Source organism: Cornus florida, unplaced genomic scaffold, assembly GCF_030987335.1.
Source record: "Cornus florida cultivar Cherokee Brave unplaced genomic scaffold, ASM3098733v1 CherokeeBrave_3.0.0_Hap2_Chr06, whole genome shotgun sequence".
NCBI lineage: Eukaryota > Viridiplantae > Streptophyta > Magnoliopsida > Cornales > Cornaceae > Cornus > Cornus florida.
The window spans coordinates 27,035,936-27,108,024 of NW_026775576.1; the positions used below are offsets into that span (position 1 = coordinate 27,035,936).

The 72,089-nt window shown below is 34.8% G+C and overlaps 1 protein-coding gene, 1 long non-coding RNA gene and 1 pseudogene across 9 annotated transcripts; 2 read left to right on the forward strand and 1 right to left on the reverse strand.

Moving 5' to 3' along the window:
- Window positions 1-15,731: 15,731 nt before the first annotated feature.
- LOC132311232 (uncharacterized) lies at window positions 15,732-20,803 on the reverse strand. Of its 8 annotated transcripts, none has more exons than XR_009482893.1 (7): window positions 20,473-20,803; window positions 20,217-20,278; window positions 19,880-19,955; window positions 19,445-19,510; window positions 17,653-17,729; window positions 16,558-16,605; window positions 15,732-15,974 (listed from the first exon to the last, which is right to left on the reverse strand). It is a non-coding gene; the product is annotated as an uncharacterized LOC132311232 (long non-coding RNA). The 8 variants fall into 8 exon arrangements; XR_009482890.1 differs by having other exon boundaries at window positions 19,445-19,611; XR_009482887.1 differs by having other exon boundaries at window positions 19,445-19,624.
- Window positions 20,804-25,562: 4,759 nt separating this feature from the next.
- LOC132311233 (uncharacterized) lies at window positions 25,563-27,384 on the forward strand. The gene has a single exon (XM_059809059.1). It carries the CDS (start codon window positions 25,691-25,693, stop codon window positions 26,633-26,635), a length of 945 nt encoding a protein of 314 aa, XP_059665042.1. The 5' UTR covers window positions 25,563-25,690; the 3' UTR covers window positions 26,636-27,384.
- Window positions 27,385-45,536: 18,152 nt separating this feature from the next.
- Window positions 45,537-45,635, forward strand: LOC132315168 (small nucleolar RNA R71; annotated as a pseudogene).
- Window positions 45,636-72,089: the final 26,454 nt, after the last annotated feature.

Below are 72,089 nucleotides of genomic sequence, written 5' to 3' on the forward strand. Positions count from 1 at the left end.
ATTTGGTTTCTTCAACATCTGAAAGCAACATTGAATGAGGACAGAGAAATAATTATCATCTTTGATTGAAGTGAAAGTATTATTTAAGTAGTTATGCAAGTATATGCTAATGAAATCTATGTTCATTACTTTCGCCACTTGAAGGAAATTTTCTTCAAATTCCTAGGGAAATTTCATTTGTCAAATACAACAAAGAAGATGCTTGGAGATCATTTAGATATAATTGCCTATACATTTTGATAAGGATACAAATAATAGGTAGTTTGAATGTGGATAATGAGAAACTCAAATTCAAATGAGAAATGAGATAAGGGTAAGGGATTTATCCTCCCCAAAATCTCTGTGGAATCATAAAAAATCTCTCTGACAGTTACCATATGTAACGATAGTTACCATCTCCTATAAGAAGGTAAATAATCGACTTGAAAGGTATGATATAATTAATATATTAAATCTTGCTATTATTTCAGAGCTTCGGTGACTAACTTGAACATTGGAGAGCTCTTGGCAGGCACCACACCGGTGTTGTCAAGGTTCATTGCTTCTCTTTGCAGGAAACGATGTCATTTTGGATCGTGCAGAATCTCGCTTCAACAGTTAGCGCTGTCTGTGGGAACTGATGAGTTTCCTGAAAATTATAATTCTGATACGGTCCGACTCTGGCACAAACACGAGAATAGGGATAACTATAGATAATGGAATAAATAGTTTTTCGTCGCTCTTACCACTTTTGACATGCACCACTTCTCACGTACAAATGGGAACGTTGCTGATTTCAACCCTAACGTTGATCAGGAGACTTCTCAAGCAACACGCGTAAATGGTAGTAAAATGTCTTCGCCGATTCAGACATCTTTAGCAAATATTTTTTTCGTGAAATAAAAAACGTGGCTGGGAAACCCAATCCAGATCAACACTACTCAAAGGGGCATAACTCAAACCAACTCATGCTGGTTTAGGGCAGGACACCATCTTAAAATAGATGTATAAATGGGAGCGATACCTTTTCTTCGTTACATTATCACAATCTCAAATCGAAAAGGCAGTTGGGATGGCAAACACAATTCAATCTTAATAGAGATAAGTACATCTGTGGTGTGCACAAATGTGTACCAATTAAAAATACAACTTATAACAATAGCACATATATCAATGTAGAATAATGCTATAGTAAGGGGTTGTCAAACCAAAATGATTGCTAGTTTATGGCAAATAAAATTATAAAATTGCCCATTAGTTTGACAAAATAAATGATTGTTCAATTGGTTTGTCACTTAACTTACGAATTTAAATTGCATAAAACAGTAAATAAATTGAATAGAATGGATTGAACTGATAAAGAAAAGGCTAGAGAATTGACTTCACCTCAACCTCATAAACATGTCAAATTGTACTCAACTTGGGGATGGACAGCTATATATATATAAAATGATGTGTAGAAGCATAAAACAACCACAGCATCTTCAAGAAAATCATACATCTCAGGACTAAGCATAACCTATCTTTGGTTGGCATGGTTCATCCACCTAAACTAGGTTACGGTATGAACCATCTTGCCTAGGCATGGCCTATCAAGGTCCTTCAATGGTATGTTGCAGCACATGAAACTAGTTAAATATCATAGATTATCTTCAATTAGTATGGGCCATCTACCTAATTGAATTAAACTAAAGGTGTAGCATGGTCCATCTTCCTTAAGTATAATCTATATAAATACTTAATTACATGCCAATATATCCATTCCATAAATTCTTTCCCATTGTCACAATAGGAAACCAAGTGTATAATTGTGTCAATGTGATTTCTAAGACAAGATAAACATATCAACATAATTATATATTCAAATGGTAATCACATATATGAATTCACTGTAAAACGCATTCATTCAATGTAAATACTTCTAATTTATGAAATCAAATATATACACAAGAAGAATCCCCAAATCGAAATACAAATTACTACATATTTACTTGGTCTAAGCTATATCAACTCCCTAGAAAGGAAATTAGCCTCACATGGATATGGTGGCAACTTCAAGGATTGAAGAAGAGAAAGATTTTCCCTCTTTTCCCATTGTTGCAAAACTCAGCATAAGAACCCTAAGGAAAATCCTCTTCCACACAATCTTCTGTTAGAATCCAAAACTAACTCACTTAATTTAAGTCTTTCCCCTCTCTTTATCCCGAGCTGAGTTTCAAAACAAAACAACTCATCAAAATTCAAATCCCCCCTTTATTAGGAACAAAATCTGACTTATTCAAAATCGGGGCCCGTAACCTTGCGTCCGGACGCAAAGAATGGCGGCCGGACGCGAGGTCCTAATGGTTAGCGTCCGGACGCCAATTCATGCATCCGGATGCGAGGTTCTAATAGTTGGTGTCCAGACGCCAGTTCTTGCGTCCGGACACAAGGCATGCTGCTTGGCTTCTTCTTTTCTTTTGCAGCTCTGGTTGTATCCATCGCCTATTTAGGTCATTTCTCCTTAAAAACCACTTGATATGTAAGTCCGATATGACTTATGCTCTAAAAGCCCTTAAAACCTATTTTTTTATTCCTTTTTAGCAATAAGACCTGCAAAAACACAAAAATATAAAAATGTAGTTAATTTATAACACAGATCAAATAATGGGCTTAACTAATGCAATTAAGGGCGCTTAAATATGCAATATTTGACGCTTATCACACCCCCAAACTTACATTTTGCTAGTCCCTTAGCAAAATAGAATTGAAACACAAATGTCTCCTCTTTCGTGGGAGTGACGATTGCATTTGGCATATGCAACAAGCCTTTTAAACCCCTAGGTATCCCTAGAGGACGAGTGAAGTCTCGTAAGAGTTTACCAAAAGTGATACCCACAAACACTAAGCAACAAGGCTCATTCTAGTATAAATTGAAACATATGACTTTGGGGAAAAACTCTATCATGAAGACTACAACAAGTATGCATACAATGACATCTCAAAACAATATTCAATTTCCAGCATTCATGCATCAACAAACTAGTCCACATACATGATCTTCAACATCTCATTTATAATAGAATTTCATCTCAAGTTCCTTAGAAGTGAACTGAAATTTAATTTTCTTTTTATAATGCATTTTTTACCCTTTATAGCTCATACAAAGTCTTCCACATCCTTAATTTATCGTTTGAAATCATAATCCAAGGCATGAATTTATTTAAACACATTTTGTGTGTATGTGTGTGTGTGTGTGTTTTATATATATATATATATATATATATATATATATATATATATATATATATGCATGATCATGTGCAATGTCTAAGTTTCTTAAGCTCTCTAATCACCCCATGTAACAAATGTTGAGCCAACGACTCTCAAACCAGATGATCTTAGGGCGTTAAGTGTAAAGACACTCCTAAGAGCGTAATGACTCAGAATGGTTAGGCTACAAACTCAAACTAATATATCATACATCTTACATTCTTTCCTTATCTTCCTTTTTTAATCAGTTGACATGTTGAAAGAATGCAGTTTTATTCATCAAATTTTTTTTTTTTTCATTGCCAAGGATTATTTCATTCATCCGACTTACTAATTCAGGGAGCCAATTAAGTAAAACCACAAAGAAGGGAATGCAATTTTCGGTGTGTTCAATGTGCATTGTGAAGTCACTTAGAGATGAAAAACTCCAAAATAAAATATTTAAATCATGCAATGGACCTTTTTCATTTGAACAATCATGCTAACAACTTTCAATCATTCCTTGATATCCTATATAAGAATACAAGTTGTATAAATCACATATACTCCCCCCCCCCCCCCCCCCCCCAAACTTAGTTCCAATAATAGCAAAAATCATTTGCCTAAACATACAATTTTATTTTAGTTTATTATTTTTTTAAACAATTCAACTATATGTACACAATTCAACCATATTCAATAATGACAATACGCCTGTGAATAGCAACTCTTAACACCCCCAAACTTACATTATACATTGTCCTCAATGTATGAAAACAAGTATAGAAAAATTAAGCAGGCAAAGAAGTGTAAAATGAGATAAACTACCGAGTGCGAGATAGGAACTCCAGTACAACCAGTTTTAGCTAGAAAGCTAAACTTCTCTCCCCCAAACTTAGACCTGATAATCTGTCCACATAAACTAGGTACCAAGCATAAAAGTATAGACATATATAGAGATTTGAATATGAAGTAATATGTCATGCTTTATTCAAAACTGGAAAAGAAAACCAAAAGATGTGCACATCAAAAAGTGCACCCATAAACGTCATGCCAAACATGGCCCAAAACCTAGAATTATTCAAAACACACAAAGCAGAAATAAATATCATGAACAAGATAAAACTAAAGATAAAATGAATCCACCCTCAAAATAGAGGGCGAAGTGTCGGCTCCTCCAGAAGTATAATCATTCCGTGACATCACCATTGCGGGCAATAAGTTGCTCCTTCCAGTTTTTGAAATTGTAAACCTTCTTTGAAGTCGCCCGTTACTCATTACATGGAATCACAAACCATTGGTCCTTAATCATCTTTGTGATTAGATAGGGAAAAGGGAAGGACCAAGTCAATGAGCTTTTCTTTTGGCAAACAATCAATTTGTTATAGACCTTTAAGATTTGATTCATAATCAAAGTGGGTACAGAAATCCAAAAGATATTTTCCACTGAAAAGAGAGAATCTAAGAGGGCATTGTTGTTTTCTGTAGGTTTTCTAATTGGAAGAACATTCGCAATCAATACAACCTCAATGAACCAAATACGGGGTGGCACAAAAGGCCTTTTAGAAGAGGTACTTGCTTGGCTTGTGAGAATGCTATGTGTTATTTCTTTCAAAACATCCGCTAGGTCATCTAATAATTCAATATGTCCGGTAATGGACCATAGAGAGGCTGACCGTCCACATCAACTGGGAATTTAATGGGACAACCACAGGCAAGTGCAATATCATCCAATGTACATGCAAGCATGGTGCCATCAATTGTACTTGAAAGTTTGTTTGGTTCTTGAGGTTTGTATAAAAGATTTTTGTAAAACTTAAAGACTAATCGAGGATGAACCACATTATGACATGGCTGAAATATGGATGCAAGACCACATTCCTTGAGATTTTTGACTGCCCATCCTGTGTCGGGATGCCCTCGAAAGACATTCCTAACATCGAATCTAGTCTCAAATTTAAGAGGCCAGTCAGACCAATTTGGAGCAGGAACTTCCACAGAAGACCCCTCTGAAGTGCGAGGGCGCTTAGAAGCAGAAGAAGACACCATTTGAGTAAAGAAAGTTGGTTCAAGACTTTTGTCGACCACGTAGTGTGCAGGACTGAAAAGTAAAGAACACTTGTGAATATTAGAATGATTGTAATCCAGCAAGCATGAATCTAGAATGGAAGCACAATAATTCCTTATTTAATAAATCAATCTCCCATAAAATCAAGTTCTAATCTCTATAAAGTATTCAGGAATCAAAGAAAGGAAAAGAAAAGAACTTATCTTAATTTGAAGATTTAAAGCATTGCCTTCTTTAATGGAATGATGATGATGGAAGAGGAAGATTTGATGAATAATGGAGATGGAGAGGGTGAAAAACAAGTTTTAGATGGTGTGGAAGGTAGGGTTAGAAGGTGGAATGAAGGAAGTGAAAATATATAATGAATTGGAGGAAATATTAAAACCCAAGCTAGGCTCTGGTTTCCTTAATGGGCCTTCGCGTCCAGACATAAGAGTTGGCATCCGGATGCGGACTGTAGCGGTGCGCTGGGAGATGTATGCATGCTGTGGGCTGCTATATATTGAATGGCGTCTGGACGCGAGAAGTAGCAAGTGTTGGCATCCGGACGCTGGAGGTGGTGTCCGAACGTGAGAGGCTTCAGTGATTGGCATCCGGACACGGGAAATGGCGTCCAGACGCAAAAGTGCTCAATCTTTTTTATGGATTATATCTTGAAGACTCCCGAAAATGTTACTAAACCTTTGTATGACTATAGAAACCCACAATGACCACTAGAATAGAAAATTAAATGATTCTTGAAGACTACAAAGTGGAGTTCTTACATAAAAAAATTTTAGAGATTTTTGGTTCATAGTAACAAAGATATAAAGAAGCTTAGAATGGAAAGAATTTACTTCCTTGAAGTGCTAAATTTAATGTCAATAGCTAGTCGATATGGGAATCTCTTTAGTTCTCATAAATTGGATCCGTCAAGATGATGGAATCCACATATGTGACCAGAACTAGATTGTCAATGTAAGGCTTAAGCCGCTGACCATTAACTTTAAAAAGATTCCCATTCTTCGGGTCTTGCAACTCAACTGCACCATGGGGGAGACAAAAATGATTAGGAAGGGACCTTCCTAACGTAACGGAGCTTCCCATGGAAGAGTTGCAATCAGGAATTGAAAAGCCAAACTTTTTGACCCGAAGCAAAAGACTTATTGACGATATGCTTGTCATGGAACGCTTTAGTCTTTGCTTTATAACTTTTGTCATTTTCATAAGCCTCATTCTGAATTCTTCTAGCTTATTGAGCTACAATCTTCGGTTAGAGCCGGCCTGATCAAGATTGAAATTAAACCTTTTTATGGCCCAAAAAGCACGATGTTCTAATTCAACCGGGAGGTGACATGGCTTACTGTAAATGAGCCGGTATAGGGACATGCCAATTGGCATCTTAAACGTAGTTCGGTAGGCCCAAAGTGCATCGTTCAGTCGTAATGACCAATCTTTGCGGTCCGGTCGAACCATCTTTTCAAGAATATGCTTGATTTCCCGATTTTAGACTTCCACTTGACCACTTGATTGTGGACGGTAAGGCGTGGCAACCTTATGAGTGATAGAGTACTTAAAGAGGACTGATCGAAGATAGCAATTGTAGAAATGATATCCTCTATCACTTAAGAGTGCTCGAGGTGTACCAAACCGACTGAATATGTTCGTTTGAATAAACTAGACCACTGTAGTGTGGTCGTTGGTTATAGTTGCCTTAGCTTTATCCATTTAATAATCCACCGCTTGGAAAATATAAATATAACCATAAGAAGATGGAAATGGTCCCATAAAATCTATTCCCCAAAGATCAAAGATTTCGATAATTAGAATTGAATTCAATGGTATCATGTCCCTTTTAGACATAGCCCCAAGCTTTTGACATCGCGTACAAAACAGTATCAAAATTCATCCAATCCTTCATCCCAAAATATTTTTTTCAATCAGTCTTCCATATATCGTCCACCTCAGTTTAGGAACTAATCTACTCAAGCTCCTAATTTTAATCCTCCTCCCAAGTATTCTACTGGGTTTGAACAGAAAATGTTATTTGCGCTTGAAGAAATTAAATCTCATACCCAAATTCTTCATTCTCATTCCCAAGCCATAGCCAAGCTAGAGGTGCAATTTGGGCATATAGCAAATACTTTATCTTATAGAGATTAAGTAAAGTTGCCTAGTCAGCCAAAGGCCAACCCGAAAGGGTAGACTTACATGATTGGTGAAACTAATTCTTCAGGTATTCATTGTAAGCAGGTCCAGGCCATAACCACATTGAGGAGTGGTAGGGTAGTTGATAACCACATTAAGGAGTGGTAGGTAGTTGATAACCAATTATTTTTTATATCTCCGGGTATTCGGGCTTGGGCCTGGCCAATCTGCATTTGGGAATCCGGGGGTATCACAGTTGGTATCAGAGCACTCTAGGTTCAAGTGTCCTTAGGAGTGTCTTTCGTTATGCGACTTCCACATTGCGTCTCTTAAAACTTAGAGCCCATATTAGGATTTGTTGTACTCTATTTACAATTCATTAGGAGGAGTTAATGTCAATTATATTCTGTAGTTACAAAATGGTTGACACTAGGAAAATGATAGGGTTCAAGGCGAAAGCGATAAAGACCCAAAGAAGTAAAGGAGTACGTAATCGATTTCTTTAACCAGATGGCAGAATTAGGGATCGAAGGTTTAGTTTCGGTTGGCGCTACTTTAAAGTATAAGCCAATGAAGAATTTAAGTATGTGTGATAGGTCACCGCATCTTGGGGCCTACACGACTTCAGTCATTCTCAAAAAGGAGAAAAGCGAAGAGGATGAGCCCGAAGAGGATCCTAATGGAGGAGAATGTAGAGTATCTAAGAAAGAGGGTGCTAAATCTTGAAGATGAGCGATCGTGTGAGGGAGATCTTATTTGCTAATATTATAGCGAATGATATTAGTAAAATTGATGTTGCTCAATCTACATATAGTTAAAATTTCTTGTCATCTCTAAAAGTGGTATATAAGAAATACTCTTCAGGAGTTTGGGGATATAATGGAGTTCTTATCAGAACGAAACATATGATTTTATATCATATTCAAGAGATTATTGGTATTACGTTGTGACGCTCTAATTTGTTTTATAAAGCCACGGTAGACAGTTTACATTCCGCGTATAAGGAGGATGAGGGTTAAGCTCTTAGTATTTGCTTAGGCAAACATATGTTGCTTTTAATGTGATGACCATGGTTTTTAGGCCAGCATGTCCTGTGATGAACCACAAGAATGATCCGATAACAGATCCGAATGCGGAAGCAAAAACGGAAAACAAGACTCTAAGAAGTCAAAGTGACCTTCCATGAGGTCGTGGAACTTAACAAGAACTGATGCGGAAGTAAAAGATTGAAAACATGACAAATAAGCCCCCAGGGGCAAAATAGTCATTTTTGAAAACTGTAGATTCAGGTGCCACCGAGCACACCGCTGGAAGGACAACGAAAAACTAATCAAGATGGACTCAAGAATCGCATGATTCGGAGTTCGGACGAAGGAGAAACGGCATGACGAAGAAAAACAAGCACTTAAAGCAAAAAGGGTAAACTGGTAATTATCCAAGAAGAACCGGGTACAACCGAGCACACCGTTGGAAAGACAGCGAAAAATTAGTCAAGTTTAAATAAAAAAATTCACTTGAATCGGAGTCTGGACGAAGGAGAAAAGCCCAAAAGAAGAATTGACGTCGCGGCGACCCGACGAGGGGCCATGACAGCCCCATGCGCACGCCCATGCGCGTGCCCATGCACGCCGCGTGCACGCTGGGTGCACCACGGCTGGCAGCAGCAACCCATAAAGCTGCTGTGGGGTTATTTTTCAGAAAAGTCCAAAACAAAGGCTAAATTTGGAGGCCTAGATGAATTTTTTTGCAAAAACACAAAGAAGAAACCCCCCTCAAATTTGAGTTTTCTACGTGACTCATGCAAGAATTCAAAAAAACTCAATGTAATATGCCCAAAATGCCCTCCCAAGAAATCTGGTCCAGAGGGTCGAAAAAGCTGCTAAATAGAAAACTGAAAGCTGAACTTCGTAAGCGATTTTCGATGCCAAGACAACATTTTCTGGAAAAACACGGAAAAGAAACCCCCCCTAAAATCATGTTTTCTATTCAACCATGTTGAAAGAAGAAAATAAAACTGAATGAAAAAGTCTAGAATACCCCTAGATCAGAATATGCAACAAAAACGCAAAATGAAATCGTAGGAGGCTCAAAACACAAACGATGAGGTTTTGCCCGGAAACGACTATGCACACAAATGTAACTTACCTATTTAGACGCGCTACAATGGTCCATGGCTTAAAAATATAGCCGATGCAAAATCCGACCCCCCAACGGGCAAAAAGGCAAAAATGGACTTGGAATGGAAAACATGGAATCCAAAAATGTAAAATGGAGTCAAATGACCATTTGGCCCTTGGCCACACTTCATACAAGATTAATAAGACCCTATGAAAGAATGAAAATGGAATTCCCACACCCGATGCAACCATGGTGAAGTAATGACTTGCGATTTTTTAAGATTTTCACAATATTTCATGTAGTTAAAAAGTACATAGAATACAATATAATGGTCATTGGCCTCCAATTTAAAATCTCTTGATTTTCAAACTTAACTAAATGCTCTCAATTTAACATATCTTAGAGAACATGCCAAGGACTAATGTAATATCATATTACAAGCTTATTTCATGCCAGTTATACCTATGTAAATTAAACTTTCACTAAAGTTAAATATAAAATAAAGGTTGCAATTCTCATGCAATTAATCCCAATTTAATATATTTGAACAACCACACCAAAGCTTAATTTTCTAGCATGCCACAATACAATTCCAAGTTGTATATCACCATGAGGATTAAATCTTAAACATGGAATTTAATTAAATGAAAGGTTTCAAAACCTCACCGAATATTCTAAATCAAATATATGTGAAGCTATATGGCATGTAGATCAAGAATATCAAGTCGGAATTCAAATGGAGTGAATAGTGCACTCGGAGCAAATTAATTAATAATGACTAATTTTCAAAGCACCTCCAATTACTTTCAAATTCAACTATGTTGAAGAGCATACTAAGGCCTAATATAATATGCTAACACGTATTAATTTCAAACTAGTTAAGGTCATGTGAATTAATCTTTCACCTAAGATAAATATTAAATAAAATCTTTAATACTTATTCAAATGTTCCAATTTTAATACACGAAAATGAGCATATCAAGGGGCAATATAAAATCATGCTACATGTTTAAACCAAGTCATGAGCAACCGGAAAAATTAGATCCCGTACAAGAAAAATAAATAATAAAATCTCTAAATTTTATATTTAATCATGCAAACAAGTAGTATAAGCATCACAAGCATGCTATATAACAAGAATTTAAACCTAGAACATCTCCTACCTCAATTTGAGATGAAAATCCCAAAGGCCCACCAAAATAAAAGTGCTCCGAATTCGATGATACCCAGAGGTTTTGTCGGGGACAACACCGTGAATAAGAATCCACAAGAAGCCCCATGAAAAACTCAACTTGACTCCAAACCCAAACTCAAAAAATCGTCGGAAATGGATTCTAATAAGGGCAAAAGGTAGAGCACGTCGAGGGAAGCAATAAATGCTAAGGCCGAAGGATTTCTACCAAGGAAAAGTGGACCAAAGGAGGAGAGAGAAAGTGGCAGCCATGGCTGCTAGGAGATCCGGCCAAGAGAGGTGGGGAAGATGGCCTAAATCTGATTTTTCACTTTAAGGCATCCTATTTATAGTAAGTCTCAAAAACTGCCCCGAAAGGACCCCGCCGAGTCTGGAAAAGTGGATTTTGAGCAAACGCGCTCAAACGGCAAAACTCCGTGAATAAAAAATATTCAAAATGAGAAAATATGAACAACAGAAGAAACGACATTGAAAACTGAGTCCCGAGCAGAAAGTTATGCCCCGAACAAGTTCGGCGGCAACCGAGTCCAGAAACTCTGAAACTGGAGAAAAATGACCAGAAGGAAATTCTATAAATTTACGAGTCAACGAAAAGTGAAAATGAATCCCGTACGAGGATCCAGGCTCCAGACGAGACATTTTTGCAATAACTTTCGTTAATTGCACACCCCTACAAAAAGGGTTAACTGCGAAATTGCCCCAGAATGAAAATATCTTCCAAAAGATATTTTCTTAGATACCCCTGAAATAAACAAAAAATGCCCTAAGAAATGAAAAAGATTCTAAAGAATTGTGCATCCATGCCTCTGTGGGCACCGGGAGCAACTAGAGTACTTTCTTGCAATAGTAAAGATACGTATTTCAAGGAAACCACTTAAGATGAAGCCACGTGAAGTCAAAAACCAACTCCGAGCATGAGAAGTGAGGTTGTGCCAACAACTGACAAACGGAGATAAGACAGAATAGGGAAAAGGACGAAATAGCGCATAGTGTCGAAAAACGAAAAATGTGAAAATGACTCGGTCCTCAAAGGAAGTTGTCAATCCACGAAAAGGAGTCTCAGGAACCAATTCTGAGCACTCAAGATGACACTAAGCGACACAAAACAGAGCTCAGAAAAGAAAATTAAACGAAAAAAATTCATTCGTAAAATTTCAAGAAAAAGGAAAGGAAGGCAAATGACCGGGTCGTTACATTTAAGCTATGTTTTAAAGAATATATTTCGAGGTTGGATGATTATCTACAAAACTATAAAAAGAAATTATGTGAAACAATTTTGTAAGTTGGTTTTAGAGGAGATTTTTCCTAGAAAGAACGATGTCTTGAGTAGGAGTATATTTTGTGGTACTGTATTTGTCTTACGTGTTTATTTTCGTTGACGATTCTAGATTATGGTATGTGGTTTAGTTAGGGACACAAGCATCTGATCAGCCAACTATTGTTTTTACACCATGGAGTAATAGCACTATTTTACACTAGGATTATGAGCGTGTGGTCATAGGAGTTGGTAGATATACATAATTCTAGTCAATCTATTGGATCTGGACATACGTCATTATGGTATGTTATTTTGGATGGGATAGTTAAACCATCACTTTGAGTCAAATAATCCAGTACAATTAGTTTGAAATATTTTATGCTAGGTCTGGATACATATGGTTTTACAATGCCATGATAATGGTGGTTGATAATGTTTCTGTATTCGTGAGGTGGTGGTAAATAAAGATCACTGTAACACCACGATGATTTATCAGATGTGTTGGACTTTCTAAACATCTTCTTGGAAATTCCAAAAGTTGTTACCAAGTCGAAAAGAGGATTTTGTACTAATTTAGGTACCTAGTAAAATGATGCCAAGTGAGAACAGTAGACTGGATAAATCTTCATCAGTCTATTCTTAAACAATACTCTATTCACGATGGTGTGTCATTAGGAGGAGTTATCGGTGTTACACTTAGAAAAGAAAATTAAGTCTTTTCACTTGCATAAATAATATAGAATTTTTTTTTTTTTTAGGTCACAATTTGCAACAAATGGTTGTTGCTAGGAAATTGATGACTTATTTGGAGAATGGAGAGATCCATATTCTTTTGAAATTAGACAAAGATGTCAGATTGACACAACTTGTCTTAAAGAAGCAGGGAGTGTCAAAGATAAGATGGTGAGACCAAACACCTATATAAAGAAGAGGTGTATGGTATGTATGGAAAGGTCGTAGTTAGTTGAATTTTGTTGTGTTAACTTTCTTTATTGGTAAGTCTATCACAGATTAATGATGCATGGATTCAATTGCAGAGTTCGCTTTTGAAGATGCTCCAATTTAAACAATAGGTACAGACGAAAGCTGGTAGTACCGGACTAATGGTACTTTCTGCAGACAAATTGGATGGAGGATGCAAGGACTGAAATTCACAACTCTTAGTTCTCTAGTCATCCAGGTGGAAATACGATGTATCACGTTATGAAGCAGATGTTTGGAAGACAAGTAGGAGGAGGGACATAGTGATTTTTTCTCCAAGTCTAAGATTTATTAGATAATAAAGATAGACCATCAGAGATCACCAGATCCTTGCAGCCATTTCCTATACTGAAGTGGAAATAAAAGAGTATTTTACGTATTTAATTGAGGGATTGTTGATTTTACACAAGGGTTAGGATTCTGGATGGGATATTGGTTGACTAATTAAATTAGGTCAGCTTAATTCTTGTCTATTTCGAACTGGTAGAACTTCAGTTCATATAAATAAAACAGATCACGAGACAGTTTAGATGGATTACAGTGGTGATTCACACTTTGCATCAAGTTCCGTCTGTTGGAATTAAAGGTGGAAATGGATGCTCTCAACAAACGACAGAATATTTAAATCTTTCGGTTAGTTGATGAGTTATCAGATGAATTTATAACTTGTGTAATAAAAACACTTGCTATTACTAAGGTAGTTGAGACAGTTAACTTTGAATATCGAAGCTGACCTTAGAGAAGGTGTTACCTTACTCAGATGAAGTTTAAGGTACTAGAGGAGGATTTAGTAGTTTCTGTAAATAATGATATGACAGTTGGGCGACTGAGATTAAAAACTTATAGTTTTCTCGGTGCACTCGTTAGAAGGTGCATCACGACATCAAATTTCGGTTTTGGTGGACAGGTACGGATAGGGACATGTATATAATTGACCTAAGTGTAACACCTGCTAGAAAGGTGGAAAGTTTGTCATCGGATATCACTGGAATCTTTTGCCACTTCCTATAACGAATACGGAAGTAGGACTAAACAAGAGTGGGCAGTCGGTGGGAATTATTGACATTGATTTGGAATTTCAATTTTCCATATGGAATAAGAGCGGTGGATTGAGAAAGTTCGCTTAAGAACAATAATTGGAGTGATATTCGTTTTAGAGCTTTATAGTAGTTCTATAGTACAGTGATAGTGGTGTTATAACATGTGGATATCCATTATAATGGATGCAAAGTGCTATTTCAAAGGAGCTTTATAAAGATTTTAGAGCAGCAACTTTGCTTCATATCTCTAGACGGAAAAATTGATAGAAAGATTAAATTAGACCACAAAAGATATACTTGACGCGTATATCCTAGGTTTTCATGGACAAATGGAAGGATTTACTTCGCTTTTCAGTTTTTGTCTGTGGTATTGTTGGCACAAGGAGGTTGGAGTGATAACGTTTGAGGTTTTGTATGTTACCTCGTGATACCTCTCATTTGTTGGTTTGAAATGGAAGCAATGGTTGTATAATCAGACCTTGACTTCATTTAAAAATATGTCGGAGAGAAATACTCTCCTTTGTAATAGACTGCGCGTGGTTTGGAAGCGGTAATGGGATGTTGTAAATAGTCGAACTCGTTTACTAGAGTTTTCTATTAGGGAGTAGTTTGCTCGTTATGTCTTCAATATAAGAAGCAAGGTGATTTTTTCTTTAATTTTTTTTTTTTTTTTTTGAGAAAGGTCAATTTTACTTATTACATTGACTTTTAGAGGATTGTGTTTATAAATTGAGGCAGTCGCCTCTGGATGAGCGTTACCAAATCAATAACACTGGGTGCATAGGAGTTTTGTGCGTATATTCTATGGAACTTAGAGGAATATAAATCATTACCTTGTTAAATTAGGTGGATTACGTTGTTATTCGATATAACTTATGAATCGTACGGTTATTGTGTTTCTTAAATATAGGAACCAAGTATACTACTTGATACATTGGAGTTAAGTGGAGCCATCATAGTGAGGTTGCGTCTACTTGAGAACAGGAGGATATAATTCGCTCACCGTTTCCAGAAATAATAGAAGAAAGTAAGGGCAAATTCCGAGGACGGAATTCCTTTTGTTAGGGGGGAAGAATGTAATACCCTTAATTTCAAAAAGGATAGTCTCAGTATTTATTTATTTGTTTTAATTGTATTTTTAATTGTTTAATTGATTATTTGACTAATTGTTTATATGTTTAATTGAATTAATTGTTACTTGATTAATTAACTATTTGTCTAGGTGTTATTTGTATTAGTTGTTTATTAGATTGTGTGCTTAAATGATGTGTTTGATTAATTGTAATTCATTGTAAATTAAATATTTTATTTTATTTTATGGTTATGGTTAGTAGTAATGGGCCAACCAATTAGGTCCCATGGACTACATGGATAGGAAGATTTATGGGTATGGATAATTACCCATAGATAGTTATATATGTATATACATATATATATATAAGGAAAGTAATTTATTAATTAATATTATGGTAACTTTAGTATTAATAAATAATCTGATGTATATATTTTATACCATGGTGCAAAACCGTGGTAAAAAGTCAATTTTCTACCACGGTTCAACACCGTGGTTGAAAAAGGGCTTTCTACCACGGTTCAAAACCATGGTAGAAAGTGTTATATAATTTTTTTAAAAAAAAAATAGTGCAGCTCCCACGAGGCCTTTTTTTCCCCTACTACTAGCCTTGCAAGGACACTAAATAAATTAAAAATAGCATCATAATCAAAATAACTTACAACTAACAAATAACATCATATATATATATATATATAACTAATTCCAAATCATTGTTTTATACAAAAATTAACCATATACAAATTTCTAGCTTCTTATGCCAAACCAAAATAAAACAAAAATTCTTATATCTTCTTGCTCTGCTTTAGTCTCTCTCTTCTATTACATATAGGCAACTTCTTCATAAGCCATACAAAAAATATAACGGTAACAAAAAAAGTAACGGCAACCGCAATCCTAGCTTTGACCTACAAAGATGTAATAGTTGAAGTGAGAAAATATAAAGCAAGTTGTAAAGTTGGAAAAATTAAACCAAGTAAAGCAAGTATTATAATAAAGGTACATTGAAAAATCTACTCTTCGTATTAACTCAATATCTTGGGTCATTGACATCCCGTCACCAAAAGAAATCATTTGAGTAGTAATGTGCAACAAAAGTAATTTGAGAAAAATAAAAGTAGGTGTGAAATAATAATATTTGTGAAGTATAAAATGTTGGAATGGAATTGTGTAAAATTAGGACAAACTGAATTGAAATCCTAGGCCTACAACAGTTCCAAAAGTATGCATACTTTGTTCCTTTCAAACACACCAGAACTGTTTAGCCTGAAAACTCTTATGCTGGGACAACCTCCTCCAATAACAAAAAGATCAATGTGAGATAAATCAAATTATTGCCATTGAAGGGTTTCATCAAATTTTCTATAATTTGCTCTATCATTTCAAAAAATTAAACTTGGAAGGAAATGTAGAAATGTGACAAAAAATAAAAATAGAAGAAAGAGTAGAACTAAATTCTTCATAGTTCATGCCATGGGGAAGAAGAGATACCTGATATTTGACATCATATTTAACTGGGTCTTTGAGGAAGTATTTGAACTGCAATTGTAGATTCAGTGGTTGTTAGAATGAGCAGGCCACATAAGTATGTTCGCAAAAATCATTTTCTAAGGAGGTGACAACAAAGAATCGTGATTAGAAGCACAAAAGATAAATCTGTAATTTCTTAGTATTACTTATAAAAATTATCAACCACGACAAAAACAAGAGAACATTGGACGGGCAGAAATTTAAAATACTTTTGCAACTAGGGTCTTGTTTAAATTAAGACTACTCAAACTGTAATTCCTCTTCTACAAAACTAAATGAACTCACTAGCTCTGTCAATCTTTGCAATTACCTGAAATTTAAAGGTAAATGGTGATTTACAACTCACGTTTTTACAGTTTTTCTGATTTTCCCTTGTCATTGTACCAAGCCCCCTATGAATGGGCCATTATTAAATTTTTTTCGTCTTATAATGCAAGTGTGAGAAAGCAGGTTTCAGTCCAAGAGCAGTTCACTTTGTCAAATCATGTCAAAGGTTAGGTTTGTAATCTTCCCCACCCAACACCCCACATAGGTGGGATATACACTTTGATAATTCACTTTTATTTTCTGGTAGTTACAAATTTATTTTTTTTTTATTTTTTTTTTTTACCATGTTTGGAATTCACTACTCAGAGAAATGCAAGAGGCTACAACCTGCCCAATCAGAGTAGAACAAGAAACACTATCACCTGGAACATTATAAATGAACTACGCTAATCACACAATCAGTAGATATATATTGAAAAAACGGCTTTTTGGTTATCATCTCTGGCATTGAAGTCCATGTCAACACATTCACATATATAGGCATATAGAAAATATCTCAACACAAAGAATAGTTACTACTAAGAGCATTTCTACAGGAACGACTTCAATTCTCTATTCAATAAAAACAATGTGTACAGGGAATGTTTTCCAGCCTACAGAACTGTTGAGTACTGAGATCAAATTTGAGATTATAGAAATGGGTTTTTTAAATAACTATCCCGGACGACGTATTTTGTCAATATAATTATTTGGCACACTAATCGTAAGCAATAACAACATGTTCTTTACCTAGAAAAAGACTTGTGGAATGATTAAACCAAGAAGAGCTAAGGCGTAATATGGTTTACCAGCTCCTAGAAGGTAACCTGCAACCATGAAAGAATACTGCAATGAGCACCTCTATGAGCAATAATAAAAATAATTAGCTACCCAAAAAATGTAACTTGATGTATACAACATCTTATAACAAGAAAACATGATTTATTAGTTAAAATTGAATACTTCATGCAATCATGTTTCGTAGCCATAAATTCAAAGCGAATAGAACATTCATGCTCTTCATGAGATCTTATCCTGATTCAATTTCAATATACATTAACATTGCGCATTGATGTAAAAGATTGATGAATTTTTATCTAACTAGTACAAAGTAGAAACAGAAGTAAAGAGCTCATTGTGTGTTTAGACATTTATTATCCTAAAATGATTCAGCATACAAGTACTAAATAGATATAATTTCAGGAACAATATATCATATGCCTAATTTCAAATCCTTGTGACCCCTCAACAAAGCATTCGAAGGTTATGTGCAGTTAGATTCAACAGAATAGCTCGATCAATCAATCGAATTTAGACCAAAATAGCTTGATCGAAAGCTTGATTGATCGAAGCAAATCCAGAACATGTCGATTGATTTGTCGATCAATCGATCAAAAGGACAGCCAAAGTTCGTAAAATGTGTGTTTCCAAGGCTAAAAAGGATTCTAGACTTTCCAAATATTCCTAATCAATTTTCAATCTCTACAACATTATAGAAAGGTGTCCTAGGAGGTCTGTCTTAATCAGTCTTTTGACTCGCCTGAAATGTGAGAAAAAAGTCTAAATACAAGAAAAACATAAGAGATACAACTACACAATTGTGAAAGAGACTGGGAGGCCTTATTTTTCAATCACAATGAGGTTCTTCATAGATACCCTATTATATTGTGCGATTCAGTCCTAAGCAAGGAGCTTCATTCAATACTTGAAGATTGATCAACCATAACACCTGCGCATCAAAAGATTAAACTAATCATTGGAGACCAAATTATGAGCGGATCTGTTGTCGGGGTAGACAGTCCCGAGACTCGAATGAAAATTTTGGCATCACACAAGATGATTGGGGTTTTTCTAGAGTTTGGGTAACTGGTAATCTAGTTGTAAATTTTTTTTTCTTCTCATAATCAATTTGATCTGCCTGAACTAGGTCCCGTGGCTTTTCCATTGGGGTTTTTCACATGAATCTTTGTCTTTAATTTACTTTACTTTATTGTTTTGTGGTCCAGATTTTCTGGTTAGATGATGATTTAAATAAGCATGATTAATTAATTGGTTTAAATTGGTCAAAACTAATATTAAAATATATATATCAAAGTGTGAACAGGCCTTGCACTAACTCTACATCAGAACCTAGGGTTGCACTCTTATACTTCTCAATACCTGATGTACCAGGTAGTGCATAAACTAGTTTATGGGGCTTGTGAGTATGACACAAGTCTAAGCTAGCTTTAAAAGATGGTCAATCGCCATTGCTATCCTTTCTGAAGGGGCATGAGTGGTCACTAGAATGCAGCACAACAAATCCTGACAACCAGTGCAAAAGGTTGATTTCCATCAAAACACTAAAAGCTCCTTTTGGAACTTGGAAAGAACCAGCAAAAAGATAAGAAAATGTAACATCTGATGGATCATAGAGCAAATTTTAATTTAACTATCGAGAAAAAAAATAATTTACAAAAAAAACATTATTTTCCTTGCTCTTTCCAAGCTCCAAATGAATCCCCAGTGACGTTCCAATCTAATTAAAGGAATCATTAATTACCATATTTTTTGTTTGTAGAAGGTCTTCAGTTTAACATAATGGCGGCAACTAGATGTTGTTGAGACACTGTTATCAGATATAAACAATAGTCACGTTCCAGCCACAGAGAGTTGAGTAACGTCAATAGCACCAACACAAATCCATTTAGCAGTCTCAGAGCCAAATGCCTACTGGAAGTGACTGGTTAAACAGCAATATCATATAAAGGTTACAACAATTTACAGGGAAATTTACAGATGGTAAAAGATTCATATGGTATCCCAAAAAAATTAATGGAGAAAACCTAAAGTTCGAGTGTTCTATCCCCTTCAACACTTTTAAAGTCATTTACGATGGCGATACCCAGCTTAAATGTGAAAATATATATATATATATAAATTAGTCTGGTTCATGTCATATAAAATGTATGCAAAGATGCATGTCCAAAATACATACCCCAGCTATGCTGTACAAGAGAGTGAGAACAATTATGTCAGGCATAAGAGTCCCAAACAAAGCTTGACCAGCCCACCTATCATTAAAAATTGAAGCAGGACTTTTTACAACAGAGTGAAGAACCATTTAGAACTTCTTGCATTAAATAACATAATGCAGCCAAAAAGAAGTACATTAAACCCATGAGATTTTCCTAATACCCTCGCATTAATCATCCAATACTTTATTAAACTTGATATCCTTATCAAAGATAGATGAACAATAAGAGATATATAGCTATGGATATATATATATATATATGATAAATGATATGCACAAGGAAAGTATGTATACTCACACGAAAAACTGATTTATATACTAAACTGCGGATTCAAGCTTGGGTTTTTAGATACGGGACAGCTACAGAGAAAATTTAAAGGTTCAGTCAGAGAGAAAATAAGTTCAAGAGAAAAAGGCATAAGAGAAAAGATATATATATGTATATATAACCCACCAAATTAACCATTGTCTCTGTTAGAAGTTTGGGGCGAATCCCATACCATACCTATTTGAGTATCAATTTGACGAATATAACAGGATATGAAAATACAAACCTTAATTCGTGTCCTTCGAATTTAGGGCTTCGAATGAGAGAGGGAGCTAGGGTTAGGGCTTGGAGAAAGGGGCGAATCCTTGTTCAATCTCGACGCCAATCAGCTGTGCCGCTATCTTCTCTGCTCTAACGCTGCGCTGACCATCGATTCAACCCTCAGTGGCTTCGGTAGAAGGGTTGGGCTTGGAGAGAAAGAAGAATGACGGCTTGGACGGTCTGAGAGAAAGGGGGTGGCCAGCTTTGGAGATATATAGAACTGAAGAAGAAGCTCAGAACTGTCACAAAGGAGCTACCTCACATTCACCCTCCTATCTTTGTCTTTGTTTGCTTCAGTATATGTTTGGATCTATAAGTGTTATGTGAGCAGTATATATATTTTACATATATATTTTTTTATTTTTATGCTAGCGGGAATAAGACCCGCCAAAAATTCCGCGAAAATAATTCACTTTCTATAACGGTTATAAAAATAATCATGGTAATTTAAAATCGTGATAAAAAAATATATTTTCTACTATAGTTATTTTAAAACTGTGATAGAAAGACCCACCTAAATTAAATTAAAAATAAATCACTTTCTAGCACGATTATAAAATAACCGTGGTAAAAGAAAATAATTCACTTTCTATAACGGTTATAAAAATAATCATGGTAATTTAAAATCGTGATAAAAAAATATATTTTCTACTATAGTTATTTTAAAACTGTGATAGAAAGACCCACCTAAATTAAATTAAAAATAAATCACTTTCTAGCACGATTATAAAATAACCGTGGTAAAAGAAAATACTTTCTACCACGATTATTTTAAAATCGTAGTAAAAGAATATACTTTCAACCACGGTTTTTCATTAACCGTGGTAAAAAAAAAGGTCTTCTACCACGGTTTAAAAATAACCGTGGTAGAAAGTATGTTTTTTACCATGGTTATTTTAAAACCGTGGTAGAAAGGGTCTTCTACCACGGTATTTTTTAAACCATGGTAAAAAAAGCGTGATAGAAAACTGTTTTTCTTGTAGTGGGACGTCATAATGTCCATATCTCCTTTCAGCTTCAATCGTGATGGGCGAAGGCCCTAAACCTCAACTCAAGCCACATAATTTTCACCTCTTCAATACTCATGAGCGAATGCCCTAAAACTCAACTTGAACCACACAAGGTTCACTATTTCATTATTAGGGGACGGAGGTCCTTAAACTCGATCACTTAGAGTCAATCATGACTCGTCATTCTTGAACTATGTTCTGACTTGATTCCCACAAGATGGGATATGTAGGCAGCTTAGGTTAACCCTGAGTTCAGTCAGGTACCCCATCATTCTCACCATTCTTCTATCTGGACCATCATCCACCATGTAATCCTCATCTCTCTCTATGTCACTTCCATCCTCATCACCATAAATAAAAAGGTAAATTCTGCAAAGCATGTACCTCATCATCGATCATTACACAATAATATGAATGGAAATAGAACTTAACACATAGAATAGGTAACCGTACTTGGTACGGGTGTCTTGGGGTGCCTAACACCTTCCCCGAGCATAAATAATCCTTAAATCCCAACTTTGGTGAAGCAGACCATGAGTCATCCATGGCCCCCAAATTCAATCCAAATTCTTTAATCCTTGGTGACCTAACACACCAAAACTCAATGCTAGGTGGTGACTCCATAAATTTCTGAATTTGGCCCTATTAATCAATCGCATCCACATTCCAAATTACACCCCCGTCGCATAAAAATGTATGGCACAACAATTAACCTCCCAAAAACCTAGGGAGGATGAGACAACACGCGTGGGGCCTTTTTCCCCAACAAGAAAAAATCTGGACGCGACAATGGTGATGAGGATAATGGCAATGACAGTGAAGTATGGCCACAAAGCATTGGTAACATTGCATTTTGGTTGGGGTGTTGGGGGTTTCCCTAGTTGGGGTCGGATGCCATCACTGCTGAAGCTCTGTGATTGCGAAAGGCTATAGCGTAGGTGTTTGATGAGGGCTTCCATTGTTGTTGCCTTGAGGGCAATGTGAGATATATATTTTGGAAAGATTGTAAAAAATATATATTCTGTAATTGGCAACTTTCGGTGTCAAAATAAGTCCTAGTTGAGTTGTAAATTCAAGTTACCATATCCGGATAGACAGCGACTACGGAATTGGAAGGTTGTTCAAAGTTACCATGAATAAGAAAGGTAAGAACAATACTTTAGGAAGGAATCTAAAAAGGTTAGGATACATTCCATAATTGGTATAGTTTCAGAAATTTCCAAAATAAGGTTTTTACCAAGTTCAGCATGAAAATTCAATTCTACTAGACTTGAACCGGTTCAAGGCCTTTAAGATTGGCTTCGAAATCCCACTGCCAATCTTGAACCTGTTCAGCACCCTTGAACCGGTTCAAGAAGTCCTGACAGTAATACAACTTCTAGTTTCCTGTTTCAGATTTCTTTCCTAGTTGGTGTAGAATTGTACCAAATCCTATGCACAAATTTTTCCATATTTTCAGAGGGATTAGGTCATTCTAAACTCTATATAAACTTTGTTATACACATAGGTTTATTCATGACTTTAAGGAACATCAATTCTATATTTTGAGAAAGTCTTTAGAGAGATATTTTTATAGACGGCTTTTGCATACAAAATTTCAGATTTTTGAGAGAGCCTTTTGAGAGATATTTTTATTCAGAAAATCAATCTGATTTTTCTAATTTTATTTTTGAGAGCACACACATAAACACAAGAGTGATTTAGGAGTGTTATTCTCTATCTCATCGGAATTGAAGCATAATTGAAGATTCAGAAATTCCGGAAAAGCCGAATTCATTCATTCTTTATCAAATTCAGATCTAGAAGAAAAGAGGTGAAGCGATCACACTTTGAAAGGGTCAGAGCATTCATGGAGTGTTGTCTGACCTACCTGCAACTTTTCTACAGAGGTCAAGAGTAAGCCTGAGGTCGAGAGCTGTTGGACGGCGAAATCGCAAAGCCAGGGATTGTAAGCGATTGGTTTTTTGTAGAACGATAGAGTGTGAAACTGAGTCAAAGTTCGGTATACTTTACTTCAAACATAGTGGATCATTTTTCTCAGGACTACACAGTCCAACAAGATTTTTCCTCTTACAATTGGTCTATTCTACCAATTGGGATTTCCTCAATAAAATCCTGGTGTCAACTCTCAAACTCTATTTACTTTACTTGCACTTTATTTTTGCTTTGTGGTTTAATTTTAATTTTATTTCGGTAAAATTAAAATAAGTAAAAATTGGATAATAGAGCAAGTTAAATATATTTGTCATCCTCTAGGTTATCTATCCATATTATATTCTACAACCATTCCGCTGCACACACTTAACTCAACAGGCAACTCCTTTTTGGTTTGTTAGGCTATGGTGGGATGTTCGCAAGGTTCTACAGCTCTTTTCTCCATCATCTTTGATGTTTGTCGGCACTTGCAGCGATTTAGTTCGGTTCTTATCAGTCATTTGAATAGGAGGGGCAATGAGGTTGCTCATGCCATTGCCAAGTTGTCAAGGGAACATGTTTTTTCTGATAATAGGCTTCAGACCATTCCTACTAATGACTTTACTCCTCCATTGTAATGCTTTTTTCTCTTTGGGAAAAAAAATTTCCACTTGTTCTTTCTATCATATCTTTACGGTATTTCGGACAATAGAAACGAGTATTATAATTTCAATATAAAAGGTTACTATCATATTATGATGTCATCATAACTTTTTGAACAAGAAATTGATAGTGAAGATTTGTTTAGCTCCAAATTTAACATAGGTAAAAAAAAAAAATTTGAATGGTAAAAAATTAGTACACTCGAGTAAATAGTTTTGGAGCATTTGTGAGTTTGAAGTTTTCATGGGTGTACAGGGCGAGTGGATTATTTGACAACCAATACAAAGTTGTGTGGTGATTGCAGGGATATATAGGATCCTCTTAATTAATTAATTAATTGTAGAATACAAGTTTTTTTTGTTTTTTTTTTTTGAAGGTAAATTAATTTTTTGCTAATCTTATTTCCCAAGCCACTAATTGGTTAAGGGGTCTTTGGTGAATTTTTTGCCAATCTTATTTCCCAAGCCACTGACCAGCCTCAAATATGCAAGGACAATTCTTGGGACCATGTAGGAGAATGAAGCTTGTCCTTTTAGTAGGTTGTACAAGTTACACACATGTTTAAAATTAAAAAAAATTCATGAATAAAATCAATATATATTTTTTTCCTTTGTGAAAACAGTGCTTCCCAAGTTCCCATCAACCTTAAGCACCTGATTACAGAAAGCACCCACATGATCTTCCCTTACATCTTCCTTACCACTCAACTTTTTTCTTTTTGCCTAATGAGGAGACATCCCATATCTTACAAGTAAGATTAATTCATCTTAGGGCACAAATGACACTCCACAAGCCAAATGCATCGGGTAAGACCGAGGGAATCCACGACTACACCTGACCACAACTTAATCCGTGGAAATACCCCCGCCGAAATCTCCTTTTCTTTCTTCACCTACTCCTTTTTAGTAATTAATGGCCTTTTTATATTTTTTATTTTTAATTAACAAATTGTTAGGGATTCAACAGACCCAGAAACGGGTCTAAGTGGTAGAACTAGAAACAAGGACGACGAATGGTTCTCCAAATTAAGGAGATTATTTCTACTCCCTGGTCAGATATTGAGATTAGTGTGTACAATATTTACACACACACAAACTCCATTCAGGATTGACAATTTTGGGTGCATAATGGCATATTTAAGGTTTGAATTAGGAAGACTAATGTTTCGGATGGAGTTTGGGACTCCAGATTTTTTTTACTGTGGAAAGAGAGAGGGGAGAAAGAAGAAAGATAAACTTATTCAAAAAAGAAGGATAAAAAGAAAAAAAAACAAAACTCTCCGTTTGAGAAATGTCCATCCATAGTTTCTTTAAATTTTAACGATATTGTCTAAATTACATTGGGTCACATCAACTCGGTGGACAAACTTCATCCTCAAGGCATGCACCGAAGCATTGTCCAATACTCAAAACTTTGAAGCCCTTAGAGAAGTCTCAAGACGTTAAATAATTCCATACTTCAACACTCCTTAAAACCCCTTCTCCTCCCTTCCTTGTTAACCCCATCTCTCTCTCTCTCTCTCTCTATATATATATATATATATACACACACACATATATATATACATACAAAATAACTAGTAACAACAACAACAAAATGGGCTCTTTGGTGGGACATGTTGCACCTGGCTTTGGTTTCTTTGCCATTGGGTTATGGCACCTTCTAAACCACATCAAGCTCCATGCTCTTCACCCAAATTCCTACACATCTTTGCCATGGTTCCCAACCTCAAAGCTCAGGTACCTAGAGCTCTTCTTGATCATGGGAGGTTCCTTCATGTCCATAGCCATGGAACTCTTCATAGGCCCCAGTAAACACCAACCCTTGGATTCTGATGGAACCATCCCCTCCTACCATCTCCGCAACTTTGAGCACTCTTCCATATCGATGTCTCTCTTTGTTTACGCGGCTTTCGCTATCCTCCTTGACCGAATAGGTCCCAAAGCTCAATATGGCCTCACCCTGTTCCTCGGTGCCATCGCCTTTGGCCAACAGCTCCTCGTCTTCCACTTCCACTCCACAGACCACATGGGTGTCGAAGGTCAATACCACCTTCTTCTTCAAATTGTGATCTCTGTCTCTCTCACCACCACCCTCATGGGCATTGGCTACCCCAAGAGCTTCACGGTCAACTTCCTTAGGTCTCTTAGCATATTATTCCAAGGTGTTTGGTTTATGGTCATGGGCTTTATGCTTTGGACACCTGAATTAGTCCCCAAAGGTTGCTTCTTGAACTTGGAAGACGGTCACATAGTGGTCCGGTGCCACGATGAAGAAGCGCTCGAGCGTGCCAAATCGCTAGTAAATCTACAGTTTAGCTGGTATTTAATAGTAGTAACCATTTTCGCTATATCTATTTACTTGGCTTTGATGAAGACTTTTGGCAAAGCAGTTGACTATCAATCATTAACAATGTACGAAGAAGACGAAGAACAAGAAGACAATGAGGATGTTGAGGCTCAGAAGAAAAGCAAACTCGGTGAGTTGAAGAGTTCTATTTATATGGGAAAAGGGCTTACTTCCATTGCCAAGGTAAGCTAAAAGAAGGGATTAAAAGAGGTGTAGATGTGATTAGGCCAGTATGTGTCAAAATTAGGGTTGGTGGTTATGAATTGATTGCCCAGTGTGTCAAAAAGGTGTGTTATTGTTTGGTTTGTATTAATGGCTTATAGCTTAGGGTTGTGTTTGTGTGTTCATATATAGAAAAGTATACCTGCATTAGGGAAGGTTATGTTACTTATGTATGTGGTAGTACGTAGTTGTTAGTAGTAATTGTTTCTTGAAACCATCAAAATAAAAGAAATTGTGATTATAGTATGTGTCAAAATTAGGGTTGGTGGTTATGAATTGATTGCCCAATGTGTAAAAAGACTCAAAAAGATGTGTTATTGTTTGGGTTGTATTGATGGCTTTTAGCTTAGGGTTGTGTTTGTGTGTTCATATATAGAAAAGTAAACATGCATTAGGGAAGGTTATGTGTGTGGTAGTACGTAGTTGTTAATTGTTTCTTGAAACCATCGACTTGTTAAAGTCAATATTACATTTGGTAATAGTTTTCAGTTGATCTGATGGATTTGGTCACCTTTAGTAGATTGCTGGGACCATAATCTTTAAACCCAGACAAGTCGGCTCAACGGGTCATGACTCGAGTATGAATTGAATAAACTAGCAAGTTGACTTGGTTTGGACATTTTTGAGTCAATTACATTGCAAATACACAAAGTTGACTTTCATGTCTAACCATTGTGGTTGTAATCCAGCAAAAAAAAAAATCCAACCAAAATTTCAGAAATAGAAATAATATTAAAAACAAAGAATATTATATGACACTTCCTTCTCTTTCTTCTTCTTTTTATTTTTTATTTTTTATTTTTCCTTAACTTTTCTATAACATTATCAGTCAACTAAAATTTTAATTTTAATTTTTTTTGTTTTAGTTTACTTAACCATTCTCAAAAAATAGTCAACCTAGGTCTATTCTCATTCTCCAAAAAAATTCCCTCCCTGGCTCCACAATTATAATTAAAAAAAATAAACAAGCATAAAACGTAGTGTGAAAAGAATTCTAGAGCACAAATATTGTCTACCAGTTATATTAAGTTATGCCTTCAAATAAAATAAATTATACATTTTTTTTTTTTTTTTGGTAAATGAAGTTGTATCATTCCAAAGAATAGGCATTCAGTACAAGATGGAAGATGAGAGCATAAACAGAAAAGCAAAATTACATCTCAGACTAACACAACAGGTCATGATAAGAATGAACAGCAGCCACATGGCTCACATCCACTACTTCAAAAATTACACCTCTAGCTCTCTGCTCGGCCCATGCATTGAATGAATTCGGCAAATGTCTCACATTGAGGTTCCAATTCCAAACATCGATCCTGCTAGAGAGCACTCAAAGAACAAATGATCTCGACAGTCTGATGCAGCCATGCAGAACTTGTGACACACCGAGGTTAAAGAGCTGATAATGAAAAACAATGTACGTAGTAGTACTCATCATAGTACACCTTGGCCTAGCCTTGTTGCAGCACAGTCTAGCCCAAGACATATATATATATATATATATATATATATATATATATATATATATATATACTTGTGACACACCGAGGTTAAAGAGCTGATAATGAAAAACAATGTACGTAGTAGTACTCATCGTAGTACACCTTGGCCTAGCCTTGTTGCAGCACAGGCTAGCCCAAGACATATATATATATATATATATATATATATATAATTACCTTTATTTTTAGGGTGGATGGTATCTGTAATATTGAATTAAAAAATGATAAATAAAAAAAGAGTGATTTTGCATTAAAAATAATAGATATAGGTCTTAAAGTTAATCTTAGAGTCCAAAGTACGGAGCAAGAGATCTATGATCATATTTTTTAATTTTACTTTTATTTTGTAAATTTTTTAGCTTTTTTTTTTTTTTTTGGTTAAAATTTTTTTTTAGCATTCCTTCTACTGATAGATATGTTGGGATTTAAATGCCCTGACATAACAAATTCTTGTTTGGATTGAAATAACATATGTTCCTGATATATCTGAAATATTAATACTTTATACAATTGGTGAATTCAATATATTATGTTTCGATTCATTATGAAATTGATAGTGTCCACTTGATTATAAGATATATTTATATATGTATGTGATGACGATCAATACATGAATATAAATAATAATCATAAATTATTCATAGTCGGTAATTATGTATGGACTCATAATTAATTAAGACTTGAACTGGATTCGCGTTAGGTAGAGATATATTGCGAGAGCCGTCGTATACAATTGCTCCCTATTACCGTCATGGCATTTGACTCTTAAGCATGAGATAAGTATAGACTCTTTTATTAATTAGTAATTATTTTGATTTGTTCGACGAAATCTTCGGAATCCTTAGACCAACACTTTTGGTAATTATGTAATTAATAGTTAGATGGTTATATTTTCAATATTTGTATCATTGCTACTTGTATTTATTTTGTATTGATTATGGTTGATCACAAAGTAAATTCGAAGGTCTTCGTGTGTTTTTAGACAAAATGATTTATTATATATTTATTTATTTAAATTATTATTTTTTTTCAAACAAATATTTTATTGTGATCGAGTCAGAAATAATCAATGGTACCAAAATAAATATATTAATTAAGTAGTCAGATTGATGGCTTTATTTATCCGATAACTAATTATGCATAGAGGGGTCAAAGTGCAATATTGACTTAGAGGTTATTTATTATTTAATTAGAGTTCAATTAATTTCTTTTAGTGGAGTAGAAATTAATTAATGAATTAATTGAATTGAGTCCATGGATCGGGCCGATTATTAATTCATTGTAGCCAAGAAAATAATAAGCCCAATGGGATTCTCACTCATAGCCCAACTTGATATTGGAATTCTATTAGATTTGAGATATGTGAATTAGAGATGGAGAATGATTTATTATTTCTTTCTCTTATTTTTATGTTGCCTATATATACATGGGTTCATGTATATTTTAGGAGAGACTTTTGAAAGAAAAGAAAAGGAATATATTTTTTTTCTCTCTCTAGAGTTTAGGGTTTACTTTCTCATCTAATGGAGGTTCCCACAAGCCTAGTTTTCCAAGGTCATTCATGGAGGCTCATGGGTGATTCCTAAAAACCAAACTATTACCAAGAAGATGGAGATCCAAGGAGATAGCATCTAGCAAAAAGATCTACAATAAGTGAGAACATTCACTTTAGAGGAGAGATCTAAGATTTACTCAAACCTTTGATGTAAGTATTCAATATATTAATTGAATGATACATCATATTTTATTTTTGCATAAAACTTGTTTTTATGTGATGAATCAAGATCTATGAATCAAAATTTCTCGAAAAGTTTTTAAAATTTGTACGTTTCCCAACAGTGGTATCAGAGCATGGTTTGATTCATTACTAGAGATCATGATTTTATGAAAATCATCATTCATGGATCCAAATTTATATATGCATATGTATATATTATTATATGATCATGATATATGTATATTTGTGATTGGATGATGTTGATGTGTGTTTGGGGTATGGATAAAGTTTATAGGTATATTGAATGTAATTTTATCTTTGGATGAATTTAATTAAGGCTTTAATTTAGCCGTTTGAAAATTTGCAATGATGTAATTTAATTTTTTTCCATTGTATTTCAAATTGTAAATATCTTTTAAAGCCATGTAATCTTCATCAATGGGTACTATGAAACTTTAAGAAAGTCTAACAATATTTAATAAGGTCCCTGGAATTTTTTGGATTTTTTCTAGAATTTTTCAAAAAAATTTAAGGATTTTTATTAAATTTTTTGGATTTTTCGGCGTTTTTCCGGTGGTCGAAGCATTGCCGGCGGAGAGAAAAGGTGCTGGAGGAGGCTGCAATCCAGTGCATCACATATAGGACACATCTGGCGCGTGCCAGGGAGAAAAAGCTTGCTGGCGCGTGTTCCCCAGGCAAGCATGTACAGTGCGTGAAGGCACGTGCCACGCGCCTAAACCTATCCCCAGTGCATGCAAGCGCGTGGGGATGAGCTGCAGCTCCTCCAGGCGCATGCCAACGCGTGTGGGGTCTTCCGGGCGCGTTCCAAGTATCGTTTTGCTTCTTTTAGCGCGTACCAGCTCCCTACAGGTGTTCACAAGCCATTGGTGGACACCCATACAGCAAGAATAGTATTTAAATGTTAAAAGCTGATTCCATTGGCCATTTAATTTGCTTTTGTCTGTTGTTCATTTATTTATGTGATGCATGGAATAAGTAATTGCTAATTATTATTGTTCATGCATTGGATCCATGATTTTTATTTAAATGACTTGATTTATATTAATTGAATTATGAAAATTAATTGGATTTGATTATTACTTAATTAGAGGGCACTTATTGGAAAACGAAAAATTATTTTTGTAAATTATTTTTAAAGTGTACCTCAAATTAAATATTAGTGAATCATTTAAAAGTCCAATTATTTTCTAAATTTAATTGGATTAAAATCAATGCATTTTGGATGCATTATATCATGGATATGAATAAATGAAAAACCCTAATTACGAATGTTTAAAAATTGAGTGGAAGTGGAGATTTTTATATATTACCATATGGCCTTTGTTATTATAACCATTCTAATTAGATCTTCAAAATTAAGGCCCCACACATGATTTGAAGAGTCTTAATATTACAAGAATGGTTGTCTCATGAAAATAAAAATATTAAATGTTCATTGTAATTAGATCTTTAAAAATAAGGCCTTACGCATGATTTAAAGAGTCTAGATTATAATGACAAAATATTTAATATATATTTTTTTCGTTGGAGCATAAATAACATTATACACTCAATCTAAAATAATAGTGTTAGCTCCCCAACGGAGTGGTCTACACTAGGTGATTTTAGAAAGGCTAAACTTAATTAGGAATCATTTCATATATATAGACAAAGCATTGTCTTAAGAAATATGGAAATGATGGGATTTGCCCGCCAATAGCAATATTGAATTTCGCCAACCGAATAAGTTATTGGCATATTGGTTATCCAATTTTTTATGCTGTGGTTAAGGGACTCACATATTATTTTTTTAATGGAAGTGCTCACCTAATAGTAAATAAATCCCAACAATAGTAATAATGAACTCCTCCATCAGGATAAGTTATTGATGTATTGATTGTGTGATTTATTATGCTACAGAGTTGAGAAACTCACATTAATTAAAAGGGAATGTTCACCAATAGTGATAATGAAATCTTATTCTATTGAGATTTATTATATTATGTGGTTAACAATTTTAATTTTAAATATGCATGATAGTATTAATAATTCACTTTGCATATTGTATGAATGCATTTATATTCAGATTAATTATATCTAATCCATTTTATCTGCTTGCTAACATTTTCAATGTATTTGGACCTCATTTATATTAACTGGAAAAGGAACTTAGATATTTTATTCACAATGTGAAGGTACAAAATGTATTAATTACTTCTATACCTAATTCATTTACTTTAAGATACCAAATAAGATATTTTAGTGAGATTAGATAGAGCGTATGCCTAAGTACTACGTCGGACTTGAACACCGTCAAGATAGCCTAAGGAACTCTAGTATGAGATCGTATTTTCAAAATGATTGTTTATTATTTAAAAATTTAACTGGAGATCAATAGGGTTGACTTGGGTGGTAAGTTTCAAGTTGACATGATTATTGCCTTGTTACCAAACTGGTTTGACTTTTTTAGAGTGAACTAAATAAGGAACTAGCTTGAGTTCACACTCATTGATATTCTTATTGGTAACATATGAAGGGCAAAAGTATGGGCGTTCCTATCAATCTAACCTAGTCTATACCATCTTCTTCTAGGCCCAAGTGGAAGGGTAAAGGAAAGGAAAATGATGATAATAGGACTAGGCTAGCACAAAATATGGGTATCCAAAAGGTTAAAGGGAATAAGGTAGTATATGTTGAGGGCGAAGGAAATTGTTTCTTTTACCGCTAACTAAGACGCTTAAGGACGAATTGTCTAAACATTAACGTGGTATAGGAAAATGTATATTTAATCATTGAGCATTGTTATATGGTTGTATCTATTAATTCCTGATGGATAGATTCTAGAGCCACTAAACATGTTTGTAATTCGTTGCAAGGATTTCAGAAATCCAGAAGCCTCGATGATATGGATATATATTTGTCTTTTGACCTGATGCTAAGATGGTAGTTAAGTCAGTGGGAGTATTACATCTAAAATTAGACAGTATAAGGATATTAGTATTAGAGAACTATCTTTATGCACAGATGTTAGATGCAATCTTATTCTTATTTCACTTTTATTTTGTAAAACTGGTTTTATAAAATTGAATAGATGTGCGATTGTTTATGGTGCATTGAAAGATGGTTAATATACTATAATCACAAGCTCTTAATATTTACAGGATGTAGAAACGAATGTTGTATCTTCTAGATTAAATGTTAAGAGAAAATTTGTTATTCCTGACTCATTGTATTTTTTAATGTCTATTTTTGGGTTGTGATCAGTCAAAATGAGATTCAAAGATTGGTCAAAGAAGGTTTATAACCTAGTGAGGCAGGGGAGCCTAAACTAACTTGTGAATCTTGTATTGAATGATAGATACCCCTAAGGGTTTTAATCAGCTAAATGAAATAGACATAAAGAACAATTTGAGTCGGTACACACTCATACGTGTGGTCTTATGAACATCCAAGCAAGATTACTCACGTTTTGGATAAATTTACCTGATGCAACACAAGTCTTAAATTTTTGGTATATTCCGAAAGTGTCATGACTGATGTGGAGCACAGGTTAGGTAAAATTATCAAAACACTTCAATCTAATCGTAGATATGAGTATTTCTTGGGATAGTGCAAAGACTATATGGTCAATGAGGGTGTTGTGTACCAATTTTTCTGCAATTGATGCTCAATGAATTGAGGTGTCAAATAGGAATAACAGAATTCTGCTTAACATGGTTAGATATATGATTTGATTTGCTACATTATGTCTTTCATTTAAGAGTTTAGCGTTAAAGATATCGATACATATTATGAACTGCATTCCATCTTAGTCTGTCTCAAGGATACCGTTTGAGCTATGTTTTTTACTAAATCTTAGTTTGAATCACATGCACATATGGGGTAGTCTTGCACATGTGTGCTTGATATGGACAAGTAAGTTGGAAACAGATCTACGCATGATAGATTTGATAGCTACTCTAAAGGCACTAAGATGGATTATTTTATAATCTCAATGATAAAAGTTGATTATTTACACTCACTGTTTATCTATAGGAGGATCATATTTTAAATCACATATCTAGTAACATAATGTTAGAGAATAGGGTATGAGTACCAGATGTACCACATATGAACACACTTATTATAGAGATTAAGAATTATATATGAATTCCCTATTGGTGCATCAGCATCATCTAGTATATAGATTCCTGCATCGATACATTGTTGTAATGGGAGGATTATCATCCAATCTGACAAAATCATGTTTTTAGGTGAGACCTTTATGGACATTCCTATTAAACATGTGTTGGACCCAGTAAGCTACACAGAAGCGTGAACCGATATGGATACAGATTGTTTTGGCAAGTTGCTATGAAATCAGAGTTGGACTCTATGTATTCTAATAAAATCTGGGATCTTATAGAACTTTCTAGTAGGGTGATACCTATGGAAGGCAAGTTAATCTACAAAAGGATACCAGAAGATTTCTTAGTGAATGAACCATATGTGTACAGGGTAATGTCATTATATTTCTAATTCTATATATTGTTGTCATCTTACTCATTTATAATGACGTGGAGGCTTTGTCATCATTAAAAAGGTAGTTATTCAATTATTTTAAAATTGTGGATTTTTAAGATGTACGCTATATTCCTAGGATCAAGTTTTTGCAAGATCAGGTTAAAAAGAAAATAGGCTTCTCTTAATAATCCTACATTGATAAAGTTTTGACCAGGTTTGGTATGCCAAACTCAAAGAATGAGTTCTTGCGTTATTGACATAGATCGCTCTCTCTAGTAAGTAGTTATCCAAGATTAGCAGAGGAGATTGAGCAAATGAGACTGGAACAATATGCTTCGGCATATGGGAGTCTCATATATGTCATGGTCTATACCAAATAAAACATCTGCTACATAGTAGGGATAGTCAGTAGAAATCAATCCAATCCCGCATTTGATAACTAGTTTGTTGTGAAAAATATAATAAAGTACCTTAAAAGAACCTATGATCTCATACTCAGTTATGGATGTGATGATATGATCCTAGTCAGGTATGCTAGTTCTGATTTTCAATCAGAAGTAGATACTATGAGGTTCATGACTTTGTGTATGTTCACTCAATAGAAGGGAAATCAGTTAGTAGATTGTTAAGCAAATTTCAACTGTTTACTCAAACCTGAAGGTGGAGTACATTGCAGCCTTAATGGCAGCAAAGGAAGCCTTTTACTTTAATCTCACTGATTTAGAGGTTATGGAGCATACTAGCCTGTCTATCGAGCTATATTGCAACAATAATACAAAAGTAGTCTAAACCAATGACCCAAGGTTCCATAGAGGAACAAGGTACACTGAAAGGAAAATATCATGTCCTATATGATATTATCCGGCAAGAAAATGTACTCATGGTTATAACATTGCGTTAGAACATAACTTTGTTGATCCATTAACAAAGGTGTTATGATCAATAGTTTTGATCGTCACTTGGATAACATTGGAGTTAGATGCAATCCGAATTGGCTATGAGGGCAAGTGGGAGCTGTTGGGATTTATATGCCCTGACATAGCAAATTCTTGTTTGGATTGAAATAACATATATTCCTGATGTATCTAAAATATTTATGCTTTATACAACTGGTGAATTCAATGTATTATGTTTCAATTCATTATGGAATTGATAGTGTCCACTTGATTATAAGAGATATTTATATATGTATGTGATGGCGATCAATACATGAATATAAATAGTAATCATAAATTGTTCATAGTCGGTAATTATGGATGGACTCATAATTAATTAAGACTTGAACTGGATCCGCGTTAGGTAGAGATATATTGCGAGAGTCGTTGTATGCAATTGTTTCCTATCACCGTCATGGCATTTGACTCTTAAGTATGAGATAAGTATAGACTCGTTTATTAATTAGTAATTACTTTGATTTGTTCGACGGAATCCTTAGACCGACACTTTGGGCAATTATGTAATTAATAGTTAGAGGGTTATATTTTCAATATTTGCATCATTGCTACTTGTATTTATTTTGTATTGATTATGGTTAGTCACAAAGTAAATTTGAAGGCCTTCGTGTGTTTTTAGACAAAATGATTTATTATATATTTATTTATTTAAATTATTATTTTTTATCAAACAAATGTTTTATTGTGATCGAGCCAAAAATAATCAATGGTAACAAAATAAATATATTAATTAAGTAGTCGGATTGATGGCTTTATTTATCCAATAACTAATTATGCATAGAGGGGTCAAAATGCAATATTGACCTAGAGGTTATTTATTATTTAATTGGAGTTCAATTAATTTCTTTTAGTGGAGTAGAAATTAATTAATGAATTAATTAAATTGGGTCCATGGACCGAGCCAATTATTAATTCATTGTAGTCAAGAAAATAATAAGCCCAATGGGATTCTCACTCATAGCCTAACTTGATATTGGAATTCTATTAGATTTAAGATATGTGAATTAGAGACGGAGAAAGATTTATCGTTTCCTTTTCTTATTTTTATGTTGCCTATATATACATGGGTTCATGTATATTTTAGGAGAGACTTTTGGAAGAAAAGAAAAGGAATATATATTTTTTCTCTCTCTAGCTTTTAGGGTTTGCTTTCTCATCTAATGGAGGCTCCAATGGTGTCTTCTCGGGCGGTGCACAAAATAATGCACAAAACTTTGAGTTTGGAAATTAGTGTCAAGTGGGCACTATAATTTAAATTTATAAACCGCTTAACACCGATACTATGTAGTATGAGTGAGAAGGGATCGTCCCAAGGGATTGAGTTGTCGTACTAGGTTGAGGAATCAAGATTAAGGTTAGTAGGTCAAATGATCAAAGTAGTGGTTGGTTGGTTGAATTAAACTAGATGCAATTTAAATTAAAGTAAACAATAATGCAATAGAGAGAATAAAAGAGAGAGAGATCTTGGGTTTAGAGATCACCACTAAGCATAGCTTTTTTACACCTTTAATGAATTATTAATGAGGGGAAGAACATGTATTGCAACAAAGTGTGTGTGTGTGTGTGGTTGTTTTAACAAGCATAGATGACAAATTAAGCATATATTATCTAAACAACATGGTGGATAGCACAATAAATCAAATTAAGCCACTAATCCTTTCTTTAACCTCACAATCCAAACACATTACAAAGTTAGAGATACATGTTACTTGCTTTTCATAAGTATGGAACATCAACGACAAGCATGGATTGTCCTCCCATTTAATAACTACTCTACAACTAAGCTAATGACATGAAATTAAACTAAGGAAGAGGTACAATCCATCAAACAATGAGTATGAACCATTAAATAAACCACAAGAACATGACATTAAGCACTATGTCTTGACAATCTCTAGATCTATAGCATCAATACACATAAACATGCATCAATAACATAAGAAATAGAGACAAACACATAAACATCTATTCTAGATGGATAGAATGAAATAGTCAGTTGGAAGCATTAAACCACATAAATCATTGAATAAACAAGATCTATATATATAAAAGTGTCAAGACATGAATCACAATACAAATCCCCTCAAAAATACATAAATCAAGAAGTAGAAAGCATGCTTAGGGCTAACTCTAGTCCCAAGAGGATGTCTAGCCATCATGGATGATGTCCTCCAACCCTCAAGGGCAAGCTCTATGGAAGAAATCTGCTCCTTAGTTGATGAAGAGTCTCCAATGGTGTCTCTAGCCTCCTCCTCTTCTTTGCTTCCTCCCTAACAGTTCTCTAAGTTATGATATGATATGATACAAAAAGTAATCCTTATCTTTATATAGGTAGGTCAAATGACACCCAAAATGAGCTGGGGTCGTACAACAAATATTCCCCAATGATTGGATAAAGGACAACTTTTTGTGAGATGGAAATTTAACTTTTTCACACTGGAGGAAGTTCGATCGATCAAACCTTTGACTTGGATCGATCAAACATGGCTGAGATCTATCGAACTTAGGCTGGATCGATCCTCAATGGCGGCGCCTTTTTGGATAAAATCAAATCTGAGATATTTTGAAGATATTTTTGGGAAAAGGACAAAAGAGGTTGGTAGGGTGGTATAACTGGATAAGATCAATCATTTGGATAAGGACAAGAATGTTCGATCGATCAGAGAAAGAAGTTAGATCGATCAAACTTTTGAGATCTTTGAACAGGGACAAACATGGCTCAGATCCATCTTAAAGTGTTGAGATCGATGAGAGTTGGATTGATCGAACTTTTCTTGAGATCGATCGAAGTTGCTGAAATTCCACCATTTGCTTCCTGTTGCTCAACTTTGCTTCTTTCTTTGATTCATCCCAGAATTGCTTCAATTATGTTCTTATTTGGCTGAGTTAGCTTATTTTGGAGATAAGTACCTGAAAATGGAAATAACACGAAATCAATACAAAATGGTAAAATAAGATAGATAAAAGTTCTAGAATACCTAAGCTTAAAGGGTTTAAATACGCACTTTTCAGCGCTCATCACACCCCCAAACTTAAATATTTCTAGTCCCTAACAATGAACTAGAAAGTAAAGGAATGAAATGAACAACTATACAATATGAACTAGAAAGCAATAAATGGATAACGCCACTTTCGTAGGGAACACGATTGCACTTAGCATATGCAACAAGCCTTTTAAACCCCTAGGTTATCCCTAGTGGACTAGTAAAGTCTTGTGAAGGTTTTCAGAAATGATACCCACAAACATTAAGCTCATTCTCACAAAAGAGGTACCAATATTGCAAACAAGCATTGGGAGAAAACTATCTCAAGTATGCAATTTTTCAAACATTTCCAAACAATCTCCCAAAATCTCAACATCAAGCAAGCAAGTATGGTCCTCCACACATTAAGAAAATGATCGTGCAAATCAAAACAACTCTAGAATCCTTTTTGAGTGGACCGGCATCAAATATGTTGCTATCTTAGCCAATTAAAAAAATGATCACATCCTTACCCTCAAACTAGCACACAAATCTAGTACCAATCATCAAGACAAAGAGTGGACCTTTTATTAAAGCTTTATTGTTCTAGGTACGCTTATTCTTTTCACTCATCATTTTTTTTTTATAGGATCAAAGATGGAAGCATGGTGTAATGCGTTGATCTATTAAGCTTTCTAGCGATCCATGAGGTCGAGCGTTAGGTCAATGACTCCCAAACCAGACGACTTTAGGGCATTAGGTGTTTAAACACCCCTTCGAACTTACAAGCTCAATCAACTAGACTACAAATCAAGACAACCTCCATCTAATCATTTCCTACTTCTCACCTTTTGGGAGAAGTCCTCACCTTTTTTATTGCTTTTGCAACTTTTTCTTCTTTTCTTTTTTTTTTTTTTTTTTGAATTCAATTATTAACCTAGAGTTTGGGCCCTCCACCTTTCGGCGCGAGAAATTCAGTGCTTGATGAGGCTAGAATCCCGCCTACTTAGTGAAAAGGGGTTGTTATCCACCTTTATCAAGAATGAAAGCTTTCAATGCACTACTAGCCCAATTGGGATATAACCAATTCAATAATCAACAAAGCATGTACCCCACAAATGAATGCTAGTGTGCGCATGTGCTAGTGTAGAATCTTAGAGTGAATCTCAAAACAATCACAAGATCAAGATGATGTGGACCACAAGTGCAAGCAAGATATTAATCTTTCAAAAAATTTACTCCTAAATGGCATCCATAAGGCATACAAGGAGTATTGGACTCTCAAGTCAAGCAATTTTTAAATTTTAAACAATATAGTCCTCAAAAGATCAAAATAATAGATAGTCATGGACCAATCATAGAAAATCTCTCAAATACACAAGACATGCTCAAAATTTGAATTTAAAAACAAATATTGCAAAGCACCATTACCCCCAAACTTAAATGGCACAGTGTCCTCAATGTGTAAAGAGAACAAAAGGAAAGAGTATACCAGTGCAATGAAGGCAAAGAATGGCTAGGACTGAAGTAACCAAAGTGGGTGGCATAGCCCCCCCAAACTTGGGATTAACTATGGTCCTGAAATTGGGCACTCGGATAAACTCATCAGATAACAAAAGGGATAATAACAGTGCACAGTGGGCATGCAAGTGCAAATGGGATAGAAACTGAAAAATAGAGAGAGGTATAAAGGTGGTCTTAAAAAGTTTGGGCAGTACTCTCTCTCACTGAAGTCACTAAGATGCACCTGATGGAGTCAAACAGACAGCTATAAAAATATGAAAATAAGACATCCATACAGAAAGCCTATAGAAATCAAAACCATATATAAAAATAAAGTATAGTACATCCAGTAACAAAGCCGACAGACATGGCTGCAAAAATAGTATAACAATATCAAAAACATGATAAGATCACAGATATATAAAATAACAGGAGGAAAGGGATAGAGAGATCAGGAAGAAGAGGTAGGACGGGCAGGTCACGCTCCGCGGATGTCTTTAGATAGATCTCTGAATGCGGTCATGACATCCGTACGGCGAGTAGTAATATCAACTCTAATGGAGACAGCATCCTCTCGAAGAGAGACCGTGTCGGTGCAGATGGATACTACAGCATTCCAAAGCCTGGAGTTGCTCTCCAAAGCCGGGTGTCTGTGATGGAGCCTCATGTGTGGCTGGATCAGGAGAATGATGATCCTGAGCCTGCTCCGCATCATGAATGGGTGACCCAACTGGAGAGGGCTGCTCTGCGTCCTCGACAGGCTGCTCCAAATCAATATCCATATGTACGGCAGCCGGATTGACTACTGCATCGTCCGCTGCCAGGTCTGCTGTTGCTGCTGCCTCCTCAGCCTCTAGCTCCTCTGCCGCCTATATTGCGTCATCCTGTAATCTCTTGATAATAGCATTGTAGCTCTTATCCCAGTCCTTCTTCTGGAAGTGACAGGATCCTCACTCAGGGTGTTCCCGTGGATGGAAAGGATAGCGTTGGTCTAGCAAGATCTGGGTGATGAAGTGGCCAAATGGGAGGGACTTAGCCCTTTTGGGCCATTCCTTGCTAATGTGATCATCATAGAGCTTCCTCATCACGCTCCAGATGAGCGCAGGGATAGATAGCCAATGCCCTATATAGAAAGCGTACAGAGCTGTCAAGTAGTCGCCTCTCTGCTGAATCTTATGGCCGGCCATGAAGACGTTGCAGAACAAAACTGAGTCAAAGAACCACAAGTTATCTGGCAAATAGGTAAGGGTGGCGAAGGTCTCACCATCGGCATAATGACTTGTGAGAAGAACGGCCATATCTGCATATGAAGGCCGGTATAGCCTAGGATATGTCTCCTGTAGCTTTGGAAGGCAGTTATATGGACAATGGCACGATCTGGATAATGTGTCCATAGTGATAGAAATCAGGTGGCCATCACTGGAGGTCCTCAGCTCCGCCGTGTTACACGGGGTAGGCCAAAGGTTCTGGAAGAACATCTGTACTAGCCTCGGGTACACTGGGTATGTGACAGGGGCAAGAATGACTGCAAGGCCCCTCCGTAGTATATCATTATAAGCGGATCGGGTAAGTACCGACCTGGAAAAGAAGTTTGTGTCGAAGACTGACTCGTGCGCCACTAGAAGGCGTGAGTATCTGCGTAATGGCTGGTCTAACTCTTGGGTGGGCTGAGGTGGCTGTGGTGGTGGAGATGGTATGTTCTCAGCCTCAGCGTCACCGTGTGAAGGAGATACTCCAGCATCAGAGTGTAATCTACTGTCAGAATAAGGAGATTGTGTGGGCTCAGTTGGCTCCTCCTATATAGGGTCCTGGGCATGAGATAGACCTGCCTCGTCATCTCAACTCGGCCTGCCCCGGGGATGATAGTCTTGACCTGAGCCATGGCCTGTAAAATAATTAAAAAAACTTGCAAGGGAAGTCAGTGCCAGAATAAAGAATTTAAAGCACAAAATAGAATCATGTATGTAAAGTAAGATAGACAAAACAGATAAATGACATGAATCCATCGAAGTGACAGGATGTGATCATACTAAGCAGTATAACTGTAAAATGCATCCAATGTGGAGAATCACAGGCATTGGGAATGAATAAGATGACATGGACACACGATAAGATGCATGGAATATGTATATGAAATCTGTGAAGTTCGATCGATCACAAAAATTATGAGATCGATCTCACATGATCGATCTGAGAAACTAAGAAACTAAGTTCGATTGATCTCACTAGATTGATCTGAGAAATATGTTCGATCAATTGAACTCTGCAAAGAACGCGGACAGTCACAGATCTGTGACGTGGATGGCACGGGGCCTTCACGAACATAGTCGTGGGCCCATCAACACAACATAGCACTAATCCTAATCACTTAACGAGGCCCATACTCCCAAAATCAAAACAAATCTCAACTATATATACAATCATATATACATATATATATATATATATATATATATATACATATATAAACAAAAAGCTTCAAACTTCATCAATGGAGATTTTCAACATTAAAATAGCTTGGATCTAACATTTAAAACATGGCTACATCATATTGAAGCTTGAAATCACAAATGAAGTCTCGGATCTTACCAAAATGAGAGAAAAGAGATGAGTGCGAAGAAGTGACGAGATCCGAGATCCAAGAGAAGAAAAAGTGATTCGGGATGAGGGGAAATCGTCGGAAATGGAAAAGGTGGGTGCAGCGGCGATGAGAGGAATAGGGTTTTGAGAGGGTTAGATCAATCTTTTGAATCAATCTACAAACCCTTGGTTTCATTTTTAAAAACTTCCCTAAACCAGTTCGATCAATCGAACTGAGACCTTAGATCGATCGAACTGAAATGATCTCTATTTGAAAAATTTTTGAAATTTTTAATTTTTTTTTTAATTTAAAATTTAAAACTAAAAATTAAAAATTGAAAATAAAAATTTTTGGATTTTTTGAAGAATTAAAATAAAATAAAATCTTTTTGGAATTTTTGGAAAATAAAATAAAATATAATAAATAATAAAAAAAAAATTATTTTTGGAATTTTAAAATTAAAAAGTCAAAACAAAGTCAAGGATAGTGAGATGAAGAACAGAGATCGATCTAAACAAAATGTTCGATCGATCTGACAAAGAGCTAAAATATGCAGGTTTTTGGGTTCAGAAATTTTTCTAAGTGTTGGAACTCAAGATCGATCGAACTTGAAGTTTGGATCGATCTAAGAATTTATGATCGATCTGAAAACAAGTTCGAACGATGGGACAGAGAGGTGATTTGGATGCAGGTGGATGCAGGTCGAAAATTTTCTAAGTGTTAGATTCAGGTCGAAGTTCGATCGAACGAATCTTCCTTGGAGATCGATCGAACTTATGCAAAATGCTCAATTTCAATATAAAAGTGCATGCAGTCCTAATAACAGTTCCTAGCAATGCAAATGAACCAAAAACAAGTATCTAGACTTCGCAAAAATTGAAATTAAAGATAGAAATGAGGGAGGAATAGGGTTTTAACACCCTACGAAATGTCTTGCTAGTCTTTAACGTCTCTAGCAAGACGTTGGGCTCTTTTAGCCTGGATCAAATATCTTATAGTGCATTCCCTCCTCAATGGGGTGATAAGTGTGTTGAACTCCACCCAACAAATGGTTCTTTAAGGAACTTGTTGGATTAAGCTCAAAAGATGTTTTCGGTCCTTGGTCAAAACAATCTTTGGGCTTCCACGCCCTTTCAAAACAAGATTTTGAAACAACTTTCTTTAATTTCAAGGTTGAAGATGGACTTTTTGAAACTTTGGTCTCACACAAAAACTCAATTCATTCACTTTTAAGGTCATGACATTTTTCTACAACATTAATCTCTTCATGCTTGTCAAATGAATTGGGGGTTGGATTAAAAATATTCAACTTTATCTTCATGTGGCCAAATGAGATCTTCATTATCCCCGTCCTACAATTGATGTTGGTATTCGCGTTTGCCAAGAAAGGACGGTCAAGGATAACGGGAATTTGGCTCTTAGGATTTGGGACCGGTTCCGTGTCAATGACAACGAAATCAACGAGAAAGAAGAATATATCTTTTTTAATCATTATGTCATCGATGATACCTCTAGGCTTTTTTATTGATCGTTCGGCAAGTTGTAAAACTACCGACGTCGGCTTCAAGTCTCCTAAGCCTAATTTGACATATACCGAGTATGGAAGAAGATTAACACTTGCTCTTAGGTCAAGAAGAGCCCGATTAATGATATAATCACCAATGATGCATGAAGTAGTAGGTGAACCGGGGTTCTTAAACTTTGGAAGAGTGTTATGCTGCAAAATTGAGCTTACTTGCTCGGTTAAGACCACTTTTCTAGGTGCTTGGCTTTTGTTCTTCCTCTTTTGGGTGCACAAGTCCTTCAAGAATTTGGCATAAGTCGGAATTTTCTTGATTGCATCCAAAAGTGAAAGATTAACTTTCACTTGGCTAAACACGTCCATGATTTCATTGACTTTAGCCTTTTACTTGTCATTTGAAATTGATCATTTTAAGGCATCCAGAAATGGAGCTTTTGGTTCAACAACCTTTTCAAAATTCTTCTTTGAAGTCTCTTCAACATAAGAAGTTTTCAAATCATTTTGCAAATCTTTCTTTTCAAAATCATTTTGCAAATCACTTTCCAACACATTCTCATTTATATGGTCATGCACATGCAATGAATGAGGAATATTATATGAAACGGGACGGGTGTCAACTTGTGGTTACACCGATTCACTCTCTTCATTGGACATACCCACTTGGTTGTCCACAATCCTTCCACTTCTCAAGGTAGTCACTGCATTGACATGCTCTATTGTGTGACCTTCCGATGAGGAATGAGTCTCCACAACACATTGTTGCTTTTGTGGGGCATTCAAAGGCATTTTTCCTTTCTCTCTTGCATTTAAAGTGCTAGCTATTTGCCTTACTTGGGTTTCTAGCTTTGCAATGGATTGAGAGTGAGAATGAAGTAATTATTTATTTGCCTCTAGAGTGCCTAAAGCGGTCAAAACTTTCTCTTCAAAAGCGGGACTTCTAACATTTCCTTGGGAATATGATGGTTGATTAGGAAAATGAGAATTTGAAAATTGGTTTCCTTGTGATTGATATGATGATCTAAAACCTTGGGAACCTTGGCCTTGTAATGGAGGTGGAATGTATTTTCCTTGAAAACCACCTTGGGAAGGGTTTGAGCCCTCCCCTTGGTTTTTCCAAGAGAAATTCGGGTGATTCCTCCAACTAAGATTGTAATGATTTCCATAAGGATTGTTCCCTTGATTAGTAATAACAGCATTTGCTTGTTCATGATGCTCACTTTGCACATGTCCATGGGGACAATTAGAAGTAGAATGTAAAACACTTGAACAAGTCATACATGTCTCATTAGATGCATGATGAGAATGGTTAGGGAAGGAAGATACTTGATTCGCCGAGTTTTGGTTGATCAAAAATTGATCAAACCTTTGAGATAATGATTTCATCTCGGCGGCAATTTCATTGGAGTGGTCGACTTGATGTAAGCCAACACTCTTCCAACCACTAGAATTTCTACCATTCTTCGAAGATAAAATACGATGCAAAGAATTTTCACTCATGCTCTCATAAAGACGCCACACGTCATCCTCATGCCTATCAATGTAAGAGCCACCCATTGAAGCATCAACTATACCCTTATAATTGTCCGATAAGCTTTTAAAGAAATATTGAACTAATTGCCATTTGGGCATGTCATGATGTGGACACTTCCTAAGCAATTTATTAAAGCGTTCCCATGCCTCATGAAATGTTTCTCCATCCTTTTGTGAAAATTCTCGAATTGAGGTTCTCATGGCATTGGTCTTAGAAACTGGATAGTACTTCTTCAAGAACTCTTGTTGCATTTCCAGCCAAGAAGTTATTAAAAAAGACCTAAGATTGTTAAACCAATATTTTGCCTTATCTTTAAGGGTAAATGGAAAAAGTTTAAGCCTTAAGACCTCTTCCGACATGTCCGTATATTTTACGGTGGAACATCCAAATGCTTGTAAGGTTCTTCACTTGGAAGTCCATGATAATTAGGAAGCATTTGAATAGTTTGTGGCTTGATTTCATAGTGGTGTGTTCTAAATAGCGGCAATTGAATGCATGTGGGTGCATTATATTCATTAGGCACATAGTGATCTCTTAAAGCAAGGGGAGGATTAGCAATTAGAGGTGCAACATGGGCACTTTGGTTGCCTTGATTGATGGGAGGTGTTGGAGCATAGATTGGCCTTGGCATTCCCAATGGAACTTGGCCTTGTTGTTGTGGTAGATGAACATATGGCCTTGGCATGCCTAATGGAACTTGCATGTTATCATGATGCACATTGGGATGGAGGATACCTTGTTGGTCTATGTGACCAAGGTCCTCCATATGGTCCTCATTGTGTCCTTCCATTGATGAAATGGATTGACTAGAACTACCTCTTCCCCTAGGGTTTCAAACAATGGATTCAAGATGAAAATTTAAAGGGACAAGAGTGGGTCTTAATGATCTACGACCATGCATGCACAATACAACACAACAAGCAATAACAACAAACACTTCACCTTCACAACAAATCAACAATCAACAAACTTCCACCACATTTAATGTTCTCATACTCCCATGCTTAAAGAATATGCAAGAAAAGTAAATTGCCTCCACGAAGGCTCACGATTTATCTAAGAATTGAAATACAAGCCTCCACGCGGGCCGACGATTTAACTAAGACTTTGAGTAAGAAAAAGCTCACAAAGGTCCTTTAACACTTCAACTCCAAATTTATAGCTTAGCTTAGCAAATTTTTAGATTTTTAGCATTTTTCTTTGCTTGCTTAGCTCTTTTGTTTGGAATACTCCTTTGCTCACCTTCTTAACCCAATGCTTCTTGTCAATCAAGAACAAACACAATAAGTAACAAAAATTGAAAACAAAGTAAAGACACGATCAAAAGAATACTAATTCCTAATTGATTCCACTAATACGACATCGCCAATCAATCAATCCCCGGCAACGACGCCAAAAACTATGGTGTCTTCTCGGGCGGTGCACAAAACAATGCACAAAACTTTGAGTTTGGAAATTAGTGTCAAGTGGGCACCATAATTTAAATTTATAAACCGTTTAACACCTATACTATGTAGTATGAGTGAGAATGGATTATCCCAAGGGATTGAGTTGTCGTACTAGGTTGAGGAATCAATATTAGGGTTAGTAGGTCGAGTGATCAAAGTAGTGGTTGGTTGGTTGAATTAAACTAGATGAAATTTAAATTAAAGTAAACAATAATGCAATAGAGAGAATAAAAGAGAGAGAGATCTTGGGGTTTAGAGATCACCACTAAGCATAGCTTCTCTACACCTTTAATGAATGATTAATGAGGGGAAGAACATGTATTGCAACAAAGTGCGTGTGTGTGGTTGTTTCAACAAGCATGGATGACAAATTAAGCATATATTGTCTAAACAACATGGTGGATTGCATAACATATCAATTAAGCCATTAATCCTTTCTTTAAGCTCACAATCCAAACACATCATAAGGTTAGAGATACATGTTACTTGTTTTTCATAAGTATGGAACATCAACAACAAGTATGGATTGTCCTCCCATTTAACAACTACTCTACAACTAAGCTAATGACATGAAATTAAACTAATTAAACTAAGGAAGAGGTACAATCCATCAAGCAATAAGTATGAACCATCAAATAAACCACAAGAACATGACATTAAGCACTATGTCTTGACAATCTCTAGATCTATAGCATCAATACACATAGACATGCATAAATAACACAAGAAATAGAGACAAACACATGAACATCTATTCTAGTATACATAGACATATGGATAGAATGAAATGATCAATTGAAACCATTAAACCACATAAATCATTGAATAAACAAGATCTACATATATATAAGTGTCAAGACATGAATCACAATACAAATCCCCTAAAAAATATATAAATCAAGAAGTAGAAAGCATGCTTAGGGCTAACTCTAGCCCCAAGAGGATATCTAGCCACTCATGGATGATGTCCTCCAACCCTCAAGGGCAAGCTCCATGGAAGAAATCTGCTCCTTGGTTGATGAAGAGTCTCCAATGGTGTCTCTAGCCTCCTCCTCTTCTTTGCTTCCTTCCTAAGAGTTCTCTAAGGTATGTTATGATATGATACAAAAAGTAATCCTTATCCTTATATAGGTAGGTCAAATGACACCCAAAATGAGCTGGGGTCGTACAGCAAATATTCCCCAATGATTGGATAAAGGACAACTTTTTGTGAGCTGGAAATTTAACTTTTTCGCACTGGAGGAAGTTCGATCGATCGAACCTTTGACATGGATCGATCGAACATGGCTGAGATCTATCGAACTTAGGCTGGATCGATCCTCAATGGCGGCGCCTTTTTGGATAAAATCAAATCTGAGATATTTTGAAGATATTTTTGGAAAAAGGACAAAAGTGGTTGGTAGGGTGGTACAACTGGATAAGATCAATCATTTGGATAAGAACAAGAATATTTGATCGATCAGAGAAAGAAGTTGGATCGATCGAACTTTTGAGATCTTTAAACAGGGACAAACATGGCTCAGATCCATCTTGAAGTGTTGAAATCGATGAAAGTTGGATCGATCGAACTTTTCTTGAGATCGATCGAAGTTGCTGAAATTTCACCATTTGCTTCCTTTTGCTCTACTTTGCTCATTTCTTTGATGCATCCCAGAAATACTTCAATTATGTTCTTATTTGGCTGAGTTAGCTTATTTTGAGGATAAGTACCTGAAAATGGAAATAACACGAAATTAATACAAAATGGTAAAATAAGATAGATAAAGGTTATAGAATACTTAAGCTTAAGGGGTTTAAATACGCACTTTTCAGCGCTCATCATCCCACATGCCTAGTTTTCCAAGGTCATTCATGGAGACTTATGAGTGATTCCTAAAGGCCAAACTATTACTAAGAAGATGGAGATCCAAGGAGATGGCATCTAGCAAAGGGATCTGCAATAGGTGAGAACATTCACTTTAGAGGAGAGATCTAAAGTTTACTCAAATCTTTGATGTAAGTATTCAATCTATTAATTGAATGATATATCATATTTTATTTTTGTATAAAACTTGTTTCTATGTGATGAATAAAGATCTATGAATCAAAATCTCTCGAAAAGTTTTTAAAACTTGCACATTTCCCAACAAGATAACTATTCAATCTGTCTTGTGTTTCCATTTGGGCCCCACATCAAGGCATTTTTTTGTTTTTCCTTGGCAAATACTGTACACCAAAGCCAAAGAAGGCCAAGCATGATTAAAGGTTACAACGGATACCAAACCTGAACAGCAAGCTAACACAGTACAACTAAACCAAAATCCATCCATTTACACAGCACCCTAACAACGGACAAAAATCATCTAGAGTGGAACAGTAAACGTGTTCTAGTCGGTACGTATCTAATAGCTATAATTGAGCCACGACAACTTCATCAACCATGGTAATAAAAAGTTATCGAGCTACGCTTTATTTATTATAAGTATAATAAATACTATAAATAAAGGGATAACTACTAATATATCGGTTTAAGGGCTAAATACTACAATATAATGATTTCAAAGTCAACAAATAACAATAAAATAGGAAGACCACACAAACTATTTTAAATACATGGAAGGATCACACAAACTATTTCTATAAAATGAATACAATTTCTATTTTGGACCACACAACAATTTATATTACTATAGTGACCCAAACTATATATTATTATAATAGAAAAGCCTTAAAATATGAAATAAACTTACGGAAAGATCCTTGAACAAACTATTTAATATTTTTCTAACTTTTTAATTTTTTCATAATAAATTAAAATTTCACAGCAGATTAATATGGACTCATAGACTTCTTTAAATAAAAGATCTTATATATAAATTAAATTTAACGAAACAGTATAGGCTCTGATACCAAAATTAAATTCAATCGAACCGGTTAGAAGTATGCAATAACATAGAGATAAAATTAACAATTAAATCACAAAAATGACTGTCGAACCTGAAAATGCTCTGATAACGCCCTGTAAAAACGCCTGAACACCGGCAAGAACTGGCCAACAAGCCAACAGTTCGAGTTAATTCACAGAAGAAATTGCTATATTAAAACTAAAGTTGCTTGTACTGATTGGATTCAAGAAAATTCTAGGATTTACACTGTCTGACAAAATAAAATCTATATATTTGATCTATTTATCGATCGAAGTCTTTTACCCGAAAGAATTGAAAACACTAAATACGGAAAAGGAATTTTTTAATAAGAGTAAACTGGATAATTTATTTCATGAAAACTATATACATGTATACACTAACACAATATTTTACAAAATGAAACACACTAAAAGAAATCACAAAAGAAAACACTAGGGAGCTGTGGCTGAAGGCTGGAATGCTTGATAGCTCTAAACTCGATGATGCTAAGACTCGATGATCTTCTCTTAAGCGAAAAGCCTTCTTTTATAGAGTGATATAAGGAATGGATCAATGCTTGAGATTGTAGATGCTACATAGATGGCTGAGATGAAAGATGTTTTGGAGATAAGGTTCTTTGAATTATTACAGGACATCTTTATCTTTAAATTGTTGTCCTTTAGAAATATGTGGCTTCAGAGTCTGCTTTCGATGGATTCTTATCTTCAAAATCTACTTTTTGATGAAATTTGTGACGACACTGGATTTTTACAAACCCAGTACGTCCTGTAATGAGCCAAAACGGATCCAAAATTTGTGGAAGCTTAAAAAAAAAAAAAAAAGACAACAACAATAAGGCATTTAGAGATGTACATCATCCCTAAGACACAAAAATGGCTTCCCGATGAGTCCCGAGACTCAACGGAAACAAAAGGAAACAATGGTTTTAAAACCCTACAAGAAATGGAACAAGGTTAAAATGGTCATTAAACCCAGAAATGGGTACTACCGTGCACACTATTGGAAAGATAACGAAAAATTAATAAAGTTAGACTTAAGAATCGCTTGATTCGGAGTCCGGACAAAGAAAATATGACTAACGGAAGAAAAAGTCCAAAAAAGGCAACCCAAGACCATCTAACTAGTTACAAAACTTTTCTAACTGGTTACATAGCAAAACAGAATGGTCGCAATGCTGCCATAAGCCATCTAACTGGTTACGAGATTGAGCCCACCCGTACAGTTGAACTACAAATCAAGAAAAAAGCTGACAGTTAGGGTTTTTCAAAAAAAAAAAAAAAAAAGTTTTTGAGGGCCAAGATGACATTTTTTGAAACAAAAAATTGTGAAGTAACCTCCCCCCCCCCCCCCCTCCCCTAAAAAAAATCACATTTTCTACATGACCATGTCAAGAGAAGTTTTTATTTTTCAAGTGAAATACCCAAAATGCCCTTTAAACCAGATTTACAAAGAAAAATGCAAAATGAGTCCAAAGGGTACTCAAATCACCAAGGAAGAGATCATGCACATACACGTAACTTACCTATTAAGACGTGTTATAATGATTCACGGCTTAAAAATACCGTCGATGCAAAATATGACCTACCCAAACCCCAATGCGGGAAAAATCCCCTTTAAAGGCAAAATATACAACAACTGGACCTAAATACAATCAAAAGACCGTTTAGCCCTTGGTCACACGTCATGCATATTAAATGAGTCCTAATAGATGTACTCGTGCACACTTTACACGACCCGATTTGAGAATGGACCTCTAAAACCTCGCATTTTCCTAATATTGCCCTAAAATGCAATATGTGAAACCAAATGTGAAAATGAAAACTAAATGATGTTTAGCCCTTTGCCACACCTCATACATATTAAATGAATGCCAAATAACAAATTTCATACAAAATGCACATTCCGGTGCAAAAGTGGCATGTTAGAACCATCGATTTTCATATTATTCTCATTTAAGACAAATTCTACATTTTTTAATATACATGTAATTCAAATGAATTTTGGCCCTCAGCCTCATGTTATATACATGAAATAAATGCTAAAAAGTGTACTTAGGTACACGTTACAAGCTTCAAGGTAAAAATGATGTTTTTAAGCTAACCATAGGGACGTAAGGATGTTGTGCATCCCAAACCAAGGTATCCGTACTTGAAAAATAACCTAACAACTTAGGGTGAGTAAACAAGTTACTCGTACGAAGAAATATATGCGTATACCGTAAAGTTTCAAATGCCATGCAAGTTCAACATAGATCGTCACAAGGGATCATTCCTCCTAATGTCTATGTTCCAAAGTGAACTACGGAATCATCTCAAGCTACGCTAGTAATTGAAATGAAAGACAATATACAAGTACACATGCTCAAGTATACAAAATAATGTTGAAACACAATGCACAATATATAAGCATACACTTACAAGTATACTAGACCATATTAAAACGAGATATACAATATCTAGGCATACATACACAAGTATACAATTAATATGGAGAACCTCTTAAATCAAGTATACAAGTACAAGTATACTAAGCTAAATGAAACACGCACAAGACAAGTATACATGGTATAAGTATATTAGGCTATCTCTAAGCTACATCATCAATAAACAAGTTTACATGCTAAGTACACTAAACAATATAAAGCTAAATATTCAATATAAGAAAGTATATGTCCACAAGTACACAAATCAATATTGAAACGGAATGCAATATATATATATATATATATATACATATTCACAAGTATACATTCACAAGTATGCTAAATGTAATTTCAAACACACAGAACGAGTATACAAGTTCAATATACAAAATGAGGTTTACACAAACGAAACAAGTATACAAATTCAAGTATACTAAATGAGATTTAAATATGCAAGGCAAGTACCAATTCACAAGCTACAAATAATCCATGATTAACTACTTGGAATTTAATGCAAAACCAATTAGTGGAAAGACTAGGATATGTGGTCACAGACCAAGCAAGTTATTCTAGGCAATTACGACTCACAAAGTACTAACTAGTGCGCGCGTGTATAAGTTATTCTGGACAATTACGACCCACAAGGTACTATCTATTGCGCACTTTATCCAACTTAGGAAAATCTTGTCTCCGTACTAGAGCCAAACTCTAGCCATCACATATATATATTTTCCTTACAAGTCTTCCAAAATCAATAAGTTCAAAACTTTTGTAAAATCAATAAGTTAGACCAAACTTATACAAAATCAAATAATGCATAAAAACCATCTTCCATGCACAAGTAAGGTTGAATCCACACAAATCATGTCCTAGAATTCAAGTCTAAATGGCATATGACATGTCAAATCCTCAATATGCAATTTATACACAAAATAAGAATATTTTACAACAACTGAGCCAAATCAATTGTAATATTCTAAACGAGCTATATACCTATGCAAGATATATTTAAATAAGTTTTACAAAATAATGATATCCTATATCATGCTAAGTCCAATTACCATTTTAAAAGCCTACAAGTACTAATTCTACAACAAGTTAGTAGCATGCTCACAAGGTAATCAAATGTACTACATTTCGAGAAATTATCATCTAAACATGAAATGTCACTAAAATCAAATAATTTAGTAAAGGAAACAATTTACTCATGGCAAGATAAACATGTTCCCAAGGCTTTGAATATGAAACAAGTTATACTAAACATATAAGCTATATAGAACCTCAAGGCCACTAATTGTCACGTTATCTTTACACAATATATATATATATATATATATATATATATATATATATATATATATATAAACACTACAATTTGGCAACTTACACATATATATACACCAAACGTGCTTTTAAAACACTAAACCCTAAGTCATTTCAAGGATTTACAATATATATACAAGACTATGGTTTAGTAAGCATGTAAATAATATATATCAAGCTCCAAAAACACTAAAACACTAAGGAAATAAACATACAACAACCCCTACTTCACTTTGAGATGAAATCTCAAATCCCACCGAAACGGAATCGCTCTGAATCCTACGAAACTTCATGGTTTTGTCGGGGATAACAAGGTGAACATTAAACCCTTAGAAGGTAGCACCAAAATCTAAACTTGGCTTCAAACCTGAACTAGAAAAATGGCTAAAACGGGATTCCAATCGGTTGGAATCGAAGGCCTCGTCAAGGCCGACATTAAAGCCTAAGGTATCACCGGAAAAATTCAAGAAAAAAGTGGCTAAAAAGAGAAAAGAAAGGTGGCAGCCTTTTGGGCTGCCATGGCTGCCGGCCAAGAAGGAGAGAAGATGAGTGAAAATATCCCACTCATCCCTTATTTATAGAAAAACTCAAAAAGTGCCCCAAATGGGTCTCGCTCGGCCTAGAAAAGTGGAATTTGAGCAGACACGCTCAAACTGCAAAACACCGTGAATGAAAAAGAACTAAAATGAGAAAAAAAAAAAAAAAAAAATGAACAGCGGAAGAAACGGCATCGAAAACCGAGTCCCGAGCAGAGAGATATGCTCCAAACAAGTTTGGCGGCAACTGGGGTCAAAAACCCGAACACTAGGGAGATCGACCGCAAGGCAATTCTAAGAGTATACGACTCTATGAAATGTGAAAATGAATCCCGTACGAGGATTCAAGCCCCAATGAGACACTTTGTAATTAACTTCATTAATTGCACAAAGGCCCCTATACAAAAGGATAACTGCGCAAGTGACCCAAATGAAAATATCTTCCAAAAGATATTTTCTTAAAAACCCCTAAATCAAAATATCTTAAAAAGATATTTATGAAAAACACCCGAAGAAACAAAAATGTTTCTGAAGAATCTTTTCATCCACACCCCTGCGGGAAAAAGAAACAACCCACGAGCTTTTCTCCAAAAGTAAAGCTACACATCTGAAGGAAACCAACAAGAATGAAAACACGTGAAGTCAAAAATCAACTCCGACTATGAAGAATGAGGCTACTCGAAAGGAAATTTCAACGAAAAAAAAATTAATCCGTAAAAATGGAGAAAAAGGAAAGGAAGAAAAATGACCGAGTCATTACAACTTACTCTCCTTAAAGAGATTTCGTCCTTGAAATTACGAACATCTCTAGAAGAACCGTACAAGGACCATACATAAGGTCACACCGAAAGATGGAACATAAAGTACCCAATGACAACTCCAAAGGTCTTATAATCTACAAAAAGACACGGAACCGCGAATCGTGAGACACCTCTCCAAACGAATTGACATGCAACCAAATGTCAACCACACAAAGAAGACCAAGGCAACTACACGTTGGAATAAGGAACACAACCAGAAGCAACATGGCAGCATGAATAGTGACTAGAACCCGCCCACAATGTACTCAAGGTGTGGTAGCATCGACAGCATCAAGTGCCCGCCCACACTCACATTACTAACTAGGTAATGCAAGGTATCTTCGACGGCAACTAGCACTCGCCCACCACACACAACCTGTACTGTAACATGATAGTATAAAGCCCTAATTCTTCACCTGCCCATAACAAGCTTACCCATGAAACCTATCGATACAAATGACATCAATGTCAAAATGGTCATTACCAAAAGCACCACAGAAACCAGGCATTTTGTGAGAGTTGAGATATGGTCCAAAGATGTCCGGCCGAACCATTCTGGCCAATCCCAAAACTCAGACAATAATGTCATAGGCACCACTACGCTTAAGGCCTTAAAGCCTCAATACTGGAAAAACTGACAACCCCAAGTCTCTAAACACCATTGTCAACCACACTATTCACGAATCCAAATCCTGACGAGTCTATGCCCTCAAGCCAATGGATCAGACTTTATAAAATCAAACAACATCACCATCACCCTAGTCACAACGACTCCTAACAAGGCAATGCACCCAAGAACCACCACGTCGTCCTAAAGCTGACCTACTACAAGGCTACGCCTAGGAATCAAGCCACCGGATCAAGCTCACACACACAATCCCTGACAACTAAGGTCATATAACCCCAAGCACAATACAGGAATGATAAAAAAAATGAACTAAATAAGGCAATTAGTCATAAAACATATACTTATATATATATGTATATATATATATATACAAGTGTACTAAGTAGTACTAAATCCATTGCATACTAATATACAAGCTCAAGTATACTAAACCAAAATGAAATGAAGTATACAACGCATAAGCATACTAGGTACAAGTATACTAAACGTAAATGAAAATCCACGCACCATATAACTAAACACATAGTGTACAAGGGCAATCAAATATGCTATATCACATAGGGGTTAAGCAATAGAGATACGCTATACATCACCTATGACGCTAGCATGCTAAAACAAATATAATACATGGAAACACATCATCTATATCGTCACACAACCCACAAATAGTCACATCCCCTAAACATGTTTCTTAGGCATGCTCAAAACAACAAGGCATATAAAAATGCAAGAGTGACTACGAAAAATAACAATCCCATAAAATCAAAAGCAAGAAGGGATGAAATGCCTCTCTGAAGGATAATCTCACCGACAGTGAATCCCAAAAACCCGGATTAGTCCAATCTCTCATCATGAGGAAACGAATCATCTCCCAAAATGAACACTAAGGTCCCCGAAACAAAGAGTTTATAAGTCTTTCCCAAGACTGGCTCAAATCCAAGGTGGAATCCTAATGCCACACAAAACAAAACAACGATATAATGGACAGCCCCAATACTAACCATTATGAGACACCAATAAGAGCATACAACTCAAGATACCGACGAGTTCGATGAGAACTCTGATTCTATCAGAATCCAAACACGAAATCCCAAGTCTTCCATGACAAGGGAGAGTAATTAATTACACCAATGCAATTAATTACATAAAACCACACACACCCCAACCTTAGCTTATAAAAGTTGTCCAAAGCAAGATAAGAAGAATCCTAGGTCAATGCACCTATCAAATCTATAACCACCACTCTAAGAAGAAAGGATGCAAGGACCTCACCGTTGAAGCTCACGAAAACAAAACTCCCAAATCCCCAAGGAAGGACTCGAGTCAATCCGACTCATCGTCCCATGACGCTAAAAACAAGACCCCAATGACATCATCACATCAAGGTCACCACGAAACTCCAAGAGACGATACCAACACCCCAGACACTCCCGACCTCGTCATGAAGCTACAAGGAAAAAGGAAATAAAACGGTGCCTCCCTTGCCCACGTCTCATTCCACCAGACAAGGACTGCGACTCTACGCTCACATGAGCCTTACTCGAATCAACCATCAGAATAAGGTCTCGAAACACCTAAACCAACAAAACAGACAAAAAGGTTCCCATCATGAGGACCTCACAAAAATGAATTTTTCCTACCCCGGGAGGAAACTCCGCAAGACAAGAATGTATTCTAAGGGATACGGCAGACTCCAAGAGACAATACACTAGCATCAATCTCAATCAACCAAGCTGGGACAACCCGTAATGCCTAAACAAGACATAGAAATAAACAGCTACTAAGCAACATAACAACGGACTATATACTCACACAAGTAGTAAATAATTACATAAGGCATGTCAATGTATGCATCATACAATCATGCTAAGAATAACAAGCACATACAATACGCTAAAGCAAACAAGCATAACCAACATGCTAAGCAGACAAACGTAAATCAACATGCTAAAACAAACAAGTATATACAATGTACTGAAGCCGACAAGCATATACAGTATCCTAAGGCAGACAAGCACATACAACATGCTAAGACCTACAAGTATATATAATGTACTAAAGCCGACAAACATCAGTATGCTAAGGCAAAAAAGTAAATACAACATACTAAAGCGAACAAGCATATATATCATGCTGAGACAGTTAAAGTAAACTTCTAAATATACGTCCACATAAGCATGTAAACATGTTATCAAATCAAAACATGTTATCAAGAAACAACTAAAAACATAGAGCATGGCAACACAAGCATATATGCACCTAAAACCTGTCGTCCTAAGGTTTTCGAACCCGGACGCTCTGATACCACCTGTGACGACCCTAGATTTTTACAAACTCAGTGCGTCCTGTGATGACCCGAAACAGCTCCAAAGTTTGCGGAAGCTAAAAAAAAAATAAGGTATCTAAAGATGTACATCATCCCTAAGACACAAAAATGGCTTCCCGAGGAGTCCCGAGACTCAACAGAAGCAAAAGGAAATGAGGGTTTTAAGACCCCACAAGAAATGGACCAAGGGTTAAAAAAACCCATTTTACCCAAAATAGGTGTTATCATGCACATCATTGAAAAGAAAACGAAAAATTAATAAAGTTAGACTCAAGAATCGCTTAATTCGTAATCCGGACGGAGAAGATATGGTTAACGGAAGAAAAAAGTCCAAAGAAAGCAACCTAAGACCATCTAACCGGTTACAAGACTTTTCTAACCGGTTACATAGCAAAACATAATGGTTTCAATGCTACCATAAGCCATCTAACCGGTAACAAGATTGAGCCCACCCATATAGTTGAACTACAGATCAGAAAAAAAGCTGACAGCTAGGCCTTTTCGGGAAGAAAAAAAAAAAAAAAAAAGGTTTTTGAGGGCCAAGATGATATTTTTTGAAAAAAAGTTTTGAAGTGACCCCCTCTAAAAAAAAATCACGTTTTCTACATGACCATGTCAAGAGAAGTTTTTATTTTTCAAGTAAAATACCCAAAATGCCCTTTAAACCAGATTTACAAGAAAAATGCAAAATGAGTCCAAAGGGTACTCAAATCGCCAAGGAAGAGGTTTTACCCGGCAAATCAATTAAACTACAAATCAAAACAACCTCCATCTAATCATTTCTCACTTCTCACCTTTGGTAAGAAGTCCTCTCTTTATTTGCTTTTGCAAATTTCATTTTTTTTTATTATTATTTTTTTAAACCTAGAGTTTGGGCCCTCCACTTTTTAGCTTGAGAAATTCAATGCCTGATGAGGCTAGAATCGTGGCTACTTAGTGAAAAAGGTTTGTTATCCACCTTTGTCAATAATGAAAACTTTCAAAGCACTACTAGCTCAATTGGGATATAACCAAATCAATAATCAACAAAACATGTACTCCACAAATGAATACTAGCATGCGCATATGCTAATGTAGAATCCTAGAGTGAATCTCAAAATAATCACAAAATCAAGATGATGTGGACCACAAATACAAGCAAAATATTAATCTTTCAAAAAAATTTACTCATAAATGGCATTTATAAGGCATACAAGGAGTATTGGACTCTCAAGTCAAGTAATTTTTAAATTCTAAGTATCATGATCCTCAAAAGATCAAAATCATAACTTAAATGGATCCCAAATCTCAATCATGCAATTATGTCTCAAACTTAAGTAGAATGCAATAAAGTCACCTTACCCCCAAACTTAAACCGCACATTGTTCTCAATGTGCAATGAGAACAATGGAAAAGATAGAAAGAATATACCATGGTGACAAAGACATGAAGCCCGGTAATGATCCGTTGGGAAAAAGTGTACCCCCAAACTTGGAATCAACAACCTACTTGAATAACCACACTAGCAAACTCACATCAAATATCAAATGGGATAAGATAAGTAAATCGAGCATTACTACACATAAGGGCACAATGGTGAAATATTTTTTATTTTTCTTTTTATTAAAGCATGTAAAGAAACAAAATGAAAGAAAAATAAAAAATAAAAAAAAAAGTAAACATGCACTATACAAGGAATAAAAGACACAATGTGTCTTGTGGATGCTAAGTTTAACGTCTCTGCAAGACGGAATGTTACTTTGAACAACCGTCTATTTTTTTTTTTTTTTCAATTGATCGAAATTTTCAACAATCGATCGAGATTTTCCACGATCAATCGAAAAGCTTATAGAATGATGCCCTGGGAACAAAAATTTCTGACGTAATTTCGATCGATCGAAATGATTTTCGATCAATCGAGAACATGTCCGATCGATCAAAAGGAGTTTTGATCGATCGAAAAGTCCTGGGCAGAAAAATGTTGAAATTTTTTTGTAACTTTTTCTAAGGCAGAAATTTTTTTCTTATGCCTAACATGCATGAAATATTCAATGAAGCTCACTAGAACATATCTAGACGCCGCAACAAGTGAAAAATAAAAAGAAATGGGGAAGGAATAGAGTTGTGAAACTCTACAAATACTAGTGTTTAACGTCGCTAGCAAGACGTTGGTTCAACTCACTAGAAGTGTCAAAAACCGGATATGAAACAACTTTATTGATCCTCTTTTCAATTTTCTCATTTAATGCCTCACTTACGACAATGAAATCATCCTCCAGAGAATGACTTGAAAAAACATGAAAGAGATGATTTTGTTCCTTTCATCCACGGTCTTGAAAAAAAAAATTTCAATCATGGTTGGCCTTACCTCATTTTTGCGCTCTTGAAGTGCATTCAAAGAATCACTTCTTTTGTGAATTGACAAGTCTATGTCTTTCAAAGACTCATTTGGAATATTAAGAAATACCTTCTGTTCATCATTTTTCTCTTCCTCAAAAATCACCATATCCTCACCTTCCAAGTTAGCTAAGTAGTCCATTAGAGATTTTATTTCATTTTTGGAGCTTTCAAGGTCAATACCACAATTTTTATACATTTCAAAAAGGCATGTCTCAAGAAGGTCTTTGGAGATAATAGAAGGAAGGCTCTCTTCAACAAGTTCTTCCTCTTCCTCTCCTACCTCTATAGTGGTCACCATCTCCTTACTCTTTAAAGTAACAATGGCCGGGATAAAATCATGATCAAAACAAGGAAAGTCCTCATTAATCATGTTGTACTCTATTGGATTAGCCACTAACTCACTTGCCACTTCATCCTCTATACAAGATAGAGTGTTAGGCATTGGCTCACTTGTTTCATCCTCCTCATCCTCATCTATATAAATTAAAGTTCTTGCCATTTGTTCATTTGCCTCTTCCTCCTCCTCTTGACGAGAAAGAATACTTGCAATTTGCTCAACTTGAGCTTCAAGCTTGACTAAGATATAAGAATGAGAATTAATAAGTTAAGTTTGTGAAATATGCACATCAAGTAAAGCTAACACTTTTTCTTGAAACTCGGGTGAATAAGGTGATAGAGGTGGTTTTTCATAAAATGGTGGGGGAGGATAATAGTCATAAAAAAGATAAAAATAGTGATCAAGTCCATAATAAAATGATGCATGTTGAACATTGGATTCAATCTCATAAGGATCAAAATATAATAGAGGAGCATAAGGTGAGGAGAAGAAATTCCCTCCTAAACTTGGATCAAATAATGGCTCCATTCACATTAAAAATCCAAATGTAAGAAAAAATTAGCCGTCGATGATATTGCAATAAAAACAAGGCCTCCACACGGGCCGATGCTTGGACAAAAATTTAAGCAATATAATGACTCTCAACAAGGGCTATCTCAAGCATACAAAAAAGTGAAAGAATTAAACTACGAGATTTTCAAGAAATGCTCACAAAGGTCCTTAAGCAACTTCAAATTTCAACACTAGCTTTAAGCTCCAATGATTGCTTTAAGATCAATGTTTGCCTTCCTTATAGTCAAGTACCTAATTAAACAAATAATATCAAAAATGAGAAAAGAATATACAAAAAAAAAAAAAAAAAAATAGAAGCAATCAAATGAACACTATTGTCTAGTCTAATTCCAACAAAACAGTTAATTCTCGGTAACGGCATCAAAACTATGATGCGACCCGAGCGTGTATACAAAATAATGCACAATACTTTGAGTTTGGAAATTAGTGTCAAATGGGCATCATACTTTAAATTTATAAATCGCTTAACACCTATACTATACAGTATAAGTGAGAAAGGATCGTCCCAAGAGATTATACATGTTAGAATTTAATTTCGACTCTAATGTATCAAAATATTGCAGAAGAAGGTTGGATTATTAATTAAACTAAGATTCAATTAATTAAAATGTAAGTAAACTAAAACTAAGTTGAGATAGGGATTTAAGAGATGAGAAACGAGGTCTTGGGATATAGGAATCGCCACCAAGCTCGTTCACCAAACCACACACTTTCAACTAATTGGGGAAAACCTTCTTATAAACAAAATGCGACTACCAATTGCAATATTAAGCATGCATCGTCAAATTCAAGTATGAATTATCTACCTAACCAACAATTAAATTTAGTGTAGAACAACCCATCAATCCTAAGCATGACCCATCAAACTAGTAACAATTATAGCACACATTAATCCAGAGAATCATGGAATTTGCAATAATAAGCCATGGAATATCAAATCAAGTATAGATTGTCTATCTACTTACAAGCATGAATTAAATTGTAAAACAACTCATTAAGTATAAGTATAATCCATCAAATTAATTGACAAACCCATCTAATAAAGACTATGTCTAACCATCACTAGATTCTCAATCAACCACACATAGATATGTATTAATATAGAAAAACTAGTGTAAAGAACAATTCACAAATAATCACACATAAGACAACATGTAATCACATAGAGAATCAATAGAAAGAATTAATCCATAAAAAGGAAAATCTAAGATTCATTAAATTCACAAGGCTAAAACATTAATCATAAGATATTATTCCCCAAAAAGTATGAAAGAGATTAAGGTTTAGATTTACAAACTAGGGGCTCATCCAAGTTCCAAGGAGAAGTCTAGCCAATTGTAATACCCCTAATTTTAAAAAGGATAGTCATGGTATTTTAATAAATTATTTAAGTGTATTTTTATTTTTTTTACTTGTTTATTTATGCTATGATTGGAATTAATTGACCTCTATTTATTTACTTGTTTAATATTTATATTATTGTTTATTTGTTTGTTGAATTGTTTTATTTAAATAAATTGTGTTATTTGTTTTATTGATTGAAACTACATGTTTAATTTGAGTATTGGTTTAGTTGTATATTTTGTTTTATTTAATTGAATTTAAATGTTTAAATTATTTAAAATGGCTTTATTAATTGGTAGCAGACATAGTTACAAATTAGGTTTTTGCTCTATGGGCCGAGTAAGTCAATTTAGGGTTTAATTGTACCTAGGTTTAGTTTTGCCTATAAATGTACGTTTAAGGTTCTGCCTAGGGTTTTAGAACTCAACTAACGACTGTGGAGGCAGAGAGAGAATAGAAGAGGATTACGGTAGTCGGTTCGCCGGAGAACATAGGAAAACGACGGTGAAAGGTTAAAGGCAAGTTCTAATCCTAACTCTCTCTCTTTGGGTCATGTTCTTTACATATCTAACTCAATTCCAGGAACAAATAAAGATTAAAATCAATTTAGTACGCATGTTTGCATTGTCTGAATCATTATGTGTTCATGAACTGTAAATTTTCTTGTTTTACATTCTTTATACATAGTTCATAATTTAAATTGATGTCAGTTGAGGAACACAGAATTTTTATTAGTTCTGAAGCACATTGGGAAGCATTAGAATTAATCTGTTTTGCTTAGTTGATCTTTGTAAAATAGTATATGTTCTTGAATAGATAATTGGCCGGGGTAAGTCCTTTGTGCATAATTCATGTTTAAACTAATGTTGATAATTAAACAAAGAATTTAATCGACTCTGGAACACATTGGGACCTAGTTCGGACATCTAGGAACCTTAGGAATGGAAGACAGAAGAATTAGAACTCGCCGGAGACGGAAACGATGGAGAATAGCAGGAGTGGAGGCGGCTCAATCTTTAATGGATGAGGCTCAATCTTTAAATGGAGGCTGCTCCCTTGATTTCTTTAATTTTTTTAATTTTTCTGCTATTTCCAGCGAGGTTTGGCTACTGTGTATGGATTTCTTGGGTTTCAGACTTCAGTTAGGGACTGTGATGGTAGGTTTTGAATGGTTTAGAAGTGCAGGTTAAAACACAGAAGGTGTACCCAGTTCTACATTGTTAGAAATTTGAATAATAGAAATTTCTTAACAACTTACATGTACTGAATTTGACTATGGTTAATTAAATTGCAGGGACTTGTTGTGGCAATTTTCTGTCAATGATTATACGTCTCTAACCATGTATCAATGATGTAAAATAAGCATGTCGAATTATATATTTTTGTTATGCTTAGTGAGGATTAATTGATGTGTAGTTTTTATTATTTATCGCATCAATTACTAGGTTGGTATAATATGAGCATGATAGATTATCTATTTTTATTGTGCTTGTCATGAAATTGAATGATGTATCTCATTACTTAGAGTTATCAATTACCGGAGTAAGCATGTTAATTTAAATATGACTGTTTATGCTTATTATGGATCAGTCGATATGTGCATTTATTATTTGTGTTATTAACTACTGGATGTCACCGGTATGGGACTGTGGCATGTCTAGGTTTGGATTAACTTGAAATGCTAAGTCCTACCTATATCGGAATAAGGGAACGGATTATAAAAAAATAAAATCCTACTTATATGTAAGCCTATGCGGCTGAACAAGTTGAACAGCTAACTGAATTTACTATGAATAAATAGGACGAACTTTAAGTATATATATTTATGGTACCGCGATATGAGCTTGGGTATCAGAGTCATCGGTTAGGAAGCGTATATGCAGTAGGATGCGTAGCCGGGTATGATAGGTTGAGGTATACCATGTTAGGCTTAGGTACTCATACCCACTCAGGTGCATTTTGCATGTTACTTTCTATTCAGGTTGAGACCCCCTGCATAGTCCAGTGAGAATACTGCAGTGTGGATATATATATATATAAACGGATTATATAGCTATTGTTGAGTTGATTAGAATGTATATGCGTATCGAATCTCTACTTGGATTGTAGTAAGATAGAACTTGTTCGTGGGCCTGACCCACTTCTATTTTTCATGTGTTTGACAATTCCAGTCGTAAGCTTGATCGTGCTGAGTAAAGACTATCACTCACTCTTCCGACGATGTAGGACTTCTCTCCGTGGTTTAACTTTGGATGTTCTTTCAATTATTTACATTTCAGTTTGGATTTTTATTAGGGGTCTACTAGAGATGGATTCCCGAGTTGTTTAAACTGTTGGAGGTTTTGGAAGGATTTGGATTTTATTAATCTGTAATATTTGAGGATTTTATATTTAGAGATCTTTCAGCTTTTAATATTTATTTTTAATTCATTTTGTAATCTGTGTTCGTTTAAAATACTTTAATTGTTTGATATTTCCCTCGGGTTCTGGCGTGGGCCTGATCAACCCATGTCTCGGATCCGAGGGGTATCACACCAATCATAGAGGAGGTGGATGTGATCTTGGAACCCTCAAGGGTAATCCCCAAATATGGCTCTGTTTTCTTCCTCTTCTTCTTTGTTAAATTCTAGAGAGAGAGTTTGAAGATCTTGAGATGTGTTCTTGGTGCCTCCACTCTTCTTTTTTCTTCTAACCCTAATCTCTAATTTTTCTAAAGAGAGAAATTAACTATTACAATGTAAAATTAAAATAATAATTGAAGACAAAAGATATTTTACAAAATGGTTCAATTCCCTTTAAATACAAGGTCCTTGGAGTAATGAACAAGTCAGAAAATAAGCCTTTAAAATATCTAATTTCACAACTATGTGGTAGGTGGAGTTCTGGCGTGCGGGAATGAAACAGCTCACTGCCAGCGTATCTTCGATCGATCCAAACCTGGTGGCGAAATTTTGCATTTTTTACCTTTTTTCGAATTTTTCTGGAATTTTCTCGGAACTTTTGCTTGATTCTAAAAAGACTGTAATCAACCATTTTTAGTCCGTTTGAACCTTATTAACCTAAAAATAGACAAAAACATAAATTAGTACTAAAACGAGAAATAAAGATAGATGAATGGACTAAAATATCCTACCTTAGGTGCTAAAATATGCAACATTTGAGCATTTATCACTTTTTATATACAAAATATATATATTTTTACTCAATTTCCTGTAATATTATGAATCTAAATGCAATTATTAATGTAACGTAAGAGTTCGTTTCAAAACCTATAAAACAAGTATTTTTTATCATCAATTAATAAATTTTAAATTTTTCTTAACCATTATACTACGTCATTATTATTGGAAAAGTCACATTTAAATGTTTAAAATTTGTTAAATCTGTGTTATGAAGTATTTGATAAATTTTGAACACGTAGTGAAAATATCAAATATGATTTAAAATTAAAATATATATTTTAAAATTATAAATATATTTAAAATGCATCTAACAAGTTTTCACAAGTCTTTAAAAAATATCAAAATCTGATACTTATCAATACGTCACTCCCGTAAAAATATTCATTGTTGTTTTCTTGATTGTATAAATTAATTAGTGTAAATGGGTACAATGTATCACACTCCATGATAGCTGTCTTCCTTATGGATTACATTAAATGGGTACAATCCAAGATTTATAAAGTAATGTGCTTCTTCTTCCTCGAAGATGCATGATTTGTTGTTTTCTATGATGGGTAGCTTCTTCATGGAATGAAGATACCAAAGTCACTTTCAATAAGTTATCCTCATGGGTCCCACCCAATACTCTGATGGATTTGAATTGCCCCTTTCTTTACTTGGCTTTCTTATGAATTTTCCTATTCAGAGATCAATAATTCCCATTTGATTGTTTCTGGAATGATTATGTTTTAAATCTGAACACTTGTTTGAAATATGATTGTTTCATTGGTAAGATATTTTTTCATTATTTTAAGTCACACAATAAGTGTTATTTTTAAGTTTCAAACATATTTTTATTCTCACGCCCTTACAAGTACTCTTACTCAAATTTTTATTATTTATAATTTAATTTTATTATTTTCACATTTTCACTCTCTTATTTATGCCTATTTGACTTCAGCAAATTGCTTTGTATTGTGTACTCCACAAGTAGGTATAGATGTTTAACATATGCGTTCATTAGCGTACTCTGAAACTTGTACATATTTGTCATTCCAAACTTAGTGGACTTCTTGATACTTCCTGGAAGATTCATGAATGTTTTTTTTTTCTTCATATACTAATGGACTGAAATACCTCTTCATTTTTTAATTAGCAATGTATTAGCGTACTCTGAAACTTGTACATAACAATTGTGAATTCTATATGAAATTTGTATCATTATTGGATGTTGAGTAGTTATTTTCTATTATTAAAAAAAATAGTGAGTACACACATTGCTAAAAATATTACATTATCGATACTCCGAATACTCAATAATTTTTTAGAATTTTTGTAGAAACAACATAAATATTAGGGAATCTATAGTTTTCAACTATTAAGATTAGTATATATTAAGTTTTTTTTATTTTCATACAATTGCACAAAAAGGTGAAATTCTCCATAAATAAGCCTTATTTTCAATTTTTTTATTTATTTTCTATTAAGATTAGTATATATTAAGTTTTTTTTTATTTTCCTACAATTGCTCAAAAAGGTGAAATTCTCCATAAACAAGCCTTATTTTCAATTTTTTTTTTTTATTTCCTTTATTTCTAGCACCCCCAAATGGGTCGTTACAGGGTACACACTAAATGATTATAAGAAGACAAATATATCTTACCCTCTTACTCAAATTAAATATGGTGATTTATGTATTTTATGTTGGCAAAAAAGTTTCATGTCACTTTGCTGTCATAAAATTGGCATGTGTTCATGGACCCACCAAATATATGCATACATTATCTTATGAATTAATGGACATATAATCAGATATAGGCTCCACAATAAAAACCAAATATGCCAGGCTTCATAGAGTATCCATGAAGCTTTTAAAATGACTAATTGGTATGCAAATCATTGTTATTTTGATTGGGAGAAGCAACATCAATCTTAGGGACAAACATTGTCACATCATTTCACTAAAATGATTATTAATTTCAAAGAATTGAGAATCCATTTCCCCTCCAACCACCAATAATACATTTACGAGTGTGACTGTGTGTTACCTTCAAAAATGGAAGGTTAGGAATTAAAGTTTCTATGGGACAAATCAGGTGTATGAATTTTTTTTTATCAAAAGAGGAAAAAAAATGTACTACAAATTCCGAATAGGAGTGGAATACCTTTTCTTTTGGCCCTACCCTAAAATGATTGGGTTTTCACCTCCTTTAATTTCTTCTACAGTTGTCCTTAAATCTGGTGTTCCTCAAAACCCAATAATTTTATGAGTAAATTGCATTAACCTTCTCATGAAATTTGAGCAAATTACACACGGAGTGTGTTCGACCATTATAATTTTATTTACTTGCCATACATCAAGTTACTGTTACATTGTTTGTTAGGATTCTAAGATGCATTGACGAGAGTTGGGTTCAAATATTGGATTATATTAAGTGAATCGTCAATTTGTTATCCCCATTTTTCTAAGATAACCACTATTTGCGTCTCAAAAAAGATGTCCTGTTTAGAGAACCGTGACTCACAATAACAGGACATTTTTTTTGGGTGCAGATGGAATAGTAACAAATCATTTAATTTGGGCTTGTCAAAATTCTGAGTACAAGCTTATTCGGTAACATGGATTGAACTTGGGTTTTTAAATAGAACTAGAATAGGGCTTAGCTACCTCGACCCAGATCAGTAGAAAGGGCTAGCCTTTATCAGCTTCTTTTTGTTTTAGGATATGAAACCCAAAATTCACCCAATCTGTTTTGGGCCTCCACTGTAATAACCCAATCCTTTCTGGGCCTACACTATATTATAGTGCTATTTTAGAACCCGTTTAGGGTTGCTTTCCATGTACTTAAAAAGCTTTTTTATTTAAAAAAATTGTATTTAGGTGTATTTTGTAACCATTAAAAGGGTTAAAATTTGGAACTTTTAAAATGGTTTTATATTTTAGGTAGCTATTCTTTCTTAGACAATTTATCATTTTTTATTTTTTATAAAAACAATTTCAGCCCTTCTTTTATAAAGTTGCTATTATCAAATAAGTGGTTAGTCATATAAGCAATTAAGCTGATACAACTAGCTACAACACGTGACTAGCCCAATCACACGATATGGTGCTGGGCTAGCTGCTTTTTATTATTTTTAAATTTTTTATATATTTAATTTTTTTGTAAAAATTTTAAAAAACATGTTTATTTAATTGTTTGTTCGTGTTTTCTTCAAGCACTATTTTTCCAGCCCCTCATGTTTTGAATTTTTTTTTAATTTTTTTTTAACAAATATATAAATACATTACATATTTTCTCATAAGTAATTAAATTAAATAAAAATACATTACATATTTTTTCATAATTAAATAAATAAAATTAAAAAAAAAAGAAATTACATATTTATTTCACAATTACAACCCCCAAAAGACATTACATATTTATTTCACAAATATAAGTAAAGCAATTAAAGATAACGTCATTTTCATAGGGATCACGGTCGCATTTAGCATATACAACAAGCCTTTTAAACCCTATATTATCCCTAGTGAACAAAGTGAAGTTTCGCAAAGATTTCCAGAAATGATACCCACAATTGTTCCATAAATAGCCCAATTCCAATGCACAAAGTACATATTACCTCCGTTCCAAAGTAAAAGTCAATAAAAAAAAATGTTAATATAACAAGATAAAATATATCAATAGTTTAATTGTTACATATACTCCATTACACCATATTTCGAATTAGAAAAATACTTTATTTTATCTTCTTAGGCTTCATTTGTTTGTACGTAAAATATTTTTTTTATTTTCTGGTGAATGGTTGTCGTAAAATATCTATGAAGAAAAAAAAATATTAAAATTTAATAAAATAACTTATCCATTAATTTTTGACAAGTTATTTTACATGCCTCGTCCGATAGACTCGACCTCAACCTCGACATAAACCTTCACTAAACACCTACAAAATAAAAATAAAAAAAAATATTTTACCATAAAAAATATTTATTTTTTAAAAAAATATTTTTCGTCGAAACAATTGAAGCCTTAATATCTTCCTAATTTAGCAACTATTTTACCCTGCAATCTCCATTTGTTCTGTGACAACAAAAGACCATAATATAGTAAGTAAAAAATATATCTTTTAGGACAATGCTTACTTTTTATTCAGAGGACAACGCTTACTTTAGTAAATATTAAACACAACATGATATCAATAGAAAGAAATTGGAAAATTAAAGTGAAAACAGTATTTCATATCAATCAATTATGTGCCAGTCTCAAATCATATGAAGGTCAATATCTCAATTCAAAGCAAATAAAACCTCAAAGATTATTATTACGTATAGATTATACCCAGTTAAAGTTATATTCAGGGAGCAATTTATAAATGGGTTTATCATTAAAATTAAAGATGGATAGGAATAAGACAACAAGTATAAAAAAACAAGCTTGTGATTCTTGTGAATATAATTTTAAATAATTATTTCATAATTACTCGGAAGAAAGCAAAATCCAACCTTTACCTTTATCATTGTATTTGTTATAAATTTCAGTCAATTGGGTGTAGTTCGAATCTCTAAACCCACTGTTTCAATCCCTATATGCAGAATCACACAAAACCAAATATTAAAAAATTCATGAATATGTTAAATTTAAGATTAGTAAGAGAAAATTAATAATTGATAAACGATATTCAAAAAAAAAAAAAAAAATAAAAATAAAAATCAAAAGACCATTTAGAAGCAACATGACCACAAGAAGGACCTTTTTGAGGTTGGCCTCCTTCCCTCTGCTATATCCTTCACCCCATGGAACATGGGTAGTGAAAATTAACAAGGCACGACGCACAATACACACACGTTTTAAAATGGTGATAGGGGAATAAATTTTGTTTTATACCATGATCGGGAACTTTATTTTAAAATTAACAATTAAGGAATCAGATCAAATCTCAAATAGGATTTTGGAATAGATAATCACTTTCGAAATTAGGGTTTAAGGACATAAATTTTTTGACCAGTGAGAAAATTCATGATGTCACTTTAGAAAATTAACAATTCGGGATTGAATATTTGTAAAGTTAACAATTAGAGAATCACTGAGCCATTGAACGAATAATAAATTGAGCTTTTTTGTTCACCCGACCACTGCTACCCTACGTAGATAGCTTTTATGACTGAAACCTTAATTTAGATAGAAGCATCAGATTTAGAAGGAACTTGGAAGATTGTAGATCAAGTGAAGCATTTCCACTGCACAAAAGTAGAACTTACAAGCATTGCAAATTCGAAAGCTGACAAAGCTGCAGAAGTAGTTGACCATATATACTTTCATTTCAAAATCACAGTGTGTAGAAATACAAACTTTGTTGTCACACAATTACAGAACGAAAATTAGGAAGAAAAACACTATAATGTCAAGTAATAAGGTACATAACAAGCATGTAAATAACTAGAATCATCATAGAAAGTAGGCAACGTACAGTCTTGTAACATTATTCTCTCTGTTGTTGCATGTAACACGAAACCATATGCAAGGATTAACGAGTGTGCGATCCCAACTTTGCAGAACATTGTTCGGATCAGCTAAATTGGTCTTCAGTGCAGAACGAGTTTACATGCATGAAGCAATCATCAAGTGCTAGTTAATAACATCAAGTAATACATATCAAAGAGGTACAACAGCCTAGCTTACACAGGGCAACAAAGGAGCTAAAACGCACGACTGTATTGGCAAATGTTGTTCAGTAAAAATCTAGATTTGGACGGTAAATTGAATTTATATAATTAGAAGTGGAGATATATAGCTGAAAGATGATGTATTGGAAATTTAGGCCATTTTTCATCAATTAAGGTGCAAATCTCATGAAAATTTCAGAAATTTAGGAGCAATCGAACACTTACCCATAAAAAATTTACCAAAGCATAGTTGAAAACTACATTAACACATGTAGGGATACAAAAAGACTTATCCCCATATAACCACGAAAGTGCCAAAAAATATACATATATATATAACCACGAATTAATAGCCTTGGTTTAAATAAGATGGAAGAAATCAAGAATTTAGATCCTTAAGGCATGTCTTGATGTCTCGTTAAATTTGTATAACCCAATTACAGTAACCCTAATCCTAACCCTAACCCTAACCCTAACCCCAGCTATATATATATATATATATATATATATATATATATATATAGATATATGTATGTATGTATATGAATATATACAAATATACACATACACAAAACATAAGCGGCGTCTCTCTTTCCTTCCTTCTTGATCATTTTTCATGCACTCTCTCCTAAGAAATTCCAATGGAGCAAATTTGAAAATCGACGAAAAACAATTACATTGACGACAACTAATAAAATGACATCATTACCAAAAATATTTGTCAATTATCAATCATAATATTACTCATATTATTAGCAAGAAATTACCTACTCTTACCAAAATTAGGATTAGTTAGTGGTTGTC

Bases quoted from the DNA above. Each gene is read 5' to 3' on its own strand.
- LOC132311233 (XM_059809059.1), top strand. From the start codon at position 25,691: ATGGGCTCTTTGGTGGGACATGTTGCACCTGGCTTTGGTTTCTTTGCC.